At 37.6% G+C, this 69,431-nt stretch overlaps 9 protein-coding genes across 20 annotated transcripts in view; 4 read left to right on the forward strand and 5 right to left on the reverse strand.

Annotated features, from left to right (window-relative positions):
- Positions 1-4,703, forward strand: part of LOC128532372 (serine protease 23) — a 5,711-nt gene extending 1,008 nt beyond the window's left edge. For both annotated transcript variants that reach the window (XM_053506645.1, XM_053506644.1), the window contains exon 2: positions 1,409-4,703. In XM_053506645.1, coding sequence (XP_053362620.1) covers positions 1,427-2,569 — 1,143 coding nt within the window. In that variant the 5' untranslated portion in view covers positions 1,409-1,426 and the 3' untranslated portion in view covers positions 2,570-4,703. The remainder of the gene's footprint in view (positions 1-1,408) is intronic.
- Positions 4,704-6,629: 1,926 nt separating this feature from the next.
- Positions 6,630-11,551, reverse strand: cfl1 (cofilin 1). The gene is made up of 4 exons (XM_053505101.1): positions 11,393-11,551; positions 8,548-8,846; positions 8,368-8,444; positions 6,630-7,484 (listed from the first exon to the last, which is right to left on the reverse strand). The coding sequence occupies exons 1-4, from the start codon at positions 11,393-11,395 to the stop codon at positions 7,366-7,368; spliced, it is 498 nt and encodes a 165-aa protein (XP_053361076.1). The 5' UTR covers positions 11,396-11,551; the 3' UTR covers positions 6,630-7,365.
- A 1,072-nt stretch (positions 11,552-12,623) lies between these two features.
- atl3 (atlastin 3) lies at positions 12,624-28,935 on the reverse strand. Of its 3 annotated transcripts, none has more exons than XM_053505098.1 (14): positions 28,815-28,935; positions 27,434-27,650; positions 21,820-21,954; positions 21,394-21,498; positions 21,237-21,287; positions 19,621-19,677; positions 17,813-17,905; positions 17,462-17,600; positions 15,669-15,796; positions 15,522-15,578; positions 15,117-15,188; positions 14,666-14,857; positions 14,307-14,546; positions 12,624-14,161 (listed from the first exon to the last, which is right to left on the reverse strand). In XM_053505098.1, exons 2-14 carry the CDS (start codon positions 27,635-27,637, stop codon positions 14,099-14,101), a joined length of 1,536 nt encoding a protein of 511 aa, XP_053361073.1. In that variant the 5' UTR covers positions 27,638-27,650; positions 28,815-28,935; the 3' UTR covers positions 12,624-14,098. The 3 variants fall into 3 exon arrangements, with proteins under 3 accessions (XP_053361073.1, XP_053361072.1, XP_053361075.1); XM_053505097.1 differs by having other exon boundaries at positions 28,820-28,925; XM_053505100.1 differs by lacking the exon at positions 28,815-28,935 and adding an exon at positions 27,744-27,764.
- A 1,442-nt stretch (positions 28,936-30,377) lies between these two features.
- Positions 30,378-38,020, reverse strand: si:ch211-145o7.3 (forkhead box protein N2). Of its 3 annotated transcripts, none has more exons than XM_053505850.1 (5): positions 37,941-38,020; positions 32,642-33,223; positions 32,409-32,530; positions 32,163-32,218; positions 30,378-31,670 (listed from the first exon to the last, which is right to left on the reverse strand). In XM_053505850.1, exons 2-5 carry the CDS (start codon positions 33,209-33,211, stop codon positions 31,411-31,413), a joined length of 1,008 nt encoding a protein of 335 aa, XP_053361825.1. In that variant the 5' UTR covers positions 33,212-33,223; positions 37,941-38,020; the 3' UTR covers positions 30,378-31,410. The 3 variants fall into 3 exon arrangements, with proteins under 3 accessions (XP_053361825.1, XP_053361822.1, XP_053361824.1); XM_053505847.1 differs by having other exon boundaries at positions 30,378-31,703; XM_053505849.1 differs by lacking the exon at positions 37,941-38,020 and adding an exon at positions 34,045-34,079 and having other exon boundaries at positions 30,378-31,703.
- Positions 37,864-45,589, reverse strand: yif1a (Yip1 interacting factor homolog A (S. cerevisiae)). Of its 5 annotated transcripts, XM_053505852.1 has the most exons (10): positions 45,308-45,437; positions 45,152-45,194; positions 43,762-44,003; positions 43,529-43,633; positions 43,290-43,368; positions 43,047-43,104; positions 41,555-41,710; positions 41,324-41,417; positions 38,529-38,691; positions 37,864-38,024 (listed from the first exon to the last, which is right to left on the reverse strand). In XM_053505852.1, exons 1-9 carry the CDS (start codon positions 45,380-45,382, stop codon positions 38,533-38,535), a joined length of 1,011 nt encoding a protein of 336 aa, XP_053361827.1. In that variant the 5' UTR covers positions 45,383-45,437; the 3' UTR covers positions 37,864-38,024; positions 38,529-38,532. The 5 variants fall into 5 exon arrangements, with proteins under 5 accessions (XP_053361827.1, XP_053361830.1, XP_053361829.1 ...); XM_053505855.1 differs by lacking the exon at positions 45,308-45,437 and adding an exon at positions 45,480-45,589 and having other exon boundaries at positions 37,864-38,691; positions 45,152-45,189; XM_053505854.1 differs by lacking the exon at positions 45,308-45,437 and adding an exon at positions 45,480-45,522 and having other exon boundaries at positions 37,864-38,691.
- A 2,181-nt stretch (positions 45,590-47,770) lies between these two features.
- Positions 47,771-52,836, forward strand: fosl1a (FOS like 1, AP-1 transcription factor subunit a). Of its 2 annotated transcripts, XM_053505903.1 has the most exons (5): positions 47,771-47,836; positions 49,199-49,342; positions 49,681-49,944; positions 50,853-50,960; positions 51,119-52,836. In XM_053505903.1, the coding sequence occupies exons 2-5, from the start codon at positions 49,214-49,216 to the stop codon at positions 51,695-51,697; spliced, it is 1,080 nt and encodes a 359-aa protein (XP_053361878.1). In that variant the 5' UTR covers positions 47,771-47,836; positions 49,199-49,213; the 3' UTR covers positions 51,698-52,836. The 2 variants fall into 2 exon arrangements, with proteins under 2 accessions (XP_053361878.1, XP_053361877.1); XM_053505902.1 differs by lacking the exon at positions 47,771-47,836 and having other exon boundaries at positions 48,883-49,342.
- A 401-nt stretch (positions 52,837-53,237) lies between these two features.
- ccdc85b (coiled-coil domain containing 85B) lies at positions 53,238-56,885 on the reverse strand. Its single transcript, XM_053505904.1, has one exon. The coding sequence runs from the start codon at positions 55,653-55,655 to the stop codon at positions 55,053-55,055; it is 603 nt and encodes a 200-aa protein (XP_053361879.1). The 5' UTR covers positions 55,656-56,885; the 3' UTR covers positions 53,238-55,052.
- A 4,857-nt stretch (positions 56,886-61,742) lies between these two features.
- Positions 61,743-68,208, forward strand: fibpa (fibroblast growth factor (acidic) intracellular binding protein a). Of its 2 annotated transcripts, XM_053505668.1 has the most exons (12): positions 61,743-62,063; positions 62,149-62,260; positions 63,170-63,368; positions 63,446-63,572; positions 63,652-63,752; positions 66,100-66,233; positions 66,397-66,505; positions 66,623-66,686; positions 66,828-66,914; positions 67,004-67,101; positions 67,861-67,881; positions 67,977-68,208. In XM_053505668.1, exons 2-12 carry the CDS (start codon positions 62,176-62,178, stop codon positions 68,017-68,019), a joined length of 1,068 nt encoding a protein of 355 aa, XP_053361643.1. In that variant the 5' UTR covers positions 61,743-62,063; positions 62,149-62,175; the 3' UTR covers positions 68,020-68,208. The 2 variants fall into 2 exon arrangements, with proteins under 2 accessions (XP_053361643.1, XP_053361642.1); XM_053505667.1 differs by having other exon boundaries at positions 67,861-68,208.
- Positions 68,209-69,202: 994 nt separating this feature from the next.
- efemp2a (EGF containing fibulin extracellular matrix protein 2a) overlaps positions 69,203-69,431 on the forward strand; it is a 9,703-nt gene continuing 9,474 nt past the window's right edge. The window contains exon 1 of the mRNA XM_053505666.1: positions 69,203-69,431. The gene's annotated coding sequence lies outside the window, so the exon portion shown is untranslated.

The following is a 69,431-nucleotide window of genomic DNA, read 5'->3' on the forward strand; positions in this document are numbered from 1 at the left end:
TCTCTCTCTCTATATATATATATATATATATATATATATATATATATATAAGAAATTTACCACTATTGTCAAAAACGTTATCCATCTCTAGATGGATAGATAGATAGTGGGGGGGGGGGGGTGTAAAATGTTTTGAGCTGTTTTTTTTCATTACTCTGGAGGTATATTTATTCGCAAACCCTCCCCCCCCCAGCAATTTCAGTAGATTTTAGTGGTATAACAGTATTCAATACTTCTACACCCAATTTTTTTAATTTAAAGATTCAAAGGTAATAACTCTGTAGACTAAATCATTTATACTATTCCTACAACAAACCCTCCCACTCCAGTTTTAAATACAATATACTGAAACTATTTGTAATGAATATAACAGTTGATCACATCTCCTTTTAATGGTGTTTGATGACTCATTACTATTCTCGTGTTATATGTTATATCACATCTTGTGAATGATACAAAGTACATATTACTGAGACTAGACGGCTAATCGGGTCATCCTTTGAACATAGGATGGTTCTCAATGATCCACTGTCTTACCCAGCTGTAGATGATGGACTATCACTCTACTAGTAAGTTTCACAACTTACTGCAATCTAAATAGATTGTCTCCACAGGTATAAGAATTGAACCATTTGCAGGATAAGTTTTAAAGTGGAAGTGAAATCTTAGTTTCTTTCACATTTCAGTAGTTCAGGTTAGAAACCATTTAGGAGAACACTGACAGATTGTCTGCTCTTGAAGTTAATAAGCCACTAGCCATTATTACCATAAAAGGAAAAAAACAAAAAATTTATAAATATGTTTTAAAAACAAAAAAATAATTATTATGTTCCTGACACAACATTATAAAATCTTTGGAACGCTTTTTGTGTTTAGTGTGTAGATGACTGTAGCCTTGTCTAAACATGAGTCAGTGCATTTCCCCTTTACCTACTATAATGTTAATCTGACATGACTGGGGGCTTGTGTTTCACTCAAAATGTGGTGTTAAAGTATGCCATGCATATACACTGCCTGGCCAAAAGTCACCTTTAGCTTTGATTACAGCACACAGTTCATGTGTGAAAATGATTTCTCATGCTCCTAGAACTCTCAAAATTTATGTCCTGGAACATACCTGTGCCATCATTTATTTTTGACAATATTTCTTACATAGTTGGCAGTTCAGTACTATCCTTCCAGGTTTTGAAAATGTGTTGTTCTTAATCCAGCTCCAGTAATTTCAAATCTTAAGACAACTAAAGTACACTTTTGGTTTCTAGAGATAACCTTTTATATTTTAAGAATGTATTTATCAATAAAGCATTGTAGAAATTTAGCATATAGAAACAAATCTTTTTAAAAAACTGTGTGAACTGATAAATTGCTGTGTTTATGTTGTAAGTTACAGGTCTTGCTCTGATTTCAGGTTCCTTCAAGCTCAGCCATGGCAAATTACTGGAGATTGGGTGTAGCACATTTCTGTTTTGCTGGTCAGCTCCTCTTATTTCTCCTGTGTAAGTCTTCTGTGTCGACCACCTTCTTGTCGCACGTCCCCTCTTTGGTGCCTCATACCCCTTTGGCTCTCTCTCGCTCCCACTTCAGTGCAAAGACCCAGCTGGACTTTACCACCCACTGCAATGCCAGCTGCTACCACAAGGTAGAAGACATTGACAAAGAACATCTAACTGAGCTGCTGGGTTTCGAAACACTGTATTCCGATGGCTCACGTACACTAACCAATGTTGATCTGGAAGATAAAGATGCCGACAGCAATGTCGCTCCTGCACGATTCATCAAGAGGAAGCAGAAAATCCCATCTTTCCCTCACAAAAGAACAAGGAGGCAAATCTATGGCGCGGATGGACGCTTTAACATTCGCGGCGACCGTTTCCTGTTGGACTATCCCTTCTCCACAGCTGTACGCATCTCAACAGGCTGCACTGGTGTTCTGGTATCCCAACAACATGTGTTGACCGCCGCCCATTGTGTACATGATGGAAAAGACTATGTAAAAGGTGCACGCAAGCTTAGAGTTGGCTTTATCATCCCACCCTCGAATAATAGCACCAAAGAAGATGTGAAAAAGCCCTTGGTGCGCTGGGTGAGGGTGCGACGGACTCGTGTGCCTAAAGGCTGGATACAAGGCCCCCAAGATGTCAGTATGGATTATGACTATGCCCTTCTGGAGCTGCGTTGGCCACATCGCCACCCCTTTATGCGTCTTGCCGTGGCCCCTTCTGCCAACGATTTGGCTGGAAAGCGCATTCATTTCTCCGGATTTGACAGTGATAGGCCCGGAGAGCTTGTGTATCGTTTCTGTCCCGTAGAAGATGAAAGTAATGATCTAATCTACCAGCATTGTGATGCGAGACCTGGGGCCAGTGGCTCTGGAGTGTATGGCCGTGTGTGGGACAATGCTCTGGAGCGCTGGGAGCGTAAGGTGATTGGTATCTTTTCTGGACACCAGTGGTTGGAGATCAATGGCGAGAACCGTGACTACAATGTCGCCGTCCGTTTCACACCGCTGAAATTTGCTCAGATTTGTTACTGGGTGCATGGAAACAGAGCAGACTGCAGTCATGACTGATTTAGATAAGCACGAGAAGACAGAGGAAAAGGAAAACATCCACAAACATGCGCTTTTACAGTCGGTCCTTTTATAGACAAAGAAATTAGTCAACTCAAAATTTTTGAAAGAGTCTATCAATGATTTGATTGTCAAAGTTTTAGTTAATCCAAATTGGATCAAATATCATATTTGGATTACATTGGATATTTATTTAAACAAGTAAAACACTGTTGCTTCTCCATTTTAATATATTTATCTTAGATAATTTGATTAGAACTTCTGAGAAATGAGATGGGGTTAAGGAATTGTACACTTGCATTAAGCCAAGTCAGTACTGATATAAAATGTGTACCTCTCTCAGATATCGATAATAACAATCAATATAACTGGCATGGATTTGTTTTAAAAGCCTCTATCAGCAGAACCTTGGGTCATCAATCTTTTTATACTTAAAACATTCAAATAAAAATTTTACATTTAATAATCGCTAGTCGTAAAAGTATAATAGTCATGTACACATTTTTTTTCTGATGTCATTTACTGTCAGATGTATTTGGTTCACAGTGCAAAAAGGGTAAATGGCTCAAAATTTAAGTTGAAGGATAGGTACAGGTAATATATATGTAAATTATATGGCCAAGATTTTGTGCACACCCGACAACCACACCCATATGCGTTTACATTCCTTACCACATTATGTACTTATCTTTGCTATTATAACAATGTTAACTCTTCTGGGAAGGCTTTTAAAATAAATATTGGGGCATGGCTGTGGGGATTTGACTATTTATCCACAAATGCGTTAAAAAAAAAGCCAGGCCTTGATGTTTAGTAAGGCAGGATACACCCTGGACAGGGCACATACACAACGGGCAAATTGGGAACACCAATTAGCCTCATTTGCATGTCTTTGGAGTGTGTGGAGAAAACCCACCAAGCATGGGGAGAACATGCAAACTCCACACACACAGACCCGATGTGGGAATCGAACCCTTGGCCCTGGAGGTTCGAGACCACATTGCTAATCACTACAACGCCATGCCACATCCTTAGGTCATGTGAAGAGACATTTAAATTTAAAAAGCATCCCATGCAATTGTGCTTTCAACTATGGATGTGATTGTCAGGTGTCTGTAAACTTTCCACCAAATAATGGATTTGCTTTAAAAATGAATGTGTGCATTTCTTGTTTTAGCAACGATCCTTCCCCAGGAATACAAAGCAATTCCCAAATGCTGAAAAGTGTGACTAAGGTCACAAAACTTTTATTGTCCATTATTGATGATAAGATGACATTTTCCTCCAAAAGAAGTCATTCAAAGCTTATTATGTTTGCATGTTAACATGGTCATTCTGTAATAATCTGTAAAATACTCATGAACTCAAAAACTCATGAAATAATGTGCACTCTGGCCACAAAATAGTAGTAGTAGTAAAAGTAGTAAGCCTACGTTGTCTTATTTCAGTCTATAGTACTAGCAGCATACAGAGGACCAATGGTAAATTGTTGCAGGTTCTTTGGATAACCAGCTGCATGAAGTTTGTTTCAATCAGTAAGATTGATTTTTTTTAAAAATGGAGCAATTTGTGCCCTGGTTTTGTTAAGGCTGTACCTTACACTAATCACAAGTACTTTTGAGAACTTTGATAGTATAACCGTGGAAAGGCACGCTTGCAATAATATGACTAACCAAGTGCGAGAAAGCAAATACCTGAATCCTCACAGCTGAGCCTGGGGGAAAGCATTCTGGACTGTAATCCTCACAATTATAACCTGGTGTAGTCTTTTCAGATATATTAACCTGTTTCTTATGTTGAGGTAACTGGGGCACTTTAACACTGCTTATCATGATGATGCTGGAGTATTGAGATGAATGTACGAGTGAGCTAAATGTGTGTTTAATAAGTGGATTTAATTTGTGTGTATAGAAACAGCTGATCAATGTTACACTAAGCATCTAAGCCTCTGTGATTTTCCTGAATACATTTTGTAGAATTCAGACTTCAACAGCTTTAGCAAGAAAATGCATGTAACATAAACATGGCTTGCTTGTTTGCAGAGCAGGTGGACACATTGATGAATATATTTTTTTGATTTTTATTTCTATAAAAATGCTTCTATTTTAATAAACAAAAAGATACCCATCTTAAATAGTTGCCTCTGTTTTGCCATACCATAATCCACAAAGCACAAAGTCCCATGGGGATAAGAATTTTTTTTATTAAATTAAACGTTTTGTAATGGCGTACACAGACGTCTGGCTCCCCCTTGTGGTCAAAAAGAGGATGTTTTCGCATAAACCCGTTGCTGTAGATTTCTCTGCAAAACGAAATGAATTAGATACGCTTGTTACATGTTCAGATTATTTAATTCTAAGAAGTATATTATGTCAATATGAAGTAGTCATAATATCCACAGAGCAGAGATATTTAATTTAAGGTTTATCATCCAGCCCAACAAATAAATATACAATGTTATAAATTAAAATTGGGTGGACTAGACTTTTTTCATTTCACGTCTTGGCCCTGATGTAACACAGCTCTTGAATTAGGAGCTGCTGCTGACCAGTCAGCCCAACAATAGCCTGCAGTCTGGCCTTGACGCAAGAGGAGGCTGAGCTCAGCTATACAGCTATTGAGGTTATATGCTCTGTGGAAGAGGTGCTAAACTGAAACTAATCTGGTTGGCACCAATGAGCTTTTGAGTTGCCTTGCTGTTTGTTTTTGAGAGCTCAACTACGATGACCGTACCAAAGACTCAACTCTAAATGAATGCATACATTTTTACACTAGTTTGTATTACAATACAGATGCTGTACATGGTTAACGCCTTACCGAACAACTCCAAGTAAAATTCTTACAAGAGCAAAGGGCATTCTGATCTCCAATCAGAAAAAAGTATGCATCACATTAAATACGGTCATGTTTTTGTGAAACAGTGATCAAGTCTGTCTGCATGTAGTTTATCACACAATTAAAAAAAGGCTTGTTCAGTTTCACTCTACACAGTAAATACTAATGGAATTATTTCTCCTCTAAATGTGTATAACTTAAAAAGAAACTCTCTGGTTCCTCTTTGCCAACGCCCAATGTCCAGTTCACATTTCAATTTTTTTTTATCCCCCAAGCAAGCCTACTGGCCCAGAAGTTTGGTATAATTAAAGGTTCCTATGTTAAACAGTTAAAATCTCAACTTTCTGTAAGGAATGTTTTTAAATGACTTGTTCAGCATCAAATTCTTTATTTGACAGGAGCAAGGTATAAATTAGTAAATGAGTAAGAATGCAGAAGTAGATACAGCGACAGTTCTACATTAACAAGCACACATCGTCAAGGGAAGCTTTTTAAAACCACCAAGTTTAAACCATCAAAAATATTCAGCCGAGCCATAGAATGAAAGTTAATTAACTTTAAATAAAAATAAATAAATACCCTTCTTGTTTACACCATAATCACAGCAAGCAGCCAAATGTGTGGTCAATTTGCTGACCCTACAGGAAACTGGTCAAGTCATGAGTGAAATGAAACCTTTGTGCTTTAGGACACTGCAGAACTAGTCATACACATCAAAACAAATTGACTGGGGTCTTTTAATTAGGAATTCCAAAATGGGACCTGATTATTCCTCGCACTGCCAGGCACGTGCACTGCTTGCTGTGATTACTACACCATCTCGAGAGCACTGAAAGTGGACGGATGTTTAAACGGTCAGTGCTTGACTGCCCTCTAGTGGACCACCTAATAATTCTTTAGAAACGTCACAATGTGACTGCTAGGCAGCTGGTCAATCACTGAGGAAGTGAAGCAGTTAAATCACGAGGTCAGCAAGTCAATTAAACATGAAAACTGCAAATTATTAAATCACGTGCTTGGTTTAAGACGTCAGCTAAAGTTATAAGATACCACAGACTTAAGCCCGATATGGTTGCCTTTGATCACATGAAGGGGTTTTATATTTTGTGTTTACAAGGAAGGCAACCATCAATCGTTCCATATATCACCTTTTACATTTCAGAGAACCCCATATTTAAAAAAAATAAATAAAAAGTTTAAACAGAACAAATTCTCAAATCAGATGTTTAGTGCTTTTTTTTTATTAGAGATAAGGAGACGATACAAAACATCCACTATGCAACATTCTTCGAACTCTGTACACAGGTTGTCCTAATGCATTGCTCCTCACCTTTCCTTCAATTCAATCTTTTCCCATTTAATCTAGAATGTTTGCTTTTAAGGAATGTGAATATTCTGACAAGTGCCATACTTTAGAATCAGATTTCAAAACATTTGCAAATAAGAGCTGGAATCATTAAAACATTTGGAACTGTAAAACAAGGGAAGAGGGAATGGAAAAATATGCATGTTCCCAAATACATCTTGGTGCATCTTATGCAATCACTTATGGGGTAAGTTTTGTACTACACCTAATCACCTACACATACTTAAAGGAAAGATAGTTTGGCAAAAATAAAAAAAAAGAAATTCATTGTATAAATGTGAACAGTATTTTGCAGATGCAATAGTTTAACTGTAATGGTTGCTGTTCTGCCTTATCCTTCTCAAGCAATCTAAAGGAACCAGAAAAGAACAAAACCTGCCTGCACACATGCACAGTAATAGCCTTTGTTTTACAATTTTGTTCCTGGTACGTGTGAAATGGAATGACAGCCAATTTTTGTGTGGAGTTTGGAAACTGTCACTTTCCCCCCCACCCCACCCACTACAGCCCACCCCCAGCATCACCATCATGTGCCCTTGCCCTATCCATGTTGAAATGAACAGCTATACAGCTCTATCCCACCCAATTATCGGCCTCAATCACAAAGAGGCTTTCCTTCAAGGCTGATGACTGAAGCACCACCAAGCTTCTCAGCAAGCGTCTTTCGGTCCTTGATGTCCTCCAAGCCGTTCACTTGCCACTCGTGCTTGATACCTGTGTTAAAGAAAGTGCCCAAACTTAAATCTCTAATAGGAATCACACTTAATTTGATTACATGTGTGTATTAAACTATTTCTGTACAATACCAAGCAAGTCATGCAAAGGCACATGTGCTTGAGAAAAGGCACAAGTGCTTGACGTAGAATACCTCAAACAGACCTGCATAACCTCAGTTCATGATTTAAGAAAATTACTGTGCTAGAACCAAAGTGCTGAACAATGAGCCAAGGTGCAGTTTATTTCCACTGCATTATATATAGGTAAATTTTGGAAGGATGACTAGCAACAGTAATTCTCAGCTCTCAGTTGACTCAGCATTCAATCAACATGGCCGACTCAAACCTCTGGTTTTCATTTAACAATTTTTATAAAGACAGCATTTGCTCATATTAAACTTATTTTAGTAATATTTTTGGCAAGTTTTAGAAACTTAACCAAGTTTAGACTTGTGGCTTTGCCCATTTAAAGTGTTTTTTTGGTGAAGAACTTATCCTTAAAACTAAAGCAGGGCAGATGTGCAGCAACACGGCACTGGACCGATTTAAACACAACCACTGTTGTACATTCCCAGAATATGGGAATGACCATGCAAAAATGCAGAACTAAATGCACACATTACTGGTCACACAAAACCAAAAACTAACATAAATCTGCACTCTGTTTTAAGTCATGTCTTTATAGTAGGTTTAAATTCAAATAAAATTCAGTTTATCACCTAGCTTATGCTTTTAAAAAAATAAAAAGATGTCACTGTATTGCACATATCTTTAGCCCTATAAAACAAAACCTGTGGGAAACAACTTGTTCCACCACAACACACTGCAGAAATGTACAAATAGGCAGGTCCGCACATAATAAATTTACACCTCATTCTCACCTGGAAACTTTTTCTTGATTGCATCCTTGGAGCTGGCATAGATCATCTTGCTCTTGAGTGGAGCATTTTCTGGGGCCCTAGAGGTAAAAATACCACAGATTAGCCACTACACCACTCCATTTAAAATTGACTTAAAACATTCTCTACTTACTAGCTGCAAAAGTATCAAGCTTCCCTTACCAAAAGATAAATACCAGGTCCTCCTTCTTGGTCTCCTTGGTCTCGTACGTGGCATCATACAGAGCATAACGGCAGTCATTAGGGGGCAGCATCTTGACGAACGCCAGGAAAGGGTCTCCCTCATCGCCAACCAGGATCTCACGACCCTCTTCCACAATGATTTGTTTATTGTCATCACTCAGGCAGAACAACACAGCCTTCTTCCTCTTCTTTCGTTCATCTTCACTGGTCTGTGCCTTGCGCACTTTCATATCATTGAAGATAGTCAGCACAGAGTCGTTGACTGTAACTCCGGAGGCCTACACACAAACATACCAAGTTGTATCTCCATTAGCACACAGGTTTTCTGAATGCAGAGACCAGGTGGGAACATACTTTATTGATCCCTAAGCAAAATCCAGCATATGAACATGCATGCCTCTGTAAGAATAATAAAGTGAGCATTATGTGGTAAGCAGCTGGGACACCGAAAACCAAACCTTTTGCAACTACCTGGCTGACTCAATCTGCTACGTCAGGCGGTGTAAAAACCCTGACAGGAGAAACATGAGGAGGCTCTATGCATCAAGAACAGAAGCTCTACAGATCAGGTGTGGTACGACTCAAGGAAAGGCAAGTCCCACACCCTGTTTAAATGACAAACTGAAGAACAGGAACACAGTTTGACTACTGTGCCATCACGCACCAACAGGTTTTGACTAACGTTCAACTACTAAGAATACCTCAAAGGAATATAAAAACGTCATCGCTGCCACACAGTTTGAAAAAGCTACACAAGCAAGGCAAACAATGACACTACTGTAAAATTCAGACAGCTGAAGTCACTGCATATAAACTTGGTCCTGTCTTCTGATTTCCATTACGTCCATACAGGAGGAACAGACCGGCTGCAGTACACATTTCAAGAAGTTGAATTCCCACAATCAAATTCTGTACTGTAAACCAAGCCTATTTAATACTGAGACAATCAGACACTAATCCAACAGGAACTATGCAATAACCAGTGGTCTCTATTACTGCAGAATAAAATTCAAGAAATTCATATGCCAAGATTCATAAATCTGCTACTATGAATGTGCTGCAATAGTGAGCCACAACACGGAAGTGTGTATAAAAGGGTGTGGATGGATTTGCTCGGGGTCATAAAGAAAAGGCTTTACATTTGCAACAAACCACAGCCGGAGACCAAGTTATGTAAGCAATTTATTTATAAAAAGCAGCCACTCTGGAGAATAACCAAAAGTAGAATGCTACATGCATACAAATTACATACATTCCCTACTCACATACAACTTCCATCTCACAAAAGGCCATAATTAGAAGGCCAAAGTTCTCACGGTGTATTACACACCTGAAAGTAAAACTGAGATTACAGGAAACCTGACGGAGGCCTAAATGCAACAAGCACAATGTGTGCAGCTCCATAAAGACAACTGCACTTAACACACGCACATCAGATCAACGACGGGAAGTCGACACGTCTACGACACAGGACCCGACACACGCGTTTGAAATGGCAGACAAAGCCTGTCCAAACCGGATTCTAAAACGCGATGATACGTGATTGAATATTGGGGAGGAGAACCCGACTGCTAAAAAAATAAAATAAAAAATATCCTCGTTTTACTACCCCTTACTTAAACCCGGTGGCGTTTTTGATTATTTTTAGCGACGCACACTTCTAGACCGAATTTGCAAACCGGAGAGGAAGTTCCGGCCTTCTCAGTTTAGTCTGTAATGAGACTCACAGCTAACGCTACTCCTTCACAAGGCCCGACTGCAGTGTTCAGACACCCAACATCACTAAAATACTGGCGAAATGTCCGACATTTGCGGACCTGAAACCCAGCCAAAAATAAAGCGGGCCCCAGACAGGAAGAAACGTCATGTTTCCTCGTGCGTGTCAAACAAGTCAACGTCTAAGGGGGGAAAAAAAAAAAAACATATATTTTTTTAAATCTACTTCGACGCGTGACTGAGGCAGTCTGTACACCGTTTCCAATCCCGTTAGCGATGAGGAAATAAAGGCCAGCTCGTGCGCGCATCAGTAATTAGGGTGGGGCCACAGACTGCGGGTCGGTGCATGTGCTGGCCATCTAAACTCAAAAACCATGAAGAAAACCATTAACCATATCATTAAGATAATCAAACGAGTCGGTTAATTATTTGCTCCAATAAACGCATAAGCGGGACCATTTTTCCTCCCCTCTTTATAATGCGCTGGATGCCCACGTTCAGACAAAGGACCGTTAGCCTGTTAGCATTAGCACATGCAGTGACGGCCTTCCTTCTCCGTCCGAATCACTGAGGCACGCTGCCAGAGGCTTCGACTTCCCATAGCCTTCCATTCCTTGCGATGTTCGAGTTAAGGCCCGAGAAGAATGCTGAATGAATCGAAAAAATCTCAGCGGCGCCAGACCGGCCTTGGCTAGGGCCTCAATTTACGGAAATAACGGACTGGTCGAGGAAATGGCGCCAGTTGTTTTGGGGTCGTTTTTTTTTGTCATTTTCACTGCATGCATCCATGTTCACACGAAATAATTTGAATGCAGGATTAAATAAAATTAAATTCCAAACTAAAAATAGATTGATGTCGGCAACGGATGGCCTATCGAATTCCAACATTTAAAGAAAATGACTAAGTCAGGCTGAATGATGAAGCTAACAGGCTAACAGCGCTACCGGACACGGCTAAGAATGGTGTCACCCCAGACTAAGGAGAAAATCTTCACCAAATAATCCATGTGCAGAAACAGAAAATAAAGTAAAATAAAATACGATCGCTGAAATGTTCACAATACGCTTGTATGTACTAGTTTTTAAATACGAACAAATGCAGACATACCATCGCGGCGTCTCTGTGTTAGTCGGCGTGTAAGGAGGAATTGAATGAGCGGTGATGCGGGTCTCTCTAGCTCTCACACACTTGACTCACACGGACGCGCCCTTCAACGCGCGCACCCGCCGCTTAGATGGGGACGAGCGTGTCGTAGACAATCACGTGATATGTGGCGTAGCGACGGGATGTGGAGTTTTGTGCCCTACAGCTACGCTACGTGCATGGCATACGGTGTTTTATTAGACTGTTTCCGAGAGAAAACCCGCGGCTGCGTTAATCGTTAAAATGATTAGGTTAGCTGATTAGACACGCTTATCCAATTATGTAATTAATCGCAGGGATACACCTGCAACTTGTTCCGAAAACAGACGTGCGTGTTGGGGTGCAGGTGTCTCTCACAATTGGGGGACGGACCATGAAACCCAAGGCATCAAGTGTAATGCATGCGATCACGTCAAATATTTCTAAGAGCCATATTTAATATGCTGTACTTGCATGGTAAACCTGTATATTGAGTATTGTGTGGATCTCAGACAGACACACTGTTTGGGTTGAACACCCCTCGCCTGTGATACACTGAGTAACAACAGGGTCCTCTGATACTGCTTCCGTTCGCTAAATCATTATTATTGCGTTATAATATGTCACAAAGGACGCATTTTACAGAGCCGCTGAAAAGAGCGAATTGTAAATGTGGAATTTCATCAGTCACTGATGCCCGCACTCGCGCTGTTTAGCCCCTCTGTCTCTGCCCCTTTTAAGGTTCGCTTAACTCGCTTCCAAATAAGGAAGCAAACGGCGGCGGCCGTGCACGCGCATTCGAGCAGCTCGCGACTCCTATCACCATATAAGGAAAAGACCATTTCTGCTGCGTGTGCGTAGTGTCAATTCTCCCATCGGCCGCTAGAAGGAGCGCTATTTAACGGCAAAAAGCAACAAGAGGGGTAAGAACAGGTTAGAAAGAAAAGAAGAAAAAAACGGGAAATGTCTTGTTGCTAAATATTATGAAAACCCAAGCAACACGCGCCCAAAGCGGACTATCAGAACAACCTTCTGGTAATATTAACGTTGATATGTGACAGAAAAGCTTCGACAGGCAGCTCTACAGCACCGGTTATGTAAATCACGGCATGGATTCGGAACCACATTAAAATACACGAGACAATGTGCAAAACCTGCCCTATATTCTTGAACTGCATTTCTTTACACTACAAATTAAGTAAACAGCGCACACAAATCAAATGCAGATGACTTTTATTAATGCGATGAGTAAGGAAATGTAACATTGTTATATAAACAGGGTTCTTCATTTTCCATGATAACTCGGCAGTTTTAAAGCTGGTCCTTTTCATTGTCTACATGAATAAATCTACTATACACAAACATAAGCCTTCAGTGAGGCTGAGTAGCGTAACGTGTATAAAGAATGTGAAAAATCAGTAACTGAGTGGTCACAATAGTCAGATCATTCACTGAAATAAATATATCAAAAGACTGATATATCTAATCTCCACTTTATGTACAAGACTTGTGCTTAATTTACTTAAAGGTAAAATGTAATGTGACTACAGTTTATTGTAACAGAACATATTTGGCCAAATATTATAACAAGCAAAAAAAAAAAAAAAAAAAAACTGAAATTGATAAGACATCTTGTAGCCTATTTAACAAGGAAAAGAGCATACCAGTTACCAGAGAGGATACAAAAAAAACAAAACAGTGACCCCACCATTAACATTGTCAGCCAAACAAACAAACAACAACAACAAAAAACACTTAAAACCGACCTCTTAGCATATAATTTTTCTAATTTGGTTAACTACCATGTGGATACAAGATGACTACAAGTTTTAAATGATTTCTTAACACAGATGTTTTAAAAGCACTCCACAAACAGTTTAATGTGCTTACATGGCCAGATGTTCCCTGATGCGTATACTTTTTAATTCCCAAAACAGAAGACAGTACAATAACAAACAATTCCAAATGAGTATGCATCAAATGCAGTGTTCAAGTTTGTTGAACGGATGGAATGTATAAATAACCCAACACACCTGCGAAAATGATCGATTCTCTACAAATGATGCACACTGTAGTGTTACATTTAACAGTATACCAGTATACACTTATTCTATCAAGTGCAAGTTTTAACAAAGCCATGGCTTATCCTCTAAAGATATAATTATGGAAAATATGTTTATTACTATGACATCTAATAAATGACATCTTACTACAAAGGGCAAGATCTTTGGTAATATTAAAATAAGTACTTGTAAACAAATTACTTTATCTCCTTTAAGGAGGATAGATCTTGTGCAAAAGCAATCTTGTGCCTGGTAAGCTGTTTAATGATGTGTGATGTGACAACATAAATTTATTTTTAAAAAGATAGAATCAACATTTTCATAAGATCTGAATAGCTGATCTAAATAATAGGCCTTTTGCAATAACAAATTAAGATTGCATAATCTAAGACCAGATTTCCTAATGAAAGTACAGCCAACCATAAAAAGTGAGCAGGTCAAATATGATATACAATTTGTCAAGAAAAAAATATACTCATTGCACTTTTTAAAGACAAAATAACTTTTAACAGATGACAAGTTTAAGTGCAATATTCGGGAATGTGTGTAGGAATATTTGTTGTCTAATCAATGGTTGAATTCTTCTTGTTCTACTTGGATCCTAAATTGGAATCTCTGAGCATAAAAGCTATCTTGATTTTTTGTCTTGCATTATTCTTTGGGCTCTTGACTTATTCAGCGCTTCTGTAGCCTAGACAGAAAGAAATGTATGGTTAGTGTCTACTGTCAAAATAGTGTTAAAAAGAATAACCAGTCTATACTTTTTTCAGTATATAAAATGTTACTGTTGAATACTTTAAACAATAAGAAATTGTATTTCTTTATATCCTCCATACCTGTTCCAGTACTAGTCCAGCTGCCTGGTCAATGGCAGTGCCAACATTTCGGTACTGCCCAGAGTAGCGAATGAAGCCCCAGGTTAGCATAGCTACCATTGCCAGACCCAGCATGCAGTCACATGCGAATGAAATACTGCTCAGGCCAACAAATAGTAAAAGCGCGGAGAGCACATACAGAAGACAAACCAGGACAAAAAGCACCGCTGGTGTGCGGAATGCACTGAAAAGGTTCTTTGACTGAAAAGAAGAAGAAGAAGAAAAAAAAAAAGAGTTGTGTAAATGAAAAATGTTTAAGTATAAAAAATAAATATTTATTGCATAAAAAATTATGTATGTTTTCTGTTCCTGTCTCTGACCTCGTTGTGTTTGCTAAAAGACTCCCAGAGTTCATTTAGCTCCTCATTTAATTGAGCTTGATAAGGGGCACAGAATTCCTTCCCACCCATCTTCTTAATGCTGCTAAAGTGATGGAGAGCCTCGTTCTTGAAGAAGTTATGCTTATCTAACAGAGAGTCAGGCGCCACATAAGGCAGATCTCCACCACAGACCTACCAGAAGATAGGAGGATAGGATATAACACACACAGTACATCTTTATCACATAAATTGTATAATCTTCTGAAAGGTGGTATATTACCATTTCTCTACAGATGTGTCTTAAAGTTCAAAATAATTTTTAAGGACAACTTTAAGCATTGCCACATTTTTTATGCATTGTGAATCAGAATTCATATTTAAAATGTTTACTTATATATACTCATATAAAAAAAACCAAATGCAGTACACTGATTCCAAGTCACATACCAACCTTCTCCATATTCCTGTAATACTGGTCCTTGGCAGATGCCACAGCTGCCAAATTGTTAGCTTCAGCTGTAGCCTGCATGAGTCAACACATAAAACCTATGACTGTTCTGAACATGTGGTTTGTCTATAGACAGAAACTGGTTATGTGGGTTGACTTTCAATGAATGACTGTGCAGGTGGTTGCAGATTCATTCAGATTCATTCAGTCAGAAGATGAGCAATCCAATGGAAAACAGATCATAACTTTTTTGTTAGAACAATTGTTAGAGCAATGCTTGTGGAGCAAATGAAATATGGGTCATATCACTTAATTTTATTTTAGATAGTAATCAAACGCACACATTTCGAAATCTATTTAACTAAATAAATAACAAAATGACCTATACCTCCCATGCATAGTGATTACCTGCAGCATAGACTTTGGGTGTGGTAGATCTTCACCCTGGTATATTTTAATATATGACTGGAAAAAAAAAGATCCATGAGAATGACACAATACTTATTTCTGAACTAAATACACACCAACCCTCAGCTTCATGATGGCTGTACTCACCTTAAAGTACTCCAGCAGCCCCCTGCATGTCACCTTGTTGCCATTGATCTCCTTCACAGCCAGTCTGTCAGGGTCTAACAGCATGGGGATAAAGCTTCGTAGTTCAGTTTTGAACTCTGGAGCAACATCTAAAGAGTGGAAAAACAGCAAAAGCAGTCACAGCATGACCACTATCATATCACGACAGCGGGAAGGTTCCAATCCTGCCAGCCAAGAAGGTTCACGAAAAAACACAGGCAATTTAGCAGTTTTTGTGGGTCTGTGGAACTTAAATGTGGTCTTACATACATAACTAAAAAATTATATGACACCCATAACATTAAAACCTCTAAATAATTTTGATTATCTTGTGTGATACTGTAACCTCTCGCAGCCGTCAGTCTAAAGAGAGCTGGTTGGCCGAGCTCTCTCAGAGGGGAGGGATGAGAGGTACTTCGTGCTCCCACATTAATCACGCCTCTACAGCCAATCAGGGGCGTCTGTGAGCTAACAAACGGAATGATCTCTGAGTGTGTTACGCCGCCCCAACGGTGCGTGAACGAGCAGTTCGAAAAGATGCGGTCGGCTGGTGTCACGTGGTTCGGAAGAAACACGTGATAGTCTTCGGCCCTCCTGACTGAGTGGTAGTAGTACCCTTAATGTGGGAGCCACCTAGTGACAGTAAGGAATTGGACACGACTAAGTTAGGGAGAAAATCTGGAAAAAAAGTTGGAATCAGAAAATGTTTGCAAACTTAAGGCACCAAACTGCAATGGCTAGATAACTTAGTTAGAGCATATCTAAAATCTAAAATTTGTGTATCTGGTATACAGAGGTTAGTTTCTACCAAAAGTAGTTCATGTGCATGGGGAGGGCAGACTAGCCTGTCCGAGCTATCCTAAAATATTGCATAAGGAATAGCTGAAAAAGTTGATGGCTATAAAAAAATTTAAAAACATTTTTTAAAAGGCGTCAACACAGTTCATCATAGCTTGCTGTGTATGGGGCCGCGTAGCCACAATGTAACCTACAATGAGCATCAGATATACCATGAAGCAATAGAAAAAGGTATTCTATTGTGATTAAACACACAGTTTTATATTTTATAGGGATGTATAAATGTTAATATTACAGGTACCACATTCCTAAATACTAGGAATAGACAATCAGGGCCCATCTCGGCAACAAGAAATGACACCTGTTCCAATATTTTTGATCTTGGAAAATGGTTGGATTCAAACAAAAGGTACAATATTCTTAGTTGTTTAACTGGTAAATCAGGAAATTAAATGAACTTTATACAGTTCTTATATTTAGATTTTATTTCTTGATATGTACATCTATAAGTATTTAACAACTTATGGTACCTTTTCTTTAACCTATTCCTCAAGTGATCAAAAATACTGAAACAAGGGACTGACAGGTATGTCTTAAGCCACTCCTTGGTGCCTTTGCAGCCTCCTGCAGACTAGCAACTGGGAAAATCTTTTTACCATTTTGGTTCTGTTCAGCTATTTAATCCCACCTCCACAGACTGAGTGACAATGTGTTTCCATGTTTACAGTCTCAGATTCCAAGTCATTTTTTTTTATTAATCTTTCCACTGTTCTTTGTATTTAGTAAGCACACTAAACTACTATAAGGTTTGTTTAGACTCCTTTAAAATCTTAAAAGCTATTGGTTGTTGTTGAATTGGCGGTTTATAAAATGTCACTCAATGTCCTTTTTAGGCATTTTTTTTTTTTTAGAGAGAAATATGTTATGATAATAGTAAACGACAGCAAAGACGACTTTAGGAATGTAGAGGTAATTACCACAGAGTTGTCCCTGAAATGAAGGGTGTGTGGCAACCTTTAGCCCAGGGTGTGGTAACAGGAAACAGGAAATAGACGTGAAACAGGAATGAATGTGCTTTCTCACTGACTGTAGCTCTTGATGTTGAGATTCCTTCACCTGAAAAGAAAGGACAAGTTAAGCTGTTACTTAATCACTGCTAGTGTAATATTACATAAAATGCAATGTTGCAAACATTTACAATACATAATTATCTCATGTAAAGTCATACATTTAATACTGCATCTTATATCTGCATTATGGCTTTGACAGCTCAAGGATGCAAACCTTTTTTATATTCTCAAACCAGTTGTGAAATTCATGCACTGTACCTGGAGCCGCTTATCCAGGAATTGACTGCCTCCCTTGAACCCATAGCTGTACTCGTATGGGAAGCTCCAATCTCTGATCAGAAACATGAGTGACTGAGAAAAGGCAGAGTAGAACAAAAAAATATAGAGAGAGATTTCATTAAACCAGAGATTTAAGCAAGAATGTGTTAGACCATTTTAAATAATTCATTTAAAATGGCCTAACACCATTTGGAACAAGTTTAGGCAACAGAATAATTAGAGCATAGAGTTTTGAACGTGTTGCATTACACATCTTTCAAATGAAGAGAAATGAAATAAGCAAAATAATTAATAATAATGAGGTTTATGCCTGTACCTATTGTAAATTCATACATTTAATGTACAGTCGTGGCCAAAAGTTTTGAGAATTACATAAATATTGGAAATTGGAAAAGTTGCTGCTTAAGTTTTTATAATAGCAATTTGCATATACTCCAGAATGTTATGAAGAGTGATCAGATGAATTGCATAGTCCTTCTTTGCCATGAAAATTAACTTAATCCCAAAGAAACCTTTCCACTGCATTTCATTGCTGTTATTAAAGGACGTGCTGAGATTCAGTAAACGTCTTTTTAACTCAGGTGAGAATGTTGACAAGCACAAGGCTGGAGATCATTATGTCAAGCTGATTAGGTTAGAATGGCAGACTAGACATGTTAAAAGGAGGGTGATGCTTGAAATCATTGCTCTTCCATTGCTAACCATGGTGACCTGCAAAGAAACGTGTGCAGCCATCATTGCATTGCATAAAAATGGCTTCACAGGCAAGGATATTGTGGCTACTAAGATTGCACCTAAATCAACAATTTATAGGATCATCAAGAACTTCAAGGAAAGAGGTTCAATTCTTGTTAAGAAGGCTTCAGGGCGTCCAAAAAAATCCAGCAAGTGCCAGGATCGTCTCCTAAAGAGGATTCAGCTGAGGAAGTGCCACCAGTGCAGAGCTTGCTCAGGAATGGCAGCAGGCAGGTGTGAGCGCATCTGCACGCACAGTGAGGCGAAGACTTTTGGAAGATGGCCTGGCGTCAAGAAGGGCAGCAAAGAAGCCACTTCTCTCCAAAAAAACATCAGGGACAGATTGATCTTCTGCAGAAAGTATGGTGAATGGACTGCTAAGGACTGGGGCAAAGACATATTCTCCAATGAAGCCTCTTTCCGATTGTTTGGGGCACCTGGAAAAAGGCTTGTCCGGAGAAGAAATTTTCCAGCACGATGGAGCACCGCGCAATAAGGCAAAAATGATAACTAAGTGGCTCGGGGACCAAAAACGTTGAAATTTTGGGTCCATGGCCTGGAAACTCCACAGAACTTAATCCCATTGAGAACTTGTGGTCAATCCTCAAGAGGCGGGTGGACAAACAAAAACCCACTAATTCTGACAAACTCCAAAAAGTGATTATGAAAGAATGGGTTGCTATCAGTCAGGATTTGGCCCAGAAGTTGATTGAGAGCATGCCCAGTCGAATTGCAGAGGTCCTTAAAAAGAAGGGCCAACACTGCAAATATTGACTCTTAAATGTTATGTAATTGTCGAAAAAAGCCTTTGAAACTTATGAAGTGCTTGTAATTATATTTCAGAACATCACAAAAACAACTGAAACTAAGATCTAAAAGCAGTTTAGCAGTTTAACTAATATTTGTGTCATTCTCAAAACTTTTGGCCACAACTGTGTTTGACAGAAGTAAACATTGCAAAAGAAGCAAACACCCAATTACTCCTAAGACTGTCTGTCTTTTTTCTGGAACCTGGGTCTTACTTTAATGCTAATACAAAAATCCTTTCTTACCTGGAAAGGCTTTAAAAAGATTTCATCCATTGCCAGTCGGCCATACTCTGTAAATAGCTACCGGGAAAAAAAACAATTATGTATGTTCTGCTAAATATACACTCACCATCCACTTCAAAAAGAACATTTACTGTACACTAAGCTTTCAATGCATTTATCAAACAATTCATTAATAGTGATCTCTGTGACTTTAAATAGGTCATGGCTGTTGGTGCCACATGGGTTAGTCCAAGTATTTCAAAATCTGCTCTCTTTTAACACAGTATTTCAGACAACATTCTGTATCATTTAAAGAGATTGGTGCAAAAAACAAACAACACTACAAACAACAGCACTACACTAAGTTAATGAGAGGGTGGAATCTTCTTGTTAATAAGAGAGGTGAGAGGAAAAGGCCAAGAAGGATATAGTACCTCATACAATTACTCTTTACAACTATTATGAGCATCAGATTCTTTTTTTTTTTTTTTTTTTTTCTCCCTAATTTAGTCATGGCCAATTCCTCCCTGTCACTAGGGGGCTCCCACATTAAGGCTACTACTACATTTCAGCTGGGAGGTCCGAAGACTATCACGTGCTTTCTCCGAAACCGCGTGACGCCAGCCGACCGCATCTTTTCGAACTGCTTGCTCACGCACCACTAGGGGCGGAGTAACACACTCGGAGGAAAGCGCTCGCCGCTCCTTCCGCACAGACTCCTTCCTCACAGACGCCCCTGATTGGCTGTAGAGCCGTGATTAATGTGGAAGCACAATATTACCTTTCATCCCTCTCCTCTGAGAGAGCTCGGCCAATCAGCTCTCTCTAGACCTCCGGGTGGGAAAGGTAACAGCATCACCCGGGAACCGAAAGAGCGATCTCCGGATGATAGGGCGCCACTCGGAGGCGAGCATCAGATTCTTGTTTATAGATGATAGAACCTGATGTGGTCTTCTGTAGTTATAGACCATACACCTGATGTGCATTGAGATACTTTTCTGATAACCATAGTTGTAAAGAGTAATTATATTAGTAACTATATTCTTCTTGTCAGATCGAACCAATTTGACCATTAACTGCTGCATTTTTTTGTTTCCATCCGTTCCATCTTGTTTACTCGCTGTTTTTGGAATATACTCAGGGTAATCAGTCAGTCTACAGGGTAGACTGTTGTGTGTAAAAAATCCCAGGACACCAGTTTCTAAAAAGCTTAAACCAGTGAAAGTTAAAATACAACAACCATTACACAATTTAAGACAAAGGGATCAAACTTTATTTTCCCCCTCATGCTGATGTCCCATATGAACATTAACTTAAGCTCTTGTCCTTCATATGCATGATTGTATGCATTGTGCTGCTGCCACATGACTGACTGATTAAATAACTTTAAAAATCTGCAGGTGTACATGCCTATTAAAGTGTATAGTGTAATGTGTGAGTAGTAGGCCGATAAAATAAAATGTTAAATAAAAAATAAAATATTAATTAGATAAAAGGCATAAATATAAGCATTAAACCTTAATAACTATGGCTAAAATTTTATGAGACAAATTTCTTTGAACCCACTGAACGTTTTAAAATTATAATAGTATACAGAAAATAATACTTGTGCAAACACTAATACAAACAAAACTCACCTGAAGCTGCTGCAGGTCATCTTCTTGGATATTCTGTGAAAGGTTGTATATCTGCAAAACAACCATTTACATATAAATCCATAACTATGAACCCTAAGGAACAATCACCTAGGTTTTAATAAGGAATATGAGGGAATATATGTATTTATGGCTGTACCTGCACTGAGCTGGTCATGGTGCTGAGGGCGAAGATGGTAGCACAGTCCTTCACTGTGGACTGGCTGTCAAATGCTCCCTGCGTGTCCATAAGCAACACTGCCACCTTGAGGAAAGAAGTGTTGATGAACTGTGTTCCTGCTCACACTAAGAGCAAGTTTAAATGCTGCATAAAGGCAAAGTGAAAAACTTCCAGCTAGATAAATGGAGAATAAGACTGCTGTAAAAAATATTTGTTATATTAGATTCAAAGCAGCAAATGCTGAAATCAGGGCTAACACAACTTAAAATAGATTTCAAATTAACAAAAGTGTGTGTGAAAAAAAATCTGAGTTGCATCTTTAAAGATAAAGCAGAATCTGACTCATTATGTTTCCTACATATGCTCAGTATACATGCAGAGATTTTAAAACTGGTGACTCTGTACCTCTTTACCATCATTTTTCCTCACAGTGAAAACTTCACTCCACAGCTGAATGCCTGTGGTCTCAGGCTCTGAGCCGCCTCTCCAAGAGAATCCTGTGAGGGGCTGGTCCTCCCGGCCAAGCCAGTCCTGCTCAGGCTAATAAAGCAGAAAAAGAGAAGCAAAGAAACATTTAACATGAATACACTAGATCATAGATTTCTAGTCCTGGTCCTAGAATAGCTTCTGTATATTATAGGCTTTTCCTAACCTCCATGAGTGGAGGCTTCACTCATCTACTTAGCTAATTACTATATTTTGTTTCTGGAAGAACTCTACATGTACTCTTTCCACCACTGCCCATGTGTTACTACTACTACTATGTAGCAATATAATGGTCTATAATGTATAATGCTAACCAGTATGTGATCTATTTTGAGGAGTATAGTCATAAGGGTTTATTAGAACAACTGTGAATATTTTTGAAATGTTAAATAACACCATTCTAATCTAGTTTTGTCAGACTATTCACAATGCTGTACCACACCAATGTTAAATACATGTCTAGTCTAAGCTTATATTTAGTTAAACTTACACCAGGTTTAACCAACACTCACACTTTAATTATAATATTTTAATTCCTTTACCAAAACAGCAATATTTTGTGTAACTTTAAATCACACTTTTGGGTTATAAACAGTAGGACCCATTACAGACAAACTGTTTTATAACAAATTGCTGCAGAGTCTAAAAAGAATTTAAAAAAATTATCAGGTAAAAAGTCTCCTGTATTCTGTCAACAATAAATGTACAAAAGGTTGCATTTAAATTACACCAAAGATTTAGTATTTAAATGCATTTGTATAGTAAAGAGGCAAAGACCGTGCATACTGCTTCCCTAAGGAGGCCATATTTGTCACAATGTTTTGCCACCTTAACCAGAGTAGACATGTTTTTCCAGTGACCAAATTAGCCCTGATCACTATCCCTGATAAGCCTTGCACTGTCACTCTCATCAGCCTAGTACTGAATCAGCGGTTACATTCATAGCCTAAGGCTAAATAGGCTCTGTGCCAATCAACGCACCTCAGGTCCTTCCCAAGTACTATCTTAGTGATGCCATCAAGGTGCGGCCTTGCAATCAGATCTATAACACACATTATTTCTCACCCTATAACTACCAACATGCTGCTTTCATTTAGCTTAGAAAGCTACACTGATTAGCAAAGAAATGTACTGCAAGCTGGGTAACAGTTATACAAAAATGATATACTTTTAGATTAAACTAAATTTTACTGTCCTTACATTTAGAAGATCAGCATCCTTTCTTTTACAGCATTAAGCACAGCTAATAAAGAGAATAAGCTTATCTCTTTTAGCAGTTTTTTTTAACTAACAACTTGCACTTTTAATCATGCTCATGAGAAAAAAAACATTAGTGCTTGGGAATAACAAAAGACAAAAAGATCATATCACGATTTTTGAAGGCATTTCTACAGTACTGTATTCTTATTCTATTATGATGCAAAGGTTTGCTCAAAAAACGGCATCAATACAGTATAATTGTTAAGCAATTTACATACATTTACACACTAAATTATTCAACACTTAATGAAATTTAGGTTTATTACAAAAATGTACAAACTTTCAGCTTGAATTAAACAATTCAAATAACAATAATTTAAATGGCTCAACACAACTAATAAGTGGTTTCTCAAAAGTTAACACAAAACGCAACATTTAAAGACTACTTTAGTATCAAAAACTATTTCAGTATCAAATATATTTAACACCCCTAATATTACCTGGTGCAAATAGTGTATAGCCAGACACTAGCCTCTGCCTGTTTCTGAGGGGTATTAGACCATTCCTATGGCCTCTATTTTAATAATAAGATTCTTGAGTTTGCGAGCTTTAACTGCTTTTTTCAAATAACACCAAAGATTTTCGATTTGATTCAAGTCAGGCAAATGTGATGGTCACTCTTAAACCTTCCAGAACTTCATCTGAAACCAAGTATGTTTGGAATCATTGTCCTGTTGAAAGTTCCAATAATGCAGAAGTTTCAGCTTCCTCACAAATGACATGATGTTTTTTTCAAGGATTTCCTGATACTTGATTGAATCCATGTTGCTCTCTACACGCTGCAGGTTTTCAGTGCCAGAGGAAGCAAAGGAGCCCCAGAGCATCAATAACCACTGCCATGCTTCACTGTATGTAGGGTGCAGTGTTCTGCATTTGCTTCATTCTTTTCGCTGAAAATATCCTGCTATTTTATAGGCCTAAAATGTTCATGTTTTTGTTTTATCAGTCCATAGAACAGATTCCACTTCTGTGTCTTTTTTTAGTATATTGGAGCTGACTTTGCTTGTGTTTTAGGGTCAGTAGCAGGATATGTTTTGGAGTGTGGGCATGGAAACCTTCAGTATGCACCCTATAGAGCAGAGTGAAACTTCTGTATCTGCTGCCACCATAGGTCCTTTGCAGTCAAATGAGTGTTTTTTTTAACACTTGCCTCCTCATTGATGGTAGCAGCAGGTGACAGCTTGCTCTTTCTGCCACATCCAGGTAGTGTAACCACTGTTCCTTTAACTTTAAACTAGGTTCGGACTGCATTTCGAGAAACATCTAGATAGGGTTCTCTGGGGTTAGTTCCCTTAGAACTCCAAGACATGCAGTCAAACATCTCCATACACAAATCTCTAGAAAGTCCAGGTATTTTATGTGTTCTAAATCAAGAACACCAATTGATACAACAACTAATTTACAATTTTGTGCCCTAAAGCGGGGTTTTACTCAGAGGGTTAAATAATTTTAAAATGGCAGTAGTCATTTGAAGAAATCATAACAGAATTTATATTGATAATACTGCCTGGCCAAAAACATCATCAGGCAAAGAAAACAACTAAGTTGATTCCTGAAATTACTGGGATTTGGTTAATAACAGTCTGACGCCTTATTAAAACCTGAAAGGACTGTGGACGAAATGTGGTTGGAAAAACAAATAACTAAAGAAGATCACTTAAATACTTGAAGTTGCAATATAAAAATTGAGAGTAGAAATCAAGTTGAAAATCATGTTTAATAGCAAACCTACCCAATGATAAATGTTGGGACTAAAATGCTGTGCGGCTAAATGCAAAATACTTTATTAAAGCTGGTGAGGTAAAAAGGCTTCGATATTCTTTGGAGCACAAAGATTGAACTTGGGAGCAAGAGAAAAAGCTCATGTGGTCTGGTGAGTCCAGATTTCCTGTATGCCATAGCAATGGGTGGGTCAAGAGAAGAAGCGAAGCACATGAAGTGTTGCACCCATCACGCATAGTGGCCACTGTATAAGGCCCCGAAGGCAGTTTTATAATCTGGGGTTGCTTCAATTACTGCTGCACATGTTATGTGGCAGTAGGTAAGAATGACCAGGTTACCCTATCAATTGATTCTTTTTTCGCCCAGGCAGTGTGCATCACCCAGCTCTAATTTGCACACAGAATTACCTGACCTCACCTACTCTAAAAACCTAAATTTTTGTCTAATCTTATACAGTCTGAAAACTCTCAAATGAAAAGACCTGCATCATTCACTCTTCTTTACAATATGTACAAAACTGCTATTATAAATAACAGTAAGACAACACACAGAAATTATGATAAAATCTTCCAATGTTGTAAAAGGAGGTTATTTATAAAATCAATCACTCAATGGTTAAGATTCTTTTCAACTAATCAGAGAGATCCTAGCATTGAAAGAAATTACTGGGCTTGTTTGTCAATGGCCTTTAACCCCAAAATGCTCCAATGGTGTCTTACAAATCCTGACTCTGCACACTGATAGCATTCCTGGGCTTAAGACATACATGTTTTTAAACATGCAGCCAGAGCTACATATAGCACTACTTAAGAGCAACACACAATCATTAAACTGACAAAACTGGACTAGCCCCATGTTTTAAAATTATGCATTGTTTAAAGTAGTTAGTTGTGAAACTGTGGTCAGTCATGCCATTTCAGTCAAATTGCCTCCTACTTTGAATAAGGTGGATCTTGGACACGCTTAGTGACAGAACCTTCCAGATTTTAGAGAACACTAGAGGCACGGCTTCATAAAACAGGGCATTAGTGTTTAATACTGAGTCCAGAGCTTTTTTCTAACAAATTTAGTATGGGGGGGAAAAAAACATTATTTATACTACAGCAGTGCAGAGTTCTCATATCTGATATATCGTTTCTAAAATCACAAACATTGTGCATGTTCAAGTATTCTTATCATTTCCAGAGTAACAATCAACACAGTGATTACATGGCAGATGCTCAACTTACAGATTACAACAGCTTCTTACCGATCATTTCCCTAAGTATATGATCAGTATGTTCCTATTCCCCTTCATATTGTAATTTCGTTTTAACAAAATCAAAAACAATTTATTGATTAACATTTTTTATTAAAATATATCCAGCTGTCAGAGCCATGCTATTATTTAAAAATTCAAGAATAGGATAGGTTTTTATTAACACACTTATTATACATCACAAATTTGGAGACACACAACATAATATAAGGATGTGTTCACGCTTGACATATTTGGTTCAATAAAACAAACTCTGGTGAGGTTGTCCTTTTAGTGCATTTCACTTGAACAAAGTGTGAACACTGCCATACGAACCACGGTGCCTACCAAGCAAGCAAATCCAGACCATTTAAAGACGTGGGTCTCAGTCTGTTTCCTAACTTTGGCGTCCTTTGGTTCAAATGTGAATGTAACACAGACCAAGGATATGTAAATGAAGCAAGTCTGCTTTGCTAGTATAACATTATATATGATGCCGATGACTGTACCCGAAAACTTTCATTGGTCAACTGGACAAGCATGAAGTAAAAATTACGCCTACAGTAGCTACATCACACATGTTAGTTAGCATGACACTGGACATCTTTTGACAGCTGGCAAGATTATAAATTTTTTTTTTTAAGTATTAATACACTTAACAATCTCATTCATGAGATTTCATCATACATATCTATATAGCTTCTCTTGTTTCTTTTGGTCAAATGTTGAAAATGCCGGTGTAAATGGTAAATAAACCAGGACTTTATACTAGCGAACAAAAACTATTAGTTCATTTTATGCTTTAGTCCAAACCATAAAAACCGATATAAAATTTCAACACACACTAAATCTAATAATAAATAGAAAGTTGTATTGTTATTTAACAAAGTAAATGTTTATGGAGGGTTTTGGGTTTCTGTGTGTTTTCCAACACATACGTTTCCAGAACTGAGAATTTTGCACTTTCAGGTTTCTCCTGTTTTTCCCTTTTATTAATGTCATGAGAGGAAGCGGGTGAAAAAAAGACAGGCTGGTGAGGAAAAGTACCTACAGCTGCTATATACAAAATGTCCCATTAACTGTAACCGAAACTGTGATGATTGTTAATAAATTGACAATAAATTGTTATAATAAAATATTTTGCTTTAGAGAATATGGCGCTGTACCGCCCTAGCATGAATCATTTTTCTATAACAGCAAGCCACCTCATGTTTTACTCCTTCCTGATTTCCATGGCAGCATTTCTTAAGTAATCCGTCATACAGGTAACAGTGAGTTGTACAGTACATATGTATGTAGGTGTAAGTGACTGACCTTCCTGTGCATGTATCGAAGCATGAAATCCAAGAGAAAACTCTTTCCCTTGCGAAAAGCACCAGCAACTGACAGCACTACCACTTCCATATCTCGGACATTGGGTGCCAAGAGTATTCGTTCGAGTGCTTTCGTGTCCAAATCAAAAGAGTGATCCTCCTTATTGACGGTCACTATTTGGACCGCTCCAGGTTCAGCGGGCATCTTTGGTTCTTTGCTGGGTATAACATGCACACAGATAGTGTTAGTAACTTAGATATTTCTGACCTTATTCATCACTAAGTCATAGTGTTTAACTGCTGTCACAAACCCAGAGATTTCTAGGAAGTATCACTTGAGACAACAAACGGCCTGTTGGGTTTTTCTCGAAATGTATAACTTAGACTCAGAGGTGTTAAACGCATGCTCCGCTCCACTCCACTCAGAGATCTACATCCTTGTGAATGAAAGCCTTTGTCTTTGCCATCTTCGCCACCCTCGCCTTTAGGCAAATAGGTCCAGTCACCAGTCTCATGCAAGCAATTGCCAAAAAAGTACTAAAATGCAGCTAAATTACTGCATATCTGCATCTGTCAGATGAGCTTGACTGCTTCATGTCTTTTACTGCTAGTAATGCAGACCAACCAGCAGCACCAGCAGTCTACTATCTGTATATCTGTAGAATTCCCTAAAACAGAACTGCACTAGTGGATTGAGGTGTGGTTAGCCTGCATAATAACACAAGTGTCAACATGCCACACATTTCTCTCTGTTGAGTCTGCGGGTGTTGGATTAAAAGATATATATATGTATTAATAAGAAAAAGGGCTTTCAGCACAATCAATCACATCTTGTTAGATTTGTATCATCATCATCATCCAAACTTTGTTTTCACACATCCGCATGAGTTAAACTAACATGTTTAGGCGTGTCAGTGATCCCGAAGTACGCCCGATTACACACACAAAGAGCTCTCCAGGGTGAGTGTGTTTCACAGTGAAGCTGCACGACCTCAGGACTGCCTAAACTAAAAGATGCGACGTGTCAGTTTTGCTGAGACTTAAGAGTCTTTACGGAAACTCTAAAAGCTATAGCGGTGGCTAAAGCTTGTTAATACTTTTGCCACAAAAAAAGTAGTTTTGCTAACACCAGCACAAATCCTCGAATGAACAAGACACAAAGTAACAAAAACATTGTTAGTTTTCTTGGATAAAATGGACATTCAAAAAAAGAAACTATGTGGCGTACCTTACACAGTATACAGAAAATCCTAAAGGAACAGAATTAAGACTAAAATAACATTACATCACTAATAATTCGCTGCAAACTCGTTTAACAAAAAAAGCCAAACCCTCGAGAACTACGCTTAGAAGTAACTCAGCGCTACAAAGTTTTGACCTACCTTACCTTTACTTTAGTCAAGTTATTATTATTATTTTTTTTTTACCAGCTTCAGTTTAAAAACACTGGAGTTTACTGTAGTCTGGAAATAATTAGGCAACTTTCCCCAACGCCACAGCTGGACCGCCCACACCGCGGTGCTAGACGGCAGTTGTAGTTCAGCTGTAAAGGCTCTGCCCTCGGTGTCAGGCCGCTGCTCAACGCGCCACGGGGCGGAAATGACGAAAACAAAAAACTACAGCTCCCGGAATGCACTACAACAACAAACACTATAGTATACGCTCTGACGCGCATGAAGGACGTAGTCTGTTCGTACTTGTCTCACATTTATTTTACTTGTGAAATGGTACAAGCATTTTGGCGGCAATTTGGAAATTATATTTTTATTTGATTAAGGAATTACAATTACAGGACATAATAATCTTTTACCGTCACAGTAATAACTATTTACATATATTGTCTTTTTTGACTTTTATATTATAATGGCTAAATTCTACATTCATAAATGTAAATTTTCTAAATAATCTCCTAAACTGTCACTTTTCCTCTGTTAAATACAAGACCTCTTAAACTCTTTAAATCTAATAGAAAATCATAAGTCTGCTCTGCTATTCAATCAATGGAACACTGAAAAAAAAAATTCTTTCTTTTTTAGTGTTTATTTGTCTGTTTATTTGTTGGTTTACTCTGTCTACTGTTATTACTTATTCATATATTTTTGTATATTACTTATTCTTATTTTGTATAATTTTTATTCAACTGTGTATAATTATTTGTATAATTCAATCTTTAATACCTTAATCTTGTACTTTCATATTTTTCATATTGTAGTAGTTATTTTTATTTTTTTTGTAATTTAATTAATTATTCTGCGTGAAAAAATAACTTGGGTGTGTAGAGGCTTTCTACATAAGTAGAAGAGTATTTTAGAAAAATATGCATGAACTAAGCTATAGCCATTGCCAAAAGTTTTGAGAATGACATAAATATTGATTTTCAAAAACTCTGCTGCTTCAGTGTTTTTAGATCGTTTAGCTACTATGGAATACTGAAGTATAATTACTGTAAAAGCATTTCATGAGGGGCAAAGGTTTTTACTAACAATTATATTACGTTTATGCTAATAATTGGTATTTGCACTATACCTCTTTTTTTCAAGAGCTCTGCAATTTGCCCTGGCATGTTGACACTTAACTTCTAGGCCACATCCTGACTGATGGCAGCCAAGTCTTGCATAATCAATGCTTACAGTTTGTCAGAATTTGTGGAGTTTTGTGACAGCATGCCACGGCGAAGAGGTCTTTAAAAAAAAGAGGCGATATGGCAAATATTGACACTTTGCATAAACTTTATGTAATTGTCAGAAAAAAAGCAATTATGACAATTATGAAATGCTTGTAATTATACATCAGTATACCATAGTAACATCTGACAAAAGCTCTAAAAACACTAATGCAGCAGACTTTATGAAAATTAATATGTATCATTCTCAAAACTTTTGGCGAGATCAATGACATATTTTATATATTTTATAAATAAATAAATAAAGAGTAATCACTGCAGAGGTTTATTGCCAAGTGCATTACATATAGCCTAATCAAAAGCTGGAGCCATTTTGGTTCAAGCTGCTAATCACACCACTAAACAGATGAAACAAATTAATAGAACAAAATAGAATAAAAATGACATGATTACATTTTAGAACAGGTTGATATTACAGTGTTAGAAATCAACAAGGCAAAACATTATTAAAACATTATTAAACAATTGCTTTGGATGCACATCCCTATCAAAAGGCTTAATTGCTGGCAGTTTTTACTTTAATATCACTATATCATTATAAACCATAAGCTATCATTTATACCACTGGAAGGTTAATTCTTATTTGTATTTTCAACTGTTGAAAATACATTTCATACTGATTTGTTAGTTTATTAGGTACATAAGTGTATAAGTGTGTGAGTGCAGTTATACAGTAACTCATTTCAACACAAACCAATCAGATTTTCAGTTGCAGTCATTTGCATTCATTAATTGAGTAAGGACTATGTTAGGATCAGATGTTTTCTAGACATGTTTTAGTACAGCAGTTGTGCTGGTATGGCTGCTAAAAGTGTCTTGTGGTGATCATTTTTTTCACTGCTCCAGTACCTGTACACCTACTTAAAGTGACTTGTATGATAGGGGTACCTACCAAAGAGTTTAGTGAAGATGTACCTAATTAACCTGAAACCTAGTATATATATTAAAAAACTGTGTCTTCAAAGTGCTGTCTGATAAATGTATTTATCAAAAACAATATTGTTTTGTTTCAACAGTGGTTTGTGCTTTAAATTCTAAATCTTAAATTTCAGACACCAACTGTACAGCATACTTTAAGACCATTGGCATACTACAGTGAGACGGGTATACTACAGAGACCTTTTGAATGTCAGGACTGACAGGTGTTTTTGTTTTTGCACTTATATTGTACAAAACTGCACTGCATGAAAGCTGTACATAAACAGCTCCTGTTATAATCTCTTTTCATCCCTGAAAATGTACAGTACTTGTCTACACAAACCTTATGGCCTTATCCATAAATTTCTAACAGAGTATCAGTGGTTTCCTCCTGCTAGGTCAAGCAGCGATCCTGCAGCTTCTTGTGCCTCTGCATCAAGCTGGAGAATCTCAACTGTCCCCAGGTCCAAGTCGTTGTTCCCAGGCAGCACCAGATACTGGTATTGTTCACACTGATAATAGTGGAATTCGATGTAGCCACTGTCTGCCAGTGGGTCTTTCTCTGACTCTTCTGTAAGTTCTACAGACTGTATGGCCACTAGCTCCTCATGCTCAGGAAGCAATGAGCATGGTGTGTCTGAGGACAGAGATTGGCTATTTGAGTCCAAGTCTGTGACAGAACAGAATAGATGATTTAAAATAAAATCCACAAGCTTTCCAATGTATTTTACAGTGTATATTCATTTTCAATTTTTCTTCAGTATTATAAAAACAAGCTTGAATAAATATATCTTCCTGTTAGACGTTATACTCCAAACTGTAACAGTCTATTATTTCCATTAAGTCTAGCCAAAAGGAGAATATGAACACAGACACAGTTTTAAAAAATCTCTTTTTATACAGCCTGTGCTAAAAAGACAGATGTAAAGAGTCCTATCTCTTGCCAGGGTAATTTCAGGTTGTCATGACAACCACATACAAAAAACGCAAATCTTTGCAAGAAGCAGAAAACGGTATTGCATATATGGGAAACATTTTACCATTTCACAATTTTACCTAATAGTTTTAATTTGTTTAGCCATTTTACTCCTTTTTATCATTATATTATTTAGGTTATATATCTGTTAACCTGAAATTGCCGTAGTGTCACACATAGGATTCCGGCCATGATTAGCTGCCTCCAACCTGTTAAAAAATATAATAATATTAACAACAACAATAATAATAAAAACAGTGGTATAACACAATACACTAAATATTTATTTAATAATTTTGTAAAACTAACACAAAAATATAAACTTAATATAAAAATTATTTCACATGCAGTATCAAATGATTTGTGATTTGTCACAGTAAAAAAAATCCATATACTCACAAAACAGGATTATTCAGCAAATTACTGTTGGTGCTGTGACAGTAATGGGTTTTCTTAAGCACTTCTAAAAGAGCTGGCCGATATTCTGGGCAAATGCACCACAGCGACCCCTTTCCAATGGACTGTGATTAAAAGCACAGATTTTTTGTTAATACACTTAGGTACTGAGTATCACCATGAGCACAACATCCACATTTTGTGAAGAAATTTTAAAGTGAGGGGGAGACACACACATGACTCCTGTCTCTCTGCATCCTACAAAAGCTCTTGCTTAAGGAAAGGTTGTGTCGCACTGAATTTCTCCAGCCTCTCGGGGCTGTCCTGTAGTAGGGGAAGTTGTTGACTATCCACTCATAGATCGCTCTTACAGGAAGCCTTTTCTCTGGCGAGTCTTCGATGGCCATGAAGATGAGACTGCTGAAAGAGTATGGAGGTTTACCCGGGGAAGAGGGTAGATTTGAGATAGGGGGTGGTTCAAATTGAGGCAGTAGGGGCATTTTAGACAGAGGCAGTAGATTTTTCTGATGCAGCCAGTTAAGGCAAGTCAAGTCATCCTGATCTGATGGAGTTGATGGAGTTAGGCAGTGTAACTTAAGCCTTCCTGAAGACTGAAGGAGATGAAAGGGAGGTGACTGGGGTGGAGAAGGAAAGAGCGGAAGTGAGGCAGGTACTGTTGAAGAGGGCTGAGAAAGAGATGAAGAAAGGGAAAGTGCCTTAGCGGGGTTTGCGGGGGAATAGATTGAAGAAAGGGATGGCAGTGTGTGTGTATGGTCCTCCATCTGACTTCCAGCTCCAGGGCACATTCAGATTGTGTTCTGTAAGTAGACACATAAAAAAAAACAAGCCATTAAACAAATGCAAAGATGCAGATGAAGTAAGAATGTGAATTATGAATAAGGTTATAATTAATACTGCACTTTTCAAACAAAGGATGTCCATAAAATGTTACGTTCCCCTATGTATAGAGACTTTTACAACACTCAGTAGATTGCACTGGACTGTAAGGGTCTTAGAAATTTGTTGAATTTTATAGAATGCATGAGTAATCCTTGTTAAACGATGCACAAAAGTAAAAAGACTAGCTGTCCTGTACAAAACTATTCTTTTGGTACAAGTTGGTCTGCAAGTTGGTAAATAATTGAGCAAACTAGTAAGCCAAGAAAGTCAGTCTCCCTCTCTCTCTCTCTCTCTCACACACACACACACACACACTTCCAAGTGCAGTCTACCGGAGAGAAATGCAGGGGAGGAGAGACGGAGTCATAATATTACAAATAATTAATTCATAAATTAAAAAATATATATATCAAGGAATATATATTTTAACGCCTTTATTACAACACCTAACAGTACCTAGCTAATTAAAAGAGTGAAAGCACATGGCCCATGTAGTTTACCTGACAAAATGGCGTTAGAATATTAAGTTACAGTGCGAACAATTATGCACTCATGAGCCATTCATGTGAGAGTAAATAACCACAGGCAGGAGAAACTTACCCCACGGACTAACTTTCACTCAGGATTTATAAGATGTCTACTACTCTGCTTCTAGTCTGCAAACGTTAATTTGAGAAAAGTGGGAAGTTTGCTCAAAATGATCGAAACGATCAACCACTCATAAAAAATATCCCCTTACCGTCCTGTCCGCGTTCTCTCCTTTCCCACGTTTCCTAGGAAACCAAAAAGACGCTTTGCAGCCCGTGTGCCTCGAGCGCGCGATCATCCTTAAAGGGACACACGGCTTTTTTTTTATTTAGCAAGAGTAGACTTAAGATCATCTTTACCGCAAAAAAAAAAGGCTAAATAGTACCAGAGAACAAATGTTAGAAACAGCTATCTTTTTTTTTTTTTTATTTGCATACGTACTCAGGTTAAAAAAAAGGATACCGGATTCTACCTTCCCTTCGGGTCACTGCAGTAAAATGTGCAAAGATATAGCCTTTTTATATATTTTACGTGGAAAGACGTCTGCATTTTAACGTGTAATATATAGGCACGCAAAGTTTAAAAGATTGACAAGCAATGTACAATCACAGAGCCAAAGTATGGTGTGCGTGGTTAGTCATAGAACCAAGTTTAATCAGTGACTGGAAAAGCAGTGTAGTGTGTATTAGACTTTTTTTTCTACAGTACCCTCCTTAAAAACTTGTACTACATCATTACACAGTATGATAAAACACATACATTGACTATTTCATCAAACATTTGGTTTTTCTCATGCATGTGCTTTTCATGCTTTTTGCTATACCTTATACTGTCTGCTCAGTTTTGTCTGCCTTACACTACACTATACATAAATGGAACATAATGGAACGTGGGTAGGACATCTGCTAATCAGATACCATTTGGGTGCCAATCATTCTTGGAATATCAAGGGCAGATGTGGTAGAAGCAGTTATACACCTACAAAATGCACATGAAGTTCACCCTAAACGTAGGCCAATATATTTAAAATTTTATTATTATTATTATTATTATTTTGGGAGTGACAAGGATGGATAAGATTAAGAATGAGTTTATCAGAGGGACAACCCACGTTAGATGTTTTGGAGATAAAGTCAGAGAGGCCAGATTGAGGTGGTTTGGGCATGTTCAGAGGAGAGATTGTGAATATATTGGTAGAAGGATGCTGAGGTTGGAACTGCCAGGCAGGAGGTCTAGAGGAAGACCAAAGAGGAGATATATGGATGCAGTGAGAGAGGACATGAAGTTAGTTGGTGTGAGAAAGGAGGATGCAGAGGATAGGGTTAGATGGAGGCAGATGATTCGCTGTGGCGACCCCTGAAAGGGAACGGTCGAAAGACAAAGAAGAAGATTATTATGCTATATACTGAAGCACTTAGTGGTTAGCACTGTCGCCTTGCACCTCCAGGATCTGGGTTCGATTCCTGCCTTAATGTCTGTGTGCATGGAGTTTGCATGTTCTCTCTGTACTTGGTGAGTTTCCTCCCAGTACTCTCTACTCTCAGTTTCCTCCTACAATCCAAAGACTACAATCTGAAGACATTTGGCCTTGAGAAAGTCTGAATATGGCTTTTGATTTAAAAGGGGCTCAAAATAGATTTTTTTCTCATAAGTGAGCCAGACATTTCATAACAGAATAAACAGCACAGATGACATAGAAGTCCCATATACAGCAAGTTGTGATGCAGTGGATGTTCTATGGATTTAATGGATAGCCTTTTATCATAACCCGAAATATATATTTTTTTGAAATTTGTGCTACATTGGCCTTTGGTCGCAACACAGTGGTGGGTGCCCATGATTCTTTTATCGGTTTACTGCAAGCCTATAAGATTTAATTTCCTGATATTTAAATCTAGATGTATTAAGCAACTTATGACATGGAACCTTTGTAAAGTATAGAAAGATTTAATTGAAGTAAAACAACACTTAATACAGTGGAACCTCGGTACAAGAACTTAATTAGTTCTGGTCGTAACCCAATTTGTTGTAGAGTGACTCAGTTTTTTCCATAGGAATATTTATAAATAGAATTAATCCGTTCTCCATCACTAACTGTATTTAAGTTTCAATGTATTTTGTTTATATCACAAGATATAAAACTAAGTATGAAAAAGATTACACAAAAATAACAGCACTAAATATAAACTTGTATAGGAGAGAGCAAACACTTAATTTTTACATGTATTATTCACACACCATCTTAGGGACACTCCGTGATGTGAAGGAATGAAAGGAAGATGGGTGGGGAGGTTATGATTTGGAAGGAGAGTCTGTGCTGCACAAAAAAAAAGACATCATAAAGTGTAGCACTCCTGTCACAGTTTAGTTCGAGTTTTACTTCTCAGCAAAGGCTTGGACGTCACTCCTCTTTGAACAAAATTATTTTATCATGTGTGCGATCCACGACTAGGGAGCAAAACCAGTGCTAGGCGACACACTCATGCCTTTGTGCAGCTAATGGCGAAGCTTGGGATGGCGGTTTCTGGGTTGTATTCCGAGGACGATTTGGTGAACAGAGAAAAATTTTAGGTGAATCTTTTTGGTCGTAAACCGTATGGTCGTACTCTGGGGTGTTTGTGAACCGGGGTTCCACTTTATTTGGTTGCATATATCTTTCTTGCAATAACTACTTTAAGCTGCAATAAAAAACTGACATCACAAAACTGTTGCATTCTTCTTTTGAGGTGCTTTTTATACTGTTGCTTCTTTATGTTGATGTATGGTTTGCAGGGTTTGTTCATTCAGTCTTACTTTGGAAGGGAAATGCATGCTTAGTTTGTTTAAGGGCTGGTGATTGACTTGGCCAGTGTAAAACCTTACATTTGTCACCATGATAAAGTGCTTTGTTGTGTGGGCCATGTGTTTTGGATCATTGTTTTACGGCATGATAAACTTCCTCTCAATAAGATTGGATGTATTACAAAGTGAAATGGCAGTTAAAAAATTTAAGTTTTACATTGTTCCCTGCTAGATTTTTGCCTCTATATTTAAGCAATATCACAAGAGGGTCGCAGTACTGAATATACTGTTGTCCTGACATTCAGGACAACAGCATGACCTTGATTTGCTTTTATACTGTTTATTATCAAGATATTATGATTGTTTATTTAACCAGTTATTTTACTCCGTCACCCCACATACATCTGCGACTGGCAGAACTAACTAACTGTGATTGGCGGAGCTGGCGACTGACAATTAGTGTCTTTAGCAGGGGTGAAAGTGGTTTTAAATTCTTAACAGTACAATTCATGGTTGGTCAGTTCTAAGAAACGTACAAGATTTATTTTATGTTTCCACTTATTCTGCATTAGAATATCAACTTCTGCAGGTGTCTCACACATCAAGTAGTGCAGTTGGTCAGAGGGGGACTTGGTATTTGTGTTAAAAGCTTTCTCGCTTTGTAGCTCGCATTAGCCTTGAACAGAACAACATGGACGATTCAGAGGCAATTCAGAAAAACTCAGAAGCTATAACTAAGTAAACAAAGAGCTTATTAAGATTTCATGCTGTTATCAGAAGTGTTTTCTTGTTAAAAGTGCTTCTGTGACCACATTTGAATGCAGGTTTTTCTTTTCAGTACTTCAGACTGCACCGAACATGCTGCCAACCGACACTTAACTAAATGTTAGAACACCTGTGACGCTGAATGATACATACTGTATAGTTAAACGTCTCAGTGGTGTTATGAACTATATTACCAGTTGGTCTAAACTAAAGGTTGTATATGATAAATGTCTGTATCATAGCATTTCTATAAGAATTGTGATTTGTTAGACATGTCCAAAACAAAAAAACTTGCAGACACCTTTTGTCCAATGAAACATCAGCATAACATAGGTTTTTGAAGTATTGTCTGTAAGGTATTTTAGTTGAATACATGCCACACAGACTATCCACAAATATGGTATGATCAACATCTGACTCGTTCAGTTGTACTATTTTTGACACACAAAGCATGTCTCCAAGTTTGGAAAAAAGCCACAGGAAATCCTCAAAATGCATGTTTTTCAAGAACATGTGCATAACAACATACATAGACAAATACAAAGAAAAGGTGGTTCATACATTGTATTGTGTGGGACGTCTGACTGGAATCAGAAAGATGTTCTTTAGAGCTTTTATACTGCATGGTGTGGAGTGAAAAATATCCTAAAATAAATAAAAAATAAAATGTATCAACAAACCTAGGTAAAATTTACCTGACAATTTATTTTACTGTAAGAAAAAGCACTGTTCATGCACAGATAAATGAAAATAAGGACACATTGGCTCAGCAGGGAGTGTGTTTAGCACTATTATAATACACCACACAGATGCACGCTGGGCGTAAAGAATACAGGGTAAACTGAACAATTAATCTTCAAAGATAATGTCACAAGAAATTTTTTTCCATATGCCTTGAAGTCAGAAAAAAAATGAATGCAATAATACTTAAAATGTAAAATCCAAATCCTGAAAGAGAAGTCTGGGAGTCAAATTGCCAAGTTTCAAAATGATAATAATACCATGCCATCCCATATTCTCAAAGCCAGGCAAAATTGAACTGTTACTGGCAGGCCATATATCCAAATGAAATGGCATTGAAAATTATGGAGTCACACCACACTGCTTTTTGTACTGTTTAAAGTCCTTTTCCTTAATTTGAACCTGTACATGGTCATCTGACCAAATGAGCAGTCAGCCAGTAGATAATGATTGGCTGAAAAACAGCAGAAGCCACAGTGATGTACAAGCGTTTAGCGGGTTTAGCCACTGCTCCGGCACCCATCGCATCTGAAGACAATGATGAAAGGATCTTCATTTTGAGAGACCGGACCTGAAGACAATTACAATAGCGTTATTTAGGATACAATCAGAATGTTACAATTTTGTCAAGACTTTTATAGTAAATTTTAATTATAATTAACTTTGAACTGTTATCAGCAAATCCAAAATGCACATGTAAAATAAAAAAAAAGTGTCACACACATGTTGGAATGTCCGTCCAAATTCGTGCAACGGGTTAAATAAAGCACGACAAAACAAAATGTTGGCTGTAACAATACAATTTCACAACGAGTCACACTTCAATTTCTTGCCTGTGCTCGCCAAATTCCAGCCAATCAGGGCCTAGAGCAGGGACAATACCAGCCATTTCTTTCTGATGACTCATTTTTGTTTGGCTCCTTTAGATGTGACCCCTCAATACACATGTCAAACCATTATATTTTCTTTTTGTTGCATTTATCATTGGCTGCATTTGTTTATATCTTAGTTATTTTAATAGGCATACAGTAAATGTATTACACACACATACCCAAAACTGAAATACATACTACTGTCTAAACGAAGTCAAACATGTACAATTAATTGAGAAAAAACTTATTGTACTACTTATTAAACCCTGACGCATCTTACACAAAGACTCTGAGAACAAATCGAAAGCTATAGAATTAGACCAAATTCATGTTAAGGGTTTATGTTAAATAAAACCTTTGACAACAAAGAATTCTATACTATAAACTACACGTAGAGCAACCTCTTTAAAATACTTGTGCTAATGCTAATAATAACAACATAACCTAACACACATGATGATGAAGTAATGTTTTTGGCTAATTGTCCAAAAAGTTTTTTATTACTTCATTTAATTTATTACTATTTACAATCTATTTATGTTCAACAAGTGAATAATATGTAAAAGATTCTCAGACAAGTAAAGTAACCTTTTGCTCCTTTTTTTACTTTAGTGCAATAAAATATTTTTGGTAAAAAAATAAAAACATGATTCACATTTTTGTCAAAAATCGTGCAGCCCTAAATACCTCAAGCCCCTTAGGTAAAACTTAACTACTGCTAAACTAATGGTAAAATCTTACACACTAAAAAGCCTTACAGTACGTGCTATAGAAAAGCATGCTAACTTGTAATGAACATTCGTTAGGGTCTGAATTAGACATTACTGTCTTTGCCAAGTAACTTTAAAGCTACATATACTGTAGCTTATACAAGCTTGCACTAATGTCTCACTATATTTTGGTCCCTAGTGATTCACATGGTGTGCACGCTATGTAAGCTCAGGAAGTGCACCGTGGCTCCCGCCTACGGGTGCATGGAGAAAGAATACATTTCACATGCTTCGTGGTGACTTGACCGGTTAGACAGCTGAATGGTTATAATTTTATAAAATAATTATCTTCCATTTATGTGACTAATTCTTCACAACTGTCATATTTCATTTTTAAATATTTTTAATTAGTAAAATGTGTTCAAAACTGATGTTATTTGTGCACAAAGCTGTAACTTGCACACCCACATTGTCTATAGAAAACCTGGAATCACACAAATGTACAAAATATCTTTGTATGCTATAGCGCTGTGCTTCCCTTTTTTGAGTTAAGATGCCCAACCTATTTACAGTATTACGAGGCTTCTGTCCTGCTCAATCTGCAAAAACTGAAAACGACTCATTAAACGACATCAATGCAAGATCTTACCAATTCTCTTGTGACTAAATAAGCAAATCCATACAGCCATGCTATAAAATTTAATAGTAGGCCTTTACTAGGAGAGTGAAGGCTGTTATAACAGCAACTGGGGAATAAATCTGGACTGGGATGTTTAACAAGCAGATATGGGTGTGATATCAGATGTCCACAAACTTTTATCCACAGTGGAATTTTTTTTTATATCATTAAAACATTAACCTTCTTATGTAATTTCATTTAAAAAGTAAAACATCTATATAATCTAAATTTGTTACACATATTTCAAGGCTTTTTTTATTTTATATTTCAATGATTATGGCTTCGGGTTTAAGTGAATTACTATTCATACAGTATGAAGACTACAGTATGTATCCCTCGGTCTAGTTCAGTAAAGTACTTATTCAGCAAATAGGCTACAACTGATGCATTCCTGGTATCAAGCCACTCCTGACCCAGTTAAGATTCTTATGAGACTACCTCTGGGAGGCTGGATACTAAAAATGTACCAGTTGTAGCTTAACCTGGCCACAGTGCCAAAAATACTACTAACTCACTTGTAGACCATTATATTACTGTGCTTGATTAGCCAGCAAATCTATAGAGAGGAGCAAGAGGAAGATGAATGAATCATTGACCCAAAAATACAGCCAAGGTGAAGGCTGCTATCAAACCACCATCACCTCCATGCAACGCCACTTTTGATTCAGTATTTTATGCTGAATATGTAATGAGTACTTTCACGAAGATAACAAATTTAGAATTTCTGAACTGTATTTTTTTATTGGTCTGAGAAAATATTCTAATATTTTGAGATACTAGTTTTTTTATTTTTCATGAGCTATAAGCCATACTGATTAAAATAAAAGTGAAAAAGGCTTGAAACTTTACATGTAATTAATATGGAATATATAAAAGTTTAATGTATGTGAATCCCACTTAAAACCATCATATATGAACTTCTAAATCTCTCCCAATACTCACAATAAAAAACATGAGGGCACAGGAGCACCAGGCAAAAGCCACAAAGTAGCCATCACTGCCAAAGAGAAGTCCACACAATACGGTGAAGATCATTCTGAAATAAAAGAACGAAACAAACAAAACAATAAAATTTTGTGTATGTAATGGCAAATTAATAAAAATAGCAATGACATAACTATGGAATTTTAATAATGTCATTATGAGCACATGGGAGAAACAGGGAAAACCCACCCAACATATTTGTATCCACTGTAGGCAACAAGGTCAAAGGTTGAAAGATCTGTGTGCACTGTAAGCAGGTACAGACTCAGCAACATTACAAGAACCTCAATGATGACCCAAACCAGAGCAGTGCTTGCACATAAACCGAGAACCTCTGGGCTGAACCTAGCAACAACAAAGTGCAAGAAAAATAACTCTGTTAGATCATGAACAGACAATGATGAATATGATAATTAAATATTTTGTATTATTCCAGAAAGTAGACAGCAATAATGAACAAGACAAATATATAAATAATATTGTGAGTTTGTTTTATTTAACCAAAGGGGTAATGCCAGAGATTTATTTTGGTGGTGCTATGGGGTTGGTTTACATTTCAGAGCACCCTCCTGAAAATAGTTAAGTTTTCTATCAATGAGCTGGTCGCCACAGTTTAATTTCTATTGCTATGCCCCTGACACAAACAGTTTCCACGCTGTGACACATACAATATCTTTCTGTTTTAAGCACAAAATTATATATATTGAGCTCATAGCCCATAGATAAAATTTTAATAAGCCATTCTTCGTAAAACCTGTGAATATAAATTTTCACACGATTATGCCCTGGCCAGGACTTGCACACGAGCAGCAAAAAGCACACACCACAATAAAAATAAATCACCACAAGATAACCTTATGTTGGCAGTTACAAGCACCTCAAATAATGGATCAACAGTATTGAGTCCCATAGACCTAATGATTATGTTTGTGCAATGCTCATTTATACGTCACAAGGAATTACAATTCGTGGCTCAACCACCAACTACACTAATTTTATAACAAACACTCACCATTGGCCACGTTCAAACAATGGCTTAACAGTGAAAAAATTATCCATTATGACAATGCTCATGCTATGTCAAACATAACACACAAAAAGACCTGCTCTGCTTAAGACCCCCATCTCACCTACGCAGTTTCATGCGTTGGCCGCAAGTACGATTCATCCTGATTCACTGCAAGTTTTGCCGCTGTAATTACGTTTTCATCTTTGGGAAAATTATGACAAAAAATAATTTTTGGCGGTCCTCGCAGAAGGTCGCGGACCATGCAGGAACTTCGGGCGGTCACTCACGGTGCCTAACACCTCATCTCACTACGCGAGTCAAACCGCATGAGTGAGATAGGGGTATAACAGGACATGAAAGTAAGGATATTTATTCAGCATATTCAGTTGTTGAATTACTGTACATCACCCGTGTTGGCTTTCCTTAGATCCTTAGGACTAAAAAGCTTTTTTTGTTTTATTAACATTTTTAGTTATCTTTCTTATGAGGTATATTATTCACACTTTAAAAGTAAAACATGCATATATGTTCATGGTAGAAGGGGGTTCTCTGGTTATCTCAGGTGTAGCTAAAGCACCCTAAGACCCTCCCTGCTAACACCCATCTTTAATCAACAATTTTATATCAGCAATGTGAATTTTCTGTGCTGCTACAGTACGTTCCAGAACTCACCGTTTTTGTATTCCTAAAGCCATTCCTGCCAACAAAATGTAGGTGATGAAAGCCATTGCTACAAAAAAAAAAAAGTACATCCATTTAGTAAGAAATTTGTAAAAATTTATCTGACTTTTTATATAGCCAAAAAGCATAAATTATAGACGACTAATCCAAATGGGTGTCCATTTTGCCAAGACATCTTGTAATATCATCAACTTGATTTTTATACAGAATGAAGATGAAGCAGTGAACATTTACTTGGTATGTAAAGGTCTGGAGCATTGAGATCATGTCGAGGGGGGAGTGGAGAGTCTCTGTGGTACCGAACTTCCCAGTCCTGTTGATATGAGAGTAAATTAACTGAGAGACAGTACTGTACATCTAGAATTCCCACAGATCAGATCCATTAAAAACATACCATTAAAAGAACATTTTCTAAAATGATGTTGAAAAATGCAATTACAACCTGTATCAAAAATACAATCAACTTTTGTTACCTGATGTGTATAAGGAAACATGAGAAGCATTAACTTCTTTAGGACATATTTGGTGTCAACTGCAAAGAAATACTTCAACTTGTTCACCGACATAAATCGGCTGATCTGTAACACACCAAGCAGAAACAGATAATGAATTTGACTGAAATTTTTACAAATGTAAACATTTAAGTAAGACTGAAATCTAAGTGCAACATGTGATAGCTGTAGACTTCATCATCTTTACACCTCACCTCCTTGTTTACTATATCTTTGCCTTGGTTTGCGAGTGAGGAACCATACATCATAGCTGCATTGGCCATGGGATCTGCAAAGAGATTATTCACTCCACTGGTACCTTGACCACCTGACACACCAGCACCCATGTTGTAACCAGATTCATAGTAGTTCTGGTTGTTCATGGGTAGCTCCCCAGAACTGGTGTCTTCAAAAAGAAGGGGATCTCCTGGAGGAGCTGCACGAGCTCTCTGTTTTGCTGTGTGAGACAATACACAATTACAGAGAAATTTAATACAATTTGGTATCAAAACATTTTTTAGATAGCTTCGTAACACGCCAAAAGATAGTAGCACAGGTCACAGGGAACACAGACTTTCATAACTTAGTGTGCCAAAAGATATTGTCCTGTGTCCACTGGGAGCTGTGCAACTGGAGCTATTCTATTCATGGACAGCAAGTTTTAACAAAGCGTGAACATGAAATTCCGCTTGAAACTGGGCAAATCCACCACAGAGATGTTTGACATGATTTGGCAAGTCCACCGGTGCTGGAATTAGTCCTTGAAGAGTGGAAGAACATCACTGGAACACAATGAGAGATCAGGAACACCTTCAACAAGCTCAACCCCCGAAAAATGTCGATACCATTCGAAAACTTGTGCATGGTCAATGTTGGAAAACGATCAACATCACTGCTGCATTTGTTGATATGTCATACGGAACAGTCTGATAATCCTCAAGAGTAATTTAAACATGCGCTACGTTGCTGCTAAGTTTGTCCCCAGTCGCCCGACCAAGGAGCAGAAGGAACATTGCGCTAAACTCTGACAAGAACAAGAATGTCCCATTTTTCATGTCGAGAATCACCAACAGTAATGAAACCTGGGTGTATGGGTACAACCCTGAGACCAAGCAACAGTCTTTACAGTGAAAGAGACCAATTTCCATCACATAAAAGGCGAGACAGGTCCGTTGCCCAAATCCACGCTCATCGTCTTTTTTTGCGGCGGTTTGCACCTAGAATTCACGCCAGGAGCCAGACCAACAACAGTGAGTTAGGTTTTAAGAGGTCACAGGGAGGATTTACTGCGAAAGGGATAGGGTATGCCTAGGGTGCACAAAGCTCAAAACCTTTTGATACCACCTCTTAGAAACTGCCATGACATTAACATTCCACTAAAAACCCCAATCACATAGACAAAAGCATGGGTTAACAGGGAGTGTATATGGGGCTATGGATATAAAAACATGATTTTTGTCATTTTTTATTTTGCTTACAACCTTAGGTGTGCCAAGTCATTTAGAATCCATCAGGACACCTGTCAAATTTGGCATATTTTGAAATGACATGCTGACACTAATACAATATTCTGAGGCAGCTTGAGTTTAAAGTTCTCATACTTACTAGCCCGGTAACCAGGATGCTGATGGGCCATCGTTCTGCTCTCCTTTAAACAAGAAGACAATATGATTATTTACTTAGAGTCACACTAAAATAAAAACGTACACACAACAAATTACCGTCATGTGCGTCTTATAAACAGCCAGTTAGCTTATTTACATCTAACGTTCCTCCAATTCTTTCTGAATACTCTGCTATCTGGATAGCTAGCTGGCTAGACTCAGTGATAGACATCGAGCTGAATTTACAAGATGACACAGACTATACGCTACTATCAATCGCTGGAATAAAATGAATTAAGAAGGTCAATAAACTAATACATTTAATCTACCTTAATGTTACTATAAAGGCAAAACTTTGAAATAAGCAGCTAAGTTCGTGCCTTAAGTTGTACTTACAGCTACGTAGAAGCCCGTAAACCCGCCCCACCTGTTTTGTCATTGGATGATGAAAATATGCCTGCGTGGCACCGATACGCTGTCTCTGATTTCATTGGTCAATCAGCCAATTTGTTGACCCTAACTCTGGATTTTGATTAGATCCTGAGCATGTCAGTCAAAATGGTCACAACGCGTATAACGTTGAACGTTGTGTTGACAGAAAGACGAATGAGTCAGATTTTTATTTATTTATTTAAGGACGTTTTTAACACGTTTTGTCAGTTTTAAGCACACACACACACACACACACACACACTTTCTATTTACTTTATATAGGTTATTACGTAGTAATGTCATAATATACCACGGCACAATAGTTTTCCAATTATTTCGTATAGTTTATTGCTGCAACAATATCTGAAAAACCCGCGAGCATTTTAAAAGGCATTGGTAGCATATGACGTATATTATTATTGTATTGAACAACAATGAACTATAACATTCAAACCACCTGAATAATATTGGGTAGGTCAATCTTGGACTCCATAAGACATCTGAAAGTGTAATGTGGTATCTAGCACCAAGCAGCAAATCCTTTAAAACCTGTAAGTTATGCATAAATCTGGGGGGCATCACCTTGAACTCTGTCAATTTCCTCAAGCCATTGCTGAGAACCTTTTGCAGTGTAGCAGGATTCAATGACTTGTTAAAACAGGTCAATACCATTAGGGAATTATATGAATTGGGGTGTACTTGGTCTGAAACAATGTGTAGATAGGTGGTAAGTGTGAAAGTAACATGCATATGAATTCCAGGACCCAATACTTTCTAGTAGAACATTGTCCAGAGCATCCTATAATGCTCTGCTGGCTTGTCTTCTTCCCCTAGTGGATCCTTGTGTGACAAATATGCCCCACAATGTCCACATGATGTCAAAGAAAATTAGTTTCTTAAGACTAGGCCAACTATTTCTATTGGTCCATGGTCCAGTTCTGATGCCCTTGTGCCAATTGTAGAAGCTTTTGGCATTGGACAGGAGTCAGCATGGGACTCTGATTGGTCTGGAACTACACAGCCATCTTTCTGTCATAGCCAGTTTTAACTTGTTTAACACTCTGTGTTACAGAATCTCTTCTGTGGGATTGGACCAGACAGAATAGCATTAGTTGTACAAGTTCCCCAAATAAGCTGTGGATTCCCATAACCTTGTCACTAGTACAACAATTGTCCTCCCTTGCAATGCTTTTGGTAGGTACTAACAGGAACAGATATGGCATACTAGGAACAGATATGGCGGTATTGCAGATTCTCTCTTGTGAGAAATGGGACTCTTGAGTATTTTTCCTGTTTTCTGCACATCAACTTCAAGAGCTAACTGGTCACATGCTCCCTAATATATCCTTAAATCTTAAGTGGTGTGTTTATAACAAAATAATCAATGTTATTCATGTCACATGTCAGTGGTTTTTATGTAATAAATATGGTTTTTATGTGTAATATACAGTATAGTATAGTATAGTATAGTATAGCCCTCTCAGGGACACATTCATTCAATACATATTTACATATCTGATGCCATTGCACATGTCACTTTATACAATACATGTTTACCTGCCATTGCACATGACACTTTGCCACTCTGACACTTTAAGACATTTTAATGCCACTTTAAAACATTTTTTAATTTTTATATATATATTTCCCCCCTATATTCCTATATTCTATATTTTGTGATATTTTTACATGCCCTTATTTGTACAGTTTGTTTATTTTACTAGTTACATTTATTTTCCTTTGTATTTTATTTCTTTTATTAATATTTCTTCCTTATATATAGTTTTTTATTTTCTTTTTAAGGTCACCAGCGGTCGTATAAGCATTTCACTGCATATCGTACTGTGTATGACTGTGTATGTGACAAATAAAAATTTGAATTTGATTTAGTATAGTGTAGTGTAGTATAGTATAGTATAGTATAGTATAGTATAGTATAGTATAGTGTATTGGTAGCATTTGTACCAATAGTATCATATATTGTAAGGGGAATTTTTTGGGGAAAAATGGCAAACAGCACTTTGAGATCTTATTGCAAATGAATTGACTGTAAAAACCGTAATAGTACAGATCTTAAATGTCAATAATCTGATGATTTGTCACCTGGGTGTATTGTGTAAATGGGAGTGTCACCGTGCACCGCCCAAAACTCAGCAACGTCACAGCAGGTTTCCGTAGAATAAAGCGGGACATGCCATCTCACCGAGAAGCACGTACACATAGACATGACCGGGCACGTCTCAGCGATCATAACGTGAGTTGGTTTTTTTTTACGCTCCGGGTTGATCTGCCTCAGTCTAGTCCCAGTTAGATGTTTCACAGTCATGACGTCACACGCACCTATTACATAATTACCTTATTCGAACTGCTTACATTGCTAACGAAATACAAAGTAAATTATTACAGACTCAAAGATTATGACATTTTGAAATGATAATATAATTTGCTTAATTTTGAATTCTCAAAACTATAGTTTTGTCTTAATTAATACTAAACACTAAATGTTTAGTTTTTAGTAACCCCAGTACGGATAATGTGGCACCAGCTTTATTCAGGACCTTACCGATGAGTCACAGAATTGCCGGGAAACGAGTGGCAGAAAGATGCAGCTGTCGATTTTCAGATCTCGTACTGACCACATGGTCGTTAACAGTTAACATCGGCCGAGACAAACATCATTAAAAACAATGTAAGAAGTACACAATAGTATATATAATTTTATTTATATATATATATATATATATATATATATATATATATATATATATAATTTTATTTATATATATATATATATATATATATACTGTTTTGTTATTACTTTGATCAAAATCATCGTCTACTCTGGCAACTCTAGAATGTATAAACTTCCTCTTTGTCAAATATCCTAAAACTTCCCCCATTTATCCCGAATCTTTCCCTCTACTTTCGGTTTCTCTGTGCCAAATATTTCCGCTCCTTTAATTTAACCAAAGTTTCATTAGGTTTATTGTAATATTCACTCACAGAGAAACACACTGCACAGTACATTGACAGTATAACGGATATTAAAAACGATTAACTCACTATATTATCGACAAAACTCTGCTTAATTACTTACAGAAATATGTTTCTGTTAGTAACAAGGAGTGAACACATTAAAAAGAAAAAAAAGGTAAAAACAAAAACAAAAAAATGGGATTCCCGGAAAAAAGCTAAACATGGGCATATGCGTCATCTTACACGTGATCGTTCGTCATCTATTTGTAGACCGCACCATTTCTCGTAAATTGGGAGGGGCGCACATGATACAACGCCAAGTTCAGCGAGTACGATCGCAAAACATTCTGATATGTTCGTTTACAAACGAACGTCGTAGAGAACTTTTACAAGTCACATTTTTGCGATCAATTATCGTCGATAGTTAAAACTCTGCTAAAATAAGCGCGTTCTACAGTCCACCCCTGAGAAGCTACAGGTGGACTCCTCGGTTTCTCAGCAACTAGGCAGGCGTAACTAACTTTTGAATTCTCGCACTAGAGCAGAATATAAGTTAGTCAGATGAGGCAAGTTAGACCATTTGAAGCTGTCACAGACTAAGACACATTTTCATTCAGTTTGTTTTCTTGGGACTTTTCAGAAGTAAGCGGCCTACATGTATCGAAACTACGGGAACTTTGGGCGAGGTACAGATCAGAACTTCCCCGATAACAGCTTTGGATCTGGGTCGAGCTCTGCCAGTAGCACTCAAGCCACCACCACCGGTACGACTCAGCATCAAGAGGTATGCCCGTTATATATCATTTTTTTTTATTTGTTGTCTTCATGATCATATTACACGTTCTTTGTGTAATATTTGGGTCTGGATTAAAAACTCCTAAGGCAAAAGTAATGTTTTAGTTTATAATTCAAGAGTCAGAATATAACTAAAGTTATGAGTCATTTTTCTAATATCTTAGCTCTAGGAATGTTTTGTTTTCTACTCTTAAAAGCCATATGGTGTCCAAAATTTCTTTCCTCATAATATTTAATAACTTTATTACTTCAGTTTCACATCTTAATATGGATGAACCCCATGCTTTTTGCTTTAATGACTAAGCTTATCTGTGCTTTATTTCATAGCCAAAATACTCAGTGGCAGGATCCAGTCAATTTGTCCCCACTCTAAATGCCATAACTTCAAACCAAGATCTACAGTGGCTTGTGCAGCCTTCTGTTTTCTCAATGCAAGGCCCATCTAAGCAACCTCCTCGTCACCCTTACCCCCTGCCACCAAGACTACCATCTGTGAACCTTCAGCCCACCCAATCACAACTTCTTCGACCAGGAGTCATCAGGGCAGTAACAGCCTCAGGAAGCTCCACAAGACGCAGAAATGATGAACATGTAAGTTTTATTTATCTCCCAGTTCTGAATAAATATTAATGTTGTTAATCATGGAGGCCACAAATCTCTTTAGTAATTCTCTAGAAGACTTAATTCACATGGCACACAGTTCTCAAATTACTACTATCCATTAATGCCCCCCCCCCCCATTCTGGAGATGTAGAAACAGATGATGTGTAATATCCTGTAGTTACTCTGAAGGGTGGTTGTATGACCTAACTGTACATGTGCGGTGCTCATCCACAAAAGGTGTGGAACAGGCACGGCATATTCTTATGGCCTTACTTGGAACTTTGTATGTATGTGTATTTTGTTTAATTGAATCTAGTGGTTTTGTCATCACTATATATGTTGTTTCAACGTTAGGGATGTACAGCAATAAAATATTTCCTTGATTATCCTGTTGTGATTTAAAAAGTCCAGTTTTGTCTGATTCATGCCCTCAAGTCTTAGTCTTGGGGTGTGAGACAAGTGAAATAATGAGACAGGAAATCACGTGACTCATTGGAGCAAAATCATATGACTCACACCTGAGTCAGTAAGGGGTCTGGATGAGTCATCAAAATTAGGGGCAGGAAGAAAGGGCACATGAAATCAAACAATACAATGACTTTTTTTCACTAAGGCAAGATTGGATGGTGAAATGATAAAATGACTGCTGGATGCTAATGTAAACTAGGGGTGTGTTTGTGCACAGCCTCTACTAATGGTACCCTAATGGGAGTGACCCTGTCCTCTAGATGGCAGTGTTGCAGTTTCAAAGTTTATGATGTGACATTTTGACTATATTAGTGTTAAGTCTCTAAAACTCTAGTTACATTTTGTTTCATATTAACATCTAAACAATGTGTTTAGTTTAGATATTTATACTTTTAAAGATTTTTCTTACATTGTCAATCTGTCCTTAGTTATCACAGGACGAACTCGAAAGGCGCAGAATTAGAAGGGAACGAAACAAACTGGCTGCGGCCAAGTGTAGAACTCGTCGCCGTGAACTGACTGACTCACTTCAGAATGTAAGTTGATTTACATTACACGTCTTTACATGCCAAATGTTTTTTTGATAGCTAAAGTGAATTGTAAGTTATGCTATTTACACCATTGACCTTTTGCTTACTGAATAGACCAAATTGTACCATCCTTGTAATTGTACCAACAAAATCCTTTGTTGCAGGAAACTGACCAGTTGGAGGACAAAAAGTCCCGTCTGCAGAAAGAGATTGCCGAACTAGAAAAGGAAAAAGAAAAGCTTGAACTGGTTCTTGAGGCCCATCGACCAATCTGCAAAGTACAGGACTCTGATTCAGATTCTGACTCTAATCCAGTTCTTCCTACCCTGAGTGGAATTAAAATTGAACCAGTCGACTCTGAACTTCCTGGACCCTCCAGAAAATGCCAGATTCCCACCAAACAGGAGAAACCAAAGCCAAAAATCATCATTCCACCTCCATCTACAACGTCTTCTGATATAAATCTAGAACCAGATACCCTTCATACTCCAATCCTCCTTTCCACACCTTCTCTGACTCCGTTCACTTCTAGCCTAATCTTCACCTATCCTACTACCTCTCTTGACAGCAATACTCCTACTTCATCGCAAACACACAGCCTTTCTGCCGCCTCCACAACTCAGCATGGTACATTCCAGACCTCCCGAAATCCAGAGCCATGTGCTATTGCCCATCGACGAAGCAGCAGCAGTGGGGACCAGTCAGATCAATCCCTCAACTCTCCTACAATCCTGACCATTTAATCTGTTTTTCTCATGGGGAAACAAGTGCTCTGAATGTCTCAGGTGTGTTTTATTACTAGGTCAGAGGGACAAAAGTGTATTTGTGAATACACTAAAGATTGTACTTTTTGTCCTAAAATTCTACCTTTAACACTGTCCTCTTATATGCTTAGAGAAAATGAGGTTTGTTAAACTCTTAGACTATTCCTGGTTCCTAAATCGATTGCAATCAGAACCCTCTGTAATGGAGAGGCACATTGCTGTTGGGTTTTAAAAACAACATCCAAAGGTTTCCCCAGTATGACTAATTTAATAAACCCTTAATTGGGTTTCAAATTTAAGTGGTGTAGCTTTAACGCTAACATGCAGTATTAAATAAAACCAAATCAGAAATACTGCAATGCACAATATAGCATTCAGTATATTATATTATGACTACAAACTATAAAAAATTTGTATGAAAAACATTACTATGATCTATGAACTATAATATAAACTACTTTATATGCTAAATTGTATTTAGTTATTCCTTATACTTTATACAAAACATTTATATTAGAAATATTCATTATTTGACTGATTAATAGGCATACAAGCCTACTAACTTGTTTGGATGAACACTACTTTACTGTTGTTGACAGATTTGATAACTTTGTTCTATGCAATTCAAAGCTAAAAGTCTAATGTATTTTAATGTATTTTACATGGTACAGTGTATTAAGCTACTTAGTTACATCATGTCTGCTTTAAGATATTTAGGTATTTTCAATTTATGTGAAGATCACAAATATTACAAGCTTGACACATTTCAGTAATAATTCAGTTACACTGATTCATTTGAATTGCTCTACTGATGATAAACAGTCTTGGACAAATATGCACTTAATACACCTTTTTCTTAAATGCTAGCTGTTTTTTTTATTTCCAAAGTAGCAAAGTGAAATATAAAAGAATAAAGAACTTAATATATTGAAATCTACAGTATATGCATTATTACAACTTGTTTGATCCACTACTACGGCAGGTCCATTAGCTTGTGTGTATTTATTGTTAAGAAGAAACTATTTTTTATTTTTCAAACACTGAGAAAACCCTAGCAGGGACGAACAATTTTTATACTGTATAACATGTAAGAGTGTAATAAAAATAACTTCAAATTAGTCATTTGTGAAAATTATTTGTAAACATTTAAAGGTTTGTTGATTTTCATTTGTCTCAAAAAGCGCTTTCAGCAACTACTTCTTTTCTGAGTTTTTTTTTTTTTGCTGACATGCAGATTTTTACAGCTGTACTCATTTAATAATAATATATTTTTTAAAAAGAAGCTGTTAATTAAAAACAGAAATAGAGTACAGCAGAGGCCTAAAGGTTGGGGAAAGAGGAAAGGAGGAGTCAGAAATGTTTCCTCTTAGGTTGTCCTTATAGCCAACGTATTTGTTGACAATAACTAAACCTGTGCCAATGTACATTTTCATATCACAGTAACCACCTAAATGCTTCTAACAGTGTCTGTGTATTGCATTATAAAAAAAAAAGAGAACAAAACATTACCTAAAATGCATTCATTCAACTTGTCACTTTATTCTAGCTGGGTTCATGGTGATCAGGAGCCAATCCTAGTATCATGAGGCCCAAGGCAAGAGAATTCACTCTAACTGAGACAATGGTAAATTTCATGGCTAATTTATAACCTTATGTTACGCATTTTTCCTTAGTGAGCATGACAGCTCTACCTTATATCTGTGATGTTACTTAGAAGTTATTTGAAAAAAGATTCATCCTTAATCTCTCTTTAGGGAAAGGTAACCTCTCTTTGCATGTTTTGAAATAGGAAAATGGCATAGCCTTGGAAATAAGTAACCCAGAGAATTATGGAAACAAGAGAGCATATAAAATGCACAAGAATACTGTCGACAAGCAATGTTCGCATACGGCAAACTGTATAAACCCGGTGACCTAATTTAAACAGAGTCTTCTGTTGGCTCTTTCTTCTCTTGGCTTATGGCACACATATAAATGAAATAGGTGTGTTTGTGGGTGTGGGGGTGTGTGGTTGGGGGGGGGGGGTGTTGCGGTTGTTTTTGTAAGTATGTTCTCAAAATCAGTCAAATATAAGTCAAACATATAACATGGTGTCTTTTTGGCCTCCAATATGACCAAACAGTTTTGGCAAATCAAAGCAAATCAATATTCTCTATGAAATGTGCTCATCTAGGTGGCTCCCAGCACAACAAAAAAAATCAATCAAGCTCAATCAAGTGTATTTAAAGCTCTCCCAATAACAACAACCATGGCCCAAAGATTGTAGCCAAAAATAAAACCACAGAATCAGATTCTTATGATACAAACAGGGAAACGGCATTAAAGTAATACTGATATACATCTCAATTAAAATATATAGTTAAAAGAATGTGATCAAATTAAATGTACATTATTACAAATTCACAAACATCATTGTACCTGGTGCAGTTGCCAGTGTGTAAACATAGCATGTAGCTACGTAAAATCCCATGAAATCAACAATCAAAAGCACAAAAAAATGGTACAGTGAGTAGTTAGTTAATAAAATTTATCAATGCAAAACAAAATTCATCTGGTGTCCAGTGTAGTAGTCAACTAGATTCTAAAAGTTCTAGTAATCATATCAAATCTTACTAGAGCAACTTTAGTACATCATAATCACACAAAAATGTTGTAATTCTAAATGTGCGGTTTCATGGCACATTTCATACAGCCAAATAACTTGCAATCCATTCACTTTAATCCAGAGGTCTTGAGAGACCCTTGACCATGATTCAGTGCTGTTGTGCATGACCTTAAAGGGGTCATTTTATGGCTCTGTGCAGTTTAAAAACATTTGTGATTTGTTTCAGCCCTGTTTAGTGCATCATTAAAACATAAGACCCCCTTAAAATACATTTTAGTGCAGTAAAACAGGTGGTAAATAGCCAGTTGATCCGTTAATTCCTATGTACAACCACTTTTATATTAACTGGGGAAAATCTCAGTGACCTTGTACTACTTTCTTTCTGAAAATGTTATAAACACAATATAACAGAGCTAAAGTAAAGCTTAAAACTATTGCAATCATGCGTATTCTCCAAAGCAAAGTAATTTCATTCACATTAACAAAGTCTATCTACATTGGGGGTTTGGGGGACGAACAACAGTCTGAAGGCAAAAGCAAAGAAATACTGATGTGGCCTATCTATTTGTCTAGCATAAGCAGTTGAGATGTTTAATGACAACGAAAATTGTAAACTTCTTTGCTCCTTTGGGCTGGCCCACATAACTTCATTCGGGCCCTTCTCTGTCACTTTCTGAGAGGAATAAAGGGATAATGGCTATTATCCTCTCTCTTTCTCTGATCAGTTGCTCAGTCATCAGGTGAGCAAACCAGGTGGAGTTGGTCAGGGCTGCCCACGCTTCCAGTGCTTGAGCTTCCATCCCCAAGGTCCCGGGCCACCATACATGGCAGGTTGAGCTCAGTCGATCCTCCTGGGCTAGAATCACTTCTGCTCACACACTCTTCCTCGAGCACTAGACACAGCTCCTTCAGGTCCAGATTCTCTTTGACCAGACCATCCTGCAGACGCTCTAGGTCAGAGAGCTTCTTCAGGTAGCCACCCAGGTCATCACGCATCACTTTGGCAGCGTGGTGGCCAAATAGCTGCCATTCTCGTGCCAGTTTCTTCACCTTCAGCCTGTCGTCGTCTAGGAAGCAGCACAAGTCACGCAACTCCTGGTTCTCCTCCTGCAGCCTCTGGTTGATGGCTTTGAGCTCCCTGATTTCAAGCAGATGTCCCTGAAGTTGCTTGTTCACCTCCTTGATTAGGCGCCCGCGCTGAATGAGCGCCGACATCTTCTCCGATTCCTCTCGCCGGAGTCGACTCACCAGCTCTTCTTTAGAGCAAGCCAGCAAGTCCTCATCAGACACCTTTGCCAAATCGTGGCTTAGGATTTCACCATCACTTCCCATCTCGCCTCAAACTTTTGCTTTGGTATCCTGAAAAATGTAGACCTGTAGATTTGATTGTCCAAAAGGGTACAGTCAGTGATCCCACACAGTATGTTGCATATTATGGGAAAGCACAGCTGGGAAGTCAGTGCTGTTGAGCTGATCTGGTCATATTCATGAGGCACGTGTATCCTATGTCAGCGCGTTTCTCTTTAAGCACAGGCCTTAAAGTAACGCCGTGGTTTCCTGCGATCGCTTGAATACGTTAGTGCACTAAAATCACAGTGGAACAGGTTTAAATGTTACACTGATCTATAGGTAAACATTACCTGAACAAACGTCGGGAGCAAACTGCCCTATTTCTTTTACAATTCGACGGTTTGATGACGGTATAAACGTTGTCTGGATTGCTGTAAACAACGAGATGCTGAGACCATAAAAACAGTGTTACATACTGTGCCGATACAGTCCTGAGTATCGAGATGTAAAAGATGATGTTTGGATTAATTGTGCATCTTCTCTGTATGTGTGTGTGCGGATGTTTTTCAGCTCACGATGTCCGCCACTCTGCTTTTTCCTTCCCTTCCTCGGCTTTTCACCTCATTCCCGTATTTCTGTCGATTAAAAATGGTATGCCTTCACGGATGAAGCAAACATCCGCCTGAATGGATCTCCACGAGTCGCTGTAAACATGAAAAAAAAAAAAAAAACGCATAGATCAAATAGAGTAGAAAATGTAGGGCAGTCTCGCCGAGCCGAGCCGGAGCTTGTGATTTAACCAGCAATAAAAAAAACCAAAAAGATTCCTAATAATCCGAAGCCTCCAGCTATAAAGCTGCTTAATAATAATTATTTCCAGGGCAAGTGTTTTGCATTCTCCGGTTAGGCCTGCAGTATGAAAAATTCTAGGTGTTTCTTCAGGGATGAGCTTCTTCCCTTTCTCCGCTCGGCAAGCATGATTCTGGAGGCTGCTGATGTCAACCCACTCCTCTCTCTCTCTCTCTCTCCCTCCCCCCACTCCTCCTTCACTCTCTTCCTTCCCTTTGCTCTTCCTTTACCGTAAGAATGTGTATTGTGGGCAACCCCGCGGCACAAATGACATCATAATTTACCGAAATTCCCATTCTTCTCTTCATACTGACTTAAAACGCGAAATCTTATTGTTTGCATTAAAAATAAACGAACATATGATGGTTTGCTCTCGAGACTCAAAAACACCACTTGCTGTTTGTTCACCATCCCTAATAGTCGACCCCCTATGATAGTCGCACACGTGACCTTGCTCTCCTCTTTCCTTTGCACATGTTCTACAAGAGTGAGCTTGGACAAATCACAAAACACACACAGACACAGCGACGGAAAAAGTTGCAATCCTGCATTGTACAGAGATTAATCCTGCCTATGTGGTCATATCCTTCCGCACTGCTCTCCAGCACTATTGTTACCGTGGATCCATAACAATGCGGGGTGTTAACCGGGATGAAGAGGGGGCTGTTGGCCGGAATAGAAGCCGGCGTGTTAAATCGTGGGGTGAGGGGTGTCCATTAATGACCATTTTCACTCTTGTGCTAATTTTGACTTGTTGACTGAAAATTGGAGAAGGATTTGAAATTTAAACTGTATTACATTTTTGACTTTAAAAAACGTCAAATGCATTTTCTGAAAGTACTCTAACAGCATATGGAGGTGCTGTATGGTGGCGTAGTGGTTAGCACTATCTCCAGGGTCGGGGTTCGATTCCCGCCTCGGGGTCTGTGTTCATGTTCTTCCCATGCTTGGTGGCTTTTCTCCAGGTTTTTTCTGGTTTCCTCCCCCTGTCCTAACACATGCAGATTAACCTAATTTGCGTTCCCAAATTGCCTGTTGTGTGTGAATGTTGACCGGAGGGCTTACATGGCTGCAAAAATAGGAATAAATAAAATGGTCACTGTTGGTGTTCATGGTCCCTATTGGACTACAGATATTTCTAAATGGATGGATATTAACAGCATATATTAACCCAGTATTGAAAACACCCCCTGCGAAGTCACAGCTCAGAGTTCGCTGTCTTAGTTGTTTTTGGATTTTTCCTTAGAACCTAACTAATAATTGTTTGCGGAACCCCTCACAGTTTAGCATAAACCGCAAATATCCTCCACAATCTTTTTAAATGTTTTTTTTTGTGTGGCAATATATAATTCTTTATGCATTTTACCACTAAACTATTAAGAACACTATAAATAACTCATTTTGTATCATAAATATTAACATAAATTCAGCTAAATTTCCATTATAAATATATAGGACTATATTCCATTATATATAGATAAAGTACAATACTGTATACATTTTTTATTACTGTAGGAACACAAAGCAATCGTAGAGGAAAACGCAGCTTGGGATGGTGAATTATTCATGTATTTACCCTACTTATACCAAAGAAAACAACACTGCATACCAAAGAAAACACACTTGCATGAATTACAGTACATATAGGGGTAACAATGGTATTGTACATTCTAGTACTGCAGGAGACATAGCAGTAGAGTACTGTATAGTATATATGTTTACTATTACTTTCTTTTCATTTAAGGAAAAATTTATTACGTTTATTTAGTTTAAAATGAATTAAAGTGTTTTGGGAGCATATTTAAAGTTTAAACTATAAAAATGATATGCATTATATAAGCATTATATGATTTTTCTTTTTACCACATTCAAAATTCGCGTAGTCAAGGAATGTAATCCCTGTGAATTTCCGATGACTGTACTGTTTTTTTTTTATTTTTACTTTTTTATTGTTATTATTTAATGGTGTAGTTTAATGTACTCTGCCATATGTTTACAACAATAGATACTGGTCTATTGAACAGGTATTCACTGTTTGTTATTGAAGGTCTTAAATACTTACATTGCAATGTCTACTTTTTGCAACAATGATTTCTTTTCCTTTTTCTTAAGTTTTTTTAATTTTTTTTATTTTGTTAGGCATGGTGGCTTAGTGGTTAGCACTGTTTCAGCACTGTTTGTAGCCCTAGGGTCCAAGTTCACTTCCAGCCTCGGAGACCTTGTGCTTGAATTTAGCATGAAAAGTGTAAGGCCAGCTTTGAGCTTTACTTTAAAGACTGCATAATTCTGTCAAAGGCAACCACTGTCAACAGTGAGTTGATTTGGTGATGGAGTTCACCTATGTGGTGCCAAATGTTTCTCAGATCTGAAGAACGAGTTCTGGGTCAGATACCATTCTCCCTGTTTATTTGTTGCCTCGACATTGCATCTGTTGCATGAATATGACTATAAGTGGGGCTAACTCCCCACTAATTGTCCTGCCGTCAGAAAAGACTAGCATGGTGCTTAGAACCTGAGGAGAAGAATTTGAGGTCTACATAGACTAAAATCAGTTATAAAATGGTTGACCAGTTTTTGAATTCTTTACAAGCCTCCTGTCCCTTTCTGTCATAAATACTGTCACCAACCAGTGACACAAAGTTCTGTGGTGACTACATTCGATAGGGCATGGATGCCTGCACACCTCTTTTGTGAGAAAGGCCTTATGATGTCAGAGAGCTACCATATATGTGGTGTTTTAAGACAAATATTTTTTTATAGGTTAAAATGGCAAAAATGGTCAGTGTTGTTGGTCCTGAGATAGACTCCAGAGCCACAGTGAACCTGACCATGATAAAGCACTTACTCAGTGAAAGTGAGTGAGACTGTATGTGTACAATTACTTAATGGAGCTTATCTGTTTCTATACAGTTTTTCTGCCAACTGTAGTTAAAACATCAGTGGAATGGGACCACCATGTCAGTGTCATTGCTGACTAAATATTATTTGATAAACAATTCCCAGCACTGCAGGGACACTAACAAAGCAGAAGTATGACATGTGTGTGACACTGATACAGATGTGTCTATGTGGCATATGTTTCTAATAAAATGAGTAATGAGTGTACCCTCTACTGAATAATATTAAGTTGGATGATAAATGTGGTATTCACACCTCAGACATAGTAAAGACATGAACTTCTTAACATTTGTAACAGATTTGCGCACAGAAAGAGTTACATAAATCAGTGGCGAGTCTCATTTAGTCATGATCTCTGACTGAACCCCAAATACCACAGACAAAAATCTTAGTGAGAAGCACACAAGCCCTTAAGCAGGCTAATATAAAAGAAAAGAAACTAATTTACAATTTTTGTGGCAACTTTGCCTTGTTTGTTTTTTTATTTTAAGGCCAGCTGAAGATGAGCTTAACTTAATGAACTTCCCTTAATTAAGGAATTTTAAAGATGAAGACACTTTTAGCCATAAAGAATTATTATTCATGTAGTACAACACTATAATTTATGTTTACCTCTCAAATGCTCACATTGCTATGTAATGCTACAGTAGTAATGCTTTTAATAAATTTGTTTATTTGTATCAAATATATATTATGACAGTTTAACTCAATGTGTCATTCATGTTGTCTTACAAACCTCTGCAATGCCACTATCAACTCACTTGGGTTTACTTGTTGGAAAACCATTAAATATAGAATGAGTTTATCTATAATGCTGGTTCATCTAAAATGTGTCTAATTATTATACATTATGATAATCTGTTATATAACAAATAATAATCTGACAAATTATCACAATTTATTTATTCATATATAATTGTGTGACATCAAACAAAACACCACAGATTTGAATATTTACTCTTTTTTTACCCTCCCTATTTACACAATCACTAAGAGATTAATTAGCAACAGGTGTTATTGATAAAAATCACAAGATTAGTTGTGAATTTAAAGAAGTGTAACTACCTTTATAAAATTAGGAGGGGCATAAGCTCAGAGAAACAATTGTTGGGTTCACCTTCAAACATCCATCCATTGTCCATACCACTTATTCTGTGTGGGGTCACAGGGTTTTTTTCACAGGAACCTGAAACTAAACAGGCCACACCCTGGATAGGGTGCCAACACTCACACCTTAACACACCCACTCATAAATTATGGGTAATTTTGAACCATTAAACAGCGTACACCACATGTCTTTGGACTGTGATAGGAAACTGGACTATCTGGAGGAACTAGCAAGTTCCATACACAGAGAGCATTTGAGGTAAAAATGTAACATTTTACAATGAGAAATTTACATCAGAATGGTAAAAAGATTTAAACCCCATTGAAATGCTGTGGCAGTATCTTGAGACAGCTGTAAATTAACAATTTCCCTCAAACATCAGTAAACTAAAGCAACTGAAGTGTGGGCAATTTTTTTTAAACCATGTGAAAGACTGATGAACTCATACAGAAAAAGAAATTCTTAAATACATTGTTGATAAAGATGCTAATACATGTTACTTAAGTAAGTGTGTCTTTGTTTTTTCCTCAAGATAGTTGAATGCTGGTATCAATGACTACATATCAAACGTCATTGCTGAGCCTGGACCTGACCAACTGAAACAACCCCAGATCATAAGACTGCATCCAGAGGGCTGTACAGTGGGCAGTATACGTAATAGATGCATCGCTTTATGCGCTTCCTTCTTACCCTAATGTGCCAACGCTCTGGAATAAGGCCAGTCTGAGATAATCTGACCCTTTTCCATGGCTTGAAAGTCCAATCTTTATGCTGTCTAACAAACTGAAGCTTTTTTTTTTAAGTAGCCTTACTAACAAGTGGTTTTTTATGGCCACACAGCTGTTTAGTTCCAATCCTGAGTTCACACTGTGTGCAGAAGTGCTCTCACATTTACTATTAAACCTAACTGTGATTGATGAACTGTGAAAGTTTAAGTGATCATGGTCATTCAGAATTTTTTTTTCTTACCACATTTCTCCCATAAAGTTAATGGCTCACCATTGTCCATCCAAGTTTTAATAGAGTTGTGCAGTTCTTAAACCTGAAACATATTAATCAATGGAGTAATGAATTATTTAATCATAGCAGTACAGTGTAGTTTTAAGATTTTCCAATGATTTATCGTTACAAGGTACCCAAGGTGTCCTCCCTTGTCGTACTGGTAAAAAACAAGCAAACAAAGAAACATATCATGCAAACACTGATATAACATAAATCCTCGAATGAATGAACTTGTCATATTGAAGGCGTGTCCGTTTTCGCTGACCCGGAAGTGTTCGTTTCATTTTCCCCAACTGTTACCTAAGTCGTTTGTTGTGTTTATGTAGTATTCTCGACTCCTGAGTCCTGAGCTGAGATAATGGATTCGGTTATATTACTCTGTGATTTATTTTAATTTTTTGTGCTTAATATGTGCTATCTGTGTTTAGGCTTATGCTGCTCGTTCAGCGTTTGCAAGAGCTAGCTAGCACATGCAGGCTAATGACAGTTACAGTGTAGTGTTTATACTAGCAATAAGGACTAGCAAGCTCACGCTGCATTTTCTAATAACAACCACACAAACACATTAATATAATACTTAATCACTTCTGCGGGTGAGTGTACAGATTTAAAAAAAATAGTGGTCACACGATAAGTTGTATGTATGTTTTATAAAAGTAACGCCTTTCTTAATGCTAGGTAAATCCACACAGTTGTCCAATCAAGATGTCAGTGGAGCTTGATGTATTTGTGGGAAACACTACCATCATGGACAAGGAGGTGTACCAGTTATGGCTGAATGGATACACAGGTAGATAACGTTAACCTTACTGCCTAGAGAAATATGACATATTAGTAATTTGGTTAGCACAGGTGCCTTGCACATCCAGGGTCAGGGTTCGATTCTCGCCTCAGGGTCTGTGTGCAAGGAGTTGCATTTTCTCCATGTGCTTGGTATTTTACATTTAGGTTCTTTAGTTTCCTCCCACATTCTCATGCAGATTAGGCTGATTTGCCTTTAATGTCTTTCGGCCCTTCCTGAAACAACCCTTCCATTTTATCTGAGCTTTGCACCAGCACTGCATCCAGAGGTTGCGGTTTGGGCATTGGGTGGGAATTGAAACCAAACTTCCGCATGTCAGACGAGAAATGTACCACTGAACCCTGATGCGCTGCAGATTAGCCTAGTCGGCATTGCGTGTAGTGCGTGAATAAGCATGTTTGTGTGCACTGTGATGGATTGGCACCCTGTCTAGGGTGTACCCTGCCTCATGCTTTAACTCTTCTGAGATTGTTAGGCTCCCTGCAATCCTGTGTATAGGACAAAGTAGTATAGACTTTAAGCGAGTGATGAAATTTTCATTACAAAAACAAAGTGTTAGAATTTTGGTTCCCGGTTAATATCTGGTACTCATCTGGTAAATAATCAAATACTGTAATCATCTAATGTCACTCTCGCCCCGTACATACTGACCTATACACTCGTTAACCACATTGCTTCTTAATCTAATGTAATCCAATCTAATGTTGACCTTAACCCCTGCAAACTTCTGCTGCCAACTTATATAAAACATCAGGCATGCCACTCTCTCGACAAGACTTTTTTTTCAAGCAATTTCAGAAGCTACGAATATTATCCATGAATTTTGTGATTTAATAAGCCATACATTTAGTAATAAGAAATTGGCATAAGCAGAATAAACTCTCTCTCTCTCTCTAGTAAATGATGCAGTGAAGGTGAGGATGGAAGGAGGCGTTATGGAAGAATGTGAGGCCAGTCGTGATGTCCTCCTAAGTGACACCATGGACCAGTTTCGTACCTTTCAGATGTGTGAGAGGCTTTTGCAAAATCCAGCTAAATTAGCCAACCAGCTTCTGTTCCAGATACCGCCAGATCGACAAGCCATGCTGATTGAAAGGTGTGCTCTGTGGTATACCTATCTTGACATTTTGTTTGTTTAATAATTTCAGTTAAAGTTTTTTTTTTCTTTACCAGATATTATGCGTTTGATGATGCCTTTGCTCGTGAAGTCCTTGGAAAGAAGCTATCTAAAGGGACAAAAAAAGATCTTGATGATGTTAGTGCAAAGACTGCCATTATGCTGAAGAGCTGCAGGCGACAAGTGGGTAGAACCTTAAAGCAGTATCTAAATAAACCTGGGAAAGGATTTAACGGACCTGTATGCATTATTTCTTATATAGTTTGACAACTTCAAGCGTGTGTTTAAAGTGGTGGAAGAACTCAAAGGCCCTCTGGTGGAGAACATAAGACAGCACTTTCTACTCCCTGATCAGCTGGCAAGGTGAGCGAGAACTACAATTTCTGATGGGATATCTGCCATTAAGGATCTGCTTCTAACTCGCTGACATTTTGCTATTTTTCAATGTTCATGCATGTTTATCAAGGACTCTTAAAATTTATGTTAACAGTGCCTTACATACTGCAAATATAGCCAATTCCGTAAGTATTTAGACATGGATGATTCTGCTTTTAAACTATTGCCTCCGTACACTACCACAATGGATTATTTTCAGGTGTTTGACAAAAATCTTGCATTGACTTTTTAGGAATTACAGTCAGTCATTCATTCATTTATTCATACATACATACAAAGTCCTCAATTTTTACAGGCTCTAAAGTATTAGGACATAACTAATAACAATTTTACAATGAAGAAGATAAATAGTGTTCAGTCATACTGTTGAATTCGTATTTGATAGAAGTTTACAGTGACTTTCCATATGCAGTTCAAAGAGATCTCGATGCAAGCGAAGAAAGCCATTATTAGGCTGGTGAAAACAAAACCAAGCAGACCTAACAGAAAAACAGCAGAAACTTTAGAAGTGGTCAGATCAACAATTTAACAATTTGATACATTCTTAAAAAGAAGGAATGCACAGCAACAAAAGGCCTTAGAGAGACCTAAAGTGCATAATCTCAGATCTTCCCTTATTGAAGATGAGTGAGTGATGAAAATTTCATTACAAAAACAGAGTGTTAGAATTTTGGGTTCCGGTTAATATCTGGTACTTATTAAATACTGTAATCGTCTAATGTCATTCTTACCCCGTACATACTGTCCTATACCCTCATTAAACACATTGCCCTAAATCTAGTCTAATCTAATCTAATCTAATCCAATCTTAGATTAGATTAGAAGAAAATAAAAATCCCCCTTCACAACATGGAAATGAGCATGTAATGGAACTGGGTCACTCGTGTTTATTGATGATGTGACTGCTGAAAAAAGTAGCAGGATGAATTCTGAAGTTTATAGTGTTTGCAGTCACATGACCAGATGTTACCATTCTGTCACATTGATGGACCGGCTATGACAAATGCATCTTTCTCTGGCACCAAATGTTTAGAAGATTAAAATATATTTATATTTTATAAGCACAGAAGAGAGAGAGCAATGTCAACCATAGTTCCTCAGATTAAAAATAATGAACAGGCCAGTATATTCATTTCCACTAGGATCTGTGCTCTGGATCAGACTCAGCAGGGATTCTGTACATATTAATGTTTTTTCTTTGTTCCTCTGCCGGGAACATCAGTACCCACAACACTTCTCTGGCATTTATGGTTTTAAAGACACCAAGTTAGCAGTAAGACTGAATAAAAGGAAATGGCAGCTGCCCAGGAAATGGATTGCCAGAAGTAGATCAAGGCCAAGCTGTGACATCGATTGCACACACTCTGTGGAGTTATACTTTTTGCTCAGATTTAGTCAAATGCTGCAATACAGTTAGGACAGTGCTTTAGAGTTTAGATAGATGATGACCCAAACCGTATGGCAAAAGCAACCCAAGGCAAAGAAATGGAATGCTTATAAATGGCTGAGTCAGTCACCTGACCTCAACTCTATTAAGCAAGCTTTTCACTTACTCAAAACTGAAACCAGAAAGACCCACTAACAAGCAACAACTGAGGGTGGTGGCAGTAAAAGTCTGGCAAGGAAACTCAGCATTTGGTGTGTTCAAGGGTTCCAGACTTCAAGCAATCATTGATTGCAGAGGATTTGCATGCATATATTAAAAACAATCCTTAACTGTATTATGTTAGTTTGTAATGTTAGTTTAAGTCTGTAAAAATAGGTTTGACTTAGACAAAAGGCTTTAATTCCTACATGGCTTGTGCAATATTTTTTGTTGAATCACTTGAATTAAAGCTGTAAGTCTTCACTTCAATAACATCTTGTTTGTTGTGGTTCAAATCTATTGTGGTAGTAAACATAAAAATAAAGAAATGTGCCACTGTCCAAATACTTATGGACCGGATTTTATCTTTTGTATAGTATTTTTAATAGTATAGCTCTGCTTATGTTTAGAAATCACAATAGTAACCGTTTCAGCAGATAGGAATTAAATGGGTGTTTTTCTAAAAAAAAAAAATAAATAAATAAACACTTTTAAAGCTAGTTTACGTGAATAGTCTGAGCTTTTCCAGCATTTGAAACAGCTTCTTCTGTGGAAAAATAAATTCATAACAGGCATTGCTGAAATATTTTGGGATTGATATTATGGATTAATGTTTAGTTACAATAATGCATTAAACAAATTAAGTTACACTTTGGCAGAGCTGCTGATTCTGCCCTCTCATTCCTCTGCCTTATTTTCTTGGGATGCTGCTGCCAATGCTTTTTACAGGGATTATGCAGCCATTGTGTTCTTTGCCAATAACCGTTTTGAAACGGGAAAGAAGAAGCTTCAGTATCTAACATTTCAGGACTTTGCCTTCTGTGCTGGGCAGCTGATCAACCATTGGACAGTTGGAGCTGTTGGTAAGATAATTAGAATGAAGTTTCTTAATCATATTAAAACGAATAAATTAATTGTAAATGGTTGGTTGGATATTAGTTCATTTAAACGCTTCTACCAGTCCAGACTCTTTAAACTATTTCGGTTTCTGTAACCTTTCTCTTCTCATTTCACTTCTGCTCCAAGACAACATGGTGGAGGACATGGATGTGGATCTAGACAAAGAGTTCCTTCAAGACCTTAAAGATCTCAAAATGTTAATCACAGACAAGGATCTTTTGGACCAGCACAAAAGGTATTAGATTGCAACCTGGCTTGAGTTTGAGTGTGGGATGTGGATTGAGATTAATGGAATTAATGTAGAAATGCTAGCGTCTCGCTTTGTAATGAAGGCAATTTCTTGTCTGCTTAGTCTGGTATGTGTAGCTCTGCGAGGAAAGACTAAAGTCTTCAATGAAATGGAAGCCAATTTTAAGGTACAAGAATGCTTATGCCGGGTTACATTATTTTGTATTAAATTTATGTCATGCTTAGGCAACATGGAAAAATTCCTAGCTGGTATATTTGAAGCGTAAAATATCCTTTAAGGATTTTATTTGGAAAATTTCTCCCTCTAGAACCTTTCCAGAGGCCTTGTGAACATTGCTGCCAAATTAACAAACACAAAAGATGTTCGCGATTTCTTCATTGATCTTGTAGAAAAGGTAATATTCATATCTTTCGCAAAGTTTCTGTAAATGTACAGTGTTACTCTTGATGTTAACTTGAAATCTTGCTTGTGTCCACTCCACAGTTTATTGAGCCTTGCAAGTCGGAAAAATGGACATCTACAGAGGTCAACCTCTATCTCACCCACTACACAAACTCTGCACACATACTGGACAGTTTCAAGTGAGTACATTGTGACTGGAAAATGTGTGTTTTTCTCTGCTTTTCTTTCTGGTGTAATACAGGACTATGCAAATCAGAAGAAATTCTGTAATGACATGACATTTTTTTTTTAAAACATAATGAAAAGTTTTCAAATTATAGACATGACTACAAGTTAAGCAAAACTGCATAAATTCTCTGCTGTGTCATTTTGAAACGAGATGTTAGGTTGTTCCAAGTGTTTTTGAGAACATTTCTTCAGTTTAGTTTGATTCTCACATACTGTACTTCTCTTTCTGCATGTTCCAGTCAGACATTATGATGGTTTTATCTAACAAGTTGCTTTTTAAATCTTAACTAAAACATTCCTTAAACATTAACATAATATATGTAATATTTAATTTGATTAAAAACTAAATACTCTTTTATACAGATAAGTATTGCCACAGACATAAAATAGGCACAAATGTAGGGCTCTGCACAGTCCTGTACAGTGTTCTACCAGTGGAGGTCACTGTATTTCATATGATTTGAAATAAAACCTTTTTTCCAGCCTAGTCATTTATATACTTGGACCACTATGGAATGTGAATTTGTGTTTACAGGACACCTACCAATATACTAAGTGATGACACATTCACCCCAAACCCTGGGAATTATAAACTTCTCATACAAGAGTTCTTTTGTGGTTGTCCAGTTACAAATAAATAAATTAAATGCTATTTTGCATGGGATTTTTATGCCCTTCCTTTTTACTTTTTCTCTTTTTCTTATTCTCAGGCACCAGACTGTCTGGACTAGGTATATGGGAGTTATTAAAAGCTGCATCCTCAGAATGTATCACGAGTGAAGAATAACATTTCTTTGTTGTTTCTTTGTCTTCTCTTCACCCTTAGTCAAAACTGCTTTGGACTCATCCCAATCCAGCTCACAGTCTGACCCAGTCTTTCTTTAAATCCCATGTTCATCATTTTTGCTCCTCTAATCCTTACCCAAATATTTCCAACAGCTGGCCATCTCTTGGATTCCCTCCTCCCACGTTCCCCTTCTCTTTATCCTCTGTTCATTTCTTTACCCATTGGCCAATGTCGATCCCTGGATGACTTGTAAATAAACAGTATTCTATGAGCCCTCCCTACACTGTGTCCTCAATGACTTTACTGTGTTTGGTCCAAACATTGTAATTTAAATGGTCTACTTCTAACACACAATTTGCTGAATAATATTGTCAGTTTATTTTCAAAAAATCTACTGTTAGATCAATTAGGGTAATATTAAGCAACACTGGAAAAGATTAATCTTGAAACCAGGTGGTTTGTAATTTGAACAGTTGAACCAGTAAGCGTGAGAAGGGTGTCGAAGCTGGGTGTGTAAGATGGGTGTTGTGTGTGGCCTGTTAAGAGGGTGGACTAGTAGTAGGGAAGGACAATTTGTCAAACCTTTTTTTTTTTTGGCGGGGGGGGGGGGGGGTGCAAATGGTTTGAGGGTCTTCAGTGTGTGTTTAGTAATATTTCTTAATAAAAGCGGCTATTTTAATGCATTTATTAATAAAGATTAGTAAAAGTGTAATATATATGACTGTGATCTACATGAAATAAAAAAAAATATTTCTTTATATCATCAAGACCTGCCAGTTTAAATATTTGGACAGAATAAAAGATGTTTCAAAGCAAACGTGTGCAGATGTGCAAAAGTCTATTCCACCGCCTCTTTGTCTCTCTCTTTTCTTTTTCTCTTGCTAATTTTTGACCACATTCCACCAGATTCTCTCCCATGCTATAAATATCTGGAGTATGAAAGGGAGCGAGTGAGCAGTGGAGTGGAGTGAAAAAGATGGGTGAGATGAAGGTTGAATTGAGGTGGGAGGGGGGAAAATGGAGAGAAAGTTGCAAGCTGTGGGGGGTGAGTTTAAATGAAACCAGGTGGGTTACAGCACTAATGTCCATGTGTGCGGCTGTGCGAATCTATGCACTGTTGTTCTCCCGGCAAATCGGACAGATTTGGAATTTTGGTATTTGGCCCGCAGACCAGGAATTTTCATCCTGGGGGGTGAGGCGGGGGTGTCTGGGGGACGGAGTACGGCTGCACAGGGGGCCTAGAGGGGGGGTCAGAATGGGCTGTCCCTCTTTTTTTTGGTGAACACGCTCACACTCCAGCTGTCTGTCTCTACACTCTCTCCCTCTCATACTGAAGAGGCAGAACAAGGCAGTAGAAGAAGACGCAGGGCTAGAGACGAGCAACAGAAAGCAAAAGAAGCCGGAACTGAAGAGGAGTGTAGAAGAAGAGAGCCATTTAAAAAGTGAAATCCAAGGCCAAGGCCAGAAGAAAGTTCTTGAGGGGGGAAGTGTCCT

The sequence above is a fragment of the Clarias gariepinus genome, chromosome 10, assembly GCF_024256425.1.
Source record: "Clarias gariepinus isolate MV-2021 ecotype Netherlands chromosome 10, CGAR_prim_01v2, whole genome shotgun sequence".
NCBI lineage: Eukaryota > Metazoa > Chordata > Actinopteri > Siluriformes > Clariidae > Clarias > Clarias gariepinus.

Bases quoted from the DNA above. Each gene is read 5' to 3' on its own strand.
- fibpa (XM_053505667.1), top strand. From the start codon at position 62,176: ATGTCAGTGGAGCTTGATGTATTTGTGGGAAACACTACCATCATGGAC. The intron at 63,753-66,099 runs GTGAGCGAGAAC...TGCTTTTTACAG, and splicing joins CTCCCTGATCAGCTGGCAAG to GGATTATGCAGCCATTGTGT. The intron at 66,234-66,396 runs GTAAGATAATTA...TTCTGCTCCAAG, and splicing joins TTGGACAGTTGGAGCTGTTG to ACAACATGGTGGAGGACATG.
- yif1a (XM_053505855.1), bottom strand. From the start codon at position 45,589: ATGACAAAACAGGTGGGGCGGGTTTACGGGCTTCTACGTAGCTGTAAG. The intron at 43,369-43,528 runs GTAACAAAAGTT...TCATATCAACAG, and splicing joins TGTTTCCTTATACACATCAG to GACTGGGAAGTTCGGTACCA. The intron at 43,105-43,289 runs GTAAATGTTCAC...TTTTTTTTGTAG, and splicing joins TCCAGACCTTTACATACCAA to CAATGGCTTTCATCACCTAC.
- fosl1a (XM_053505903.1), top strand. From the start codon at position 49,214: ATGTATCGAAACTACGGGAACTTTGGGCGAGGTACAGATCAGAACTTC. The intron at 49,945-50,852 runs GTAAGTTTTATT...ATCTGTCCTTAG, and splicing joins GACGCAGAAATGATGAACAT to TTATCACAGGACGAACTCGA. The intron at 50,961-51,118 runs GTAAGTTGATTT...CCTTTGTTGCAG, and splicing joins TGACTGACTCACTTCAGAAT to GAAACTGACCAGTTGGAGGA.
- atl3 (XM_053505098.1), bottom strand. From the start codon at position 27,637: ATGCCCGCTGAACCTGGAGCGGTCCAAATAGTGACCGTCAATAAGGAG. The intron at 21,499-21,819 runs GTACAGAGTCAC...TCTTTCCTCAAG, and splicing joins GGAAAAATGATGGTAAAGAG to GTGGCAGTGTTGCTTATGGA. The intron at 19,678-21,236 runs GTGAGTTTTGTT...TTTTCCCGGTAG, and splicing joins ATGACCTGCAGCAGCTTCAG to CTATTTACAGAGTATGGCCG.
- cfl1 (XM_053505101.1), bottom strand. The intron at 8,445-8,547 runs GTAAGGGAAGCT...TTTTACCTCTAG, and splicing joins GACCTGGTATTTATCTTTTG to GGCCCCAGAAAATGCTCCAC. The intron at 7,485-8,367 runs GTGAGAATGAGG...TCTTTAACACAG, and splicing joins AATCAAGAAAAAGTTTCCAG to GTATCAAGCACGAGTGGCAA.
- ccdc85b (XM_053505904.1), bottom strand. From the start codon at position 55,655: ATGGGAAGTGATGGTGAAATCCTAAGCCACGATTTGGCAAAGGTGTCT.
- si:ch211-145o7.3 (XM_053505847.1), bottom strand. From the start codon at position 33,211: ATGTGCCCTGGAGCTGGAAGTCAGATGGAGGACCATACACACACACTG. The intron at 32,219-32,408 runs GTGAGTATATGG...ATTTTTTAACAG, and splicing joins TTGCTGAATAATCCTGTTTT to GTTGGAGGCAGCTAATCATG. The intron at 31,704-32,162 runs GTTAACAGATAT...GTTCTGTCACAG, and splicing joins TGACACTACGGCAATTTCAG to ACTTGGACTCAAATAGCCAA.